This window comes from Hippopotamus amphibius, chromosome 2 (genome assembly GCF_030028045.1).
Source record: "Hippopotamus amphibius kiboko isolate mHipAmp2 chromosome 2, mHipAmp2.hap2, whole genome shotgun sequence".
Taxonomy (NCBI): domain Eukaryota; kingdom Metazoa; phylum Chordata; class Mammalia; order Artiodactyla; family Hippopotamidae; genus Hippopotamus; species Hippopotamus amphibius.
The window spans coordinates 102,869,149-102,941,237 of NC_080187.1; the positions used below are offsets into that span (position 1 = coordinate 102,869,149).

A 72,089-nucleotide genomic window follows, 5' to 3' on the forward strand; every position below is an offset into this window, starting at 1 on the left:
AAAACCAGAGAAGATTTGAAGCAGTCATCTTGGCTCCTCTGGCAAATATTTTATGATTTACAGTTATCCATGTAAGGAAGGATTTGGGTTGGGAAACTATATGATGATCAAATGATTACCTAAAAACATCAGTGAAGAATCGGATAACGTACTTCCAATTGGATAAGTCAATGTGATAGTGCTGAAGGAACATCTTGCTTCTTAGGCCTACCTAAATCTATACGTAGTAAATCCTGTATTTTAAATGTATTGTAAAGCATAAAGTACTTTCCCAAATATGATCTCATTTTGATTTCGGTCCAAACACATATAAATATATTTCTATTATATATGCACGTACTAGATTACACGTTTGTGTCAACTCAAGATAAAAAAGAATATAGTCTATATATGAACACTTTCATTTGATAAGATATAACACACAGAAGCATTTATTTTTTGTCTGTTTATATATTTTGTTTTTCCCTTGGCAATAGAGTTTAAGGTATGATCATTCAGAGATTATCTTCATAACATTTGACCCCCTAGGTTTTCCGGGTGTCCTTTATTCTTCAGCTGAAAAAAACAATTCTTTTTTTTCCCATATCTTTATTGGAGTATAATTGTTTTACAATATTGTATTAGTTTCTGCTGTACAACATAGTGAATCAGCTATATGGATACATATATCCCCATATCCCCTCCCTCTTGAGCCTCCCTCCCATCCTCCCCATCCCACTCTGTGGTCACAAAGCATCAAGTTGATCTCCCTGTGCTATGCAACAGCTTCCCCCAACCATCTATTTTACAATTGGTAGTGTATATACGTCAATGTTACTCTCTCACCACGTCCCAGCTTCCTTGTAACCCCTGTGTCCTCAAGTCTGTTCTCTATGTCTGAAAAGAACAATCCTTGGAAATATCTGGTTTTCTCTATGATATAAAACAGGCAGCCCCTCCTGTCTTGTCTAAAACGACACTGCCAGAACTAAATGCCACGCTAACACTTGGTTTTGCTGATCACCAATGGGAACAGCAAACCAAGGTGGACCCACAGTTAGCTGTACCCACATCTGGAAAATCCCTTCCAGTGCTCGCCCCACAGTGGGGAACAGGGCCATCTTCAAGTCTACTGTTAGAGTTATCAACAATTATGAGCCCGGGAGTTTTTGGAAACCTAATCTTAAAAAGTAAAGACGACATCTAAGCTAAATTCACAAAATCACATCTCTAACAGTCAACATTAAAGAAATAAGCAATTGCTGATAAAAACTAAAGCAGAAGATTTCCAGGCCGGAATAGAAGCGTGTGCAAGCTGAGATTTTAAAGCCAAACTTAATATCTACCAACTATTTTAAAGGAAACAGGAAGTGCAAACGACTCATAATTCTGAGCCTGTCCTATTGGTGAAAGAGATGGGATTTCGTGCATTACTGAAATGTTTTTAGCTTAGTTGTTAATGCAGGTCTACAAAGCAAGACTCACCAAGATTCTGTTTCTTCATAGCTTCCTGATATGTCACAGTACAAATGTCCAAGGAACGTATAATGGGAAACAGATTGATGACAGTGACAGATTTATTTTTGGAAATACAGATTTGATTAGGCCCTGTAGGCTCTGTATGCATTGATAGAGCACACAAATCTTTACAGAGGTACTCTTTTCCTTCAGGAGTATGTGCTTATGAACTACAGTATATATTCATCCTGAAATGACTGAAATGGAGAAAATATTCGGGAGTTGAAGGTTGAAGTTTGTTTCCTCTGGTCTGCTGGGTCCTTTTTGGTCGTTATTTAAGGGAGTCAAAGACCATTACAGAAAGCAAATAGCCTTTAGAACTCTCAGATGATACTGATATTACTGATGGGAGAGTTAAGTCAAATTGCATTCTCAGAATGGTTCCGGGAACACACCACTTCCAGTAATGGTCCTATCAGCCAGACCTAAAAGCAGAGAGGGCAGGGATGCACTTAAAGGCAATTATCCATCAACATTGGAAAATATGGTTACTAGATTAAGAGAGTTGAGTTCTATGCAATATATCTTGATTGCAGCAAAGCAGTTGATACAACATTATTCAATTTACCAGCTAGATTAATTTAAATTGGTTTAGGCAGAAGTATAGTCAAATGAGCTACCAGCTATCCAGAAGGCCATAAATAATAGATAACAATAAACACATTTGTTTTACATGCTCCTAATTTAGTTATTTTCTCCCAGAACTCTTCTTGAGTTCAGAATATGACAGTTATATAATATATGCCACCCTCCAGTTATCTTTTCTTAAGATCTTTTAGGAATCCCATCTGTTCCATAAAGTTGCAAGGACCAGTTATAGTACCATAACAACTCCCATTATTCAAGGCTCACTTTATTTATCTACATTCAGTTTTCAGCTTTCGCTTATATTTCTTTTTGATGTCTGGACTTTCTCTTAATGTAGAATGTCAGGAGCAGAAGTGCAGGGCAATGGAAATACTCTTCGCTTCCTTACAAAAAAAGCTACTGACTGTGGCTTCTCCGGGGTGTTTTGGTGTAGTTCAGCAGAGGCAGTGCTTTTCTCAGCTGGAAGAATTTTCTGTAACTTTCAGGCAGTGGAACTGGCACAATTTCTAAAAATACTGAGTCAATGCTTATTATATTAGAAGGAAGACAAAACCCTCGATTTTATCATTTAAACTACTAAAAGTAAAGTTTGAAAAAAAATTGGAGGGTTTTAAAATATAAAAAAACATGGTGATTCTCAACAGATATGTCTTCCATGGTGGATAAGGTGGGTGGTGGGACAAATATAAGAATCCCAAGAGAGTGGGAGGTGGGGGGAATTGTGGGGCTGGAAAGCTGAGGGTACCGCCCTCACTGGAGGGGAAGCAAGAACCTATTATCTCTACCATATTCCCCCTTTTCTTTCAATGCTGATATCACATAATCATTTGCCTTGGGAAAGTAATATGACGACATTCTTACATTTGTTTTTGAATGTTAGAACATTCATATTAGGGATTTACCAAAGGTACTGTGTCTGCTTCCCCAAATTCTTTGAAATGGCATATAATAAAAGATAGAGATACTTACCTCTTCTTTCCTTGAGAGGGGAAAAGACAAAATAATTGTGGCAGAAACCTTGAGGGAGAGGAATCACTGTGATTGAGTTTTCTTTTTCCTTTTTCTTTTTTGGCTGCATTTGGTCTTTGTTGCAGCATGAGGGCTTCCTCTAGTTGTGGCGAGCCAGGGCTACTCTTTTTTTTTTTAAGCTCTTTATTGGAATATAATTGCTTTACACTCTTGTACCAGCTTATGAGGTACTCTTTGTTGCGATGCTGAGCTTTTCAGTGCGGTGGCTTCTCTTGTTGCCGAGCAACGGAGTCTAGGCCCTTGGGCTTCAGTAGTTGCAGCATGTTGGCTCAGTAGTTGTGGAGCACGGGCTTAGTTGCTCTGAGGCATGTGAGATCTTCCCAGACCAGGGATCAAACCGGTGTCCCCTGCATTGGCAGGAGGATTCTTGCACCAGGGAATTCCTGTGATTGAGTTTTAAATGTAGCTAAGAGTGGGTACAGCACAGTTGAAAAATCTTTATTTCCTCACTACTTTTTTTTTCTTTGAAGCTTTATTCATACAAATAAATAACCAATAACTCACTAACTATGGATGTGATTTTAGACAAATTACTTAATTCTGAAGAGTTTCCTGATCTGTAATATATTCTTTTAATTGCTGTATCACTCAGTATCATCTGGTTAGCTGGGCTGTGTGTATATATGTTTATGTTCTAAATACTTGCCCCCCTTTGATTATAAAAATAAGGCATACTTATTATTTCAAAAACCTGAAAATACATAAAGGATAAAAATAAAACAAATGAAAGCAATTCTGCTTATGTTCATAGTTAGGTTACCTGTTGGTATATATTATCGCCTTGATTTATGTTGGTTTTATTTTCATTGTTGCATCCTATTTTCATCATCTTTTTCTAACATTCAAACTTCCTTCCTTGGTTTCATTTTCTAAAACAAATTATTTCATGCTTTTGTGCAGACTTCTAGTCCCCAATTCTTGTTCTTAATCTATAGTCCCACTGTTACTACTCTCTCTTAGTTTTTATTTAATGAGCTTTAATGTTTTAAACTTATCAATTAAGCTTATCAATATTCCCCCCTTTGCCTTCATGTTTTTATTTTTGTCATCATTTCCTAGCCTTAAATTCATTTTTCTTCAAGTTGGTCTTCTCTATTTGCCTCTCCAGGTCCATTCTCTGCTCTCCTCTGCCCCGTTTTGTGCCCTGAGGAGAAATTTGGTGGGTGGAGGCAAGAGGTCCCTCTTTACCTGGCCACGCTGTTTCTCTCCCTGTGCTGACACCCTCCAGGGAGGGTGGCTCTCAGGGGTTCAGGAGACAGCATGTTGAAGACACCCCCTCCGCTTTCAAGTCTAAAAGTGGTCATGGTCCCCACTTTTCATCAATCCCTCTGGTTCTCTGGACTCTCCCCATTTCTCTGTCATTGACCCTTCTTTAAAGGTCTTCCAGCTAAACGCATGGACGATACCATTTCATTGCAGCTGAAGTGGTAATGGAAACAATCTTTAGCCCATTAATCTTTTTTAAAATGTTAAAAGGTTTTGGGACTTCCCTGGTGGTGCAGTGGTTAAGAATCTGCCTGTCAAAGCAGGGGACACAGGTTCGAGTCCTGGTCTGGGAAGATCCCACATGCCACGGAGCAACTAAGCTCACAAGCCACAACTACTACACTCGCATGCCCTAGAGCCTGTGCTCTGCAACAAGAGAAGCCATGGCACTGAGAAGCCCGTGCACCACAACAAAGAGTAGCCCCACTCACCACAACTAGAGAAAGCCCGCATGCAACAATGAAGACCCAACATAGCCATAAATAAATAAATAAATAATCTTTAGAAAAATATTAAAAGGTTTTGATTTTTTGCGTTATCAAATTCTCTTACACTAAATAGTGACTCCTTTAAACAATGTTAAATCTTCTAATTTTACCATATGTTATTCTTATCTCACTTTTAATTAACTATGCATTAACACATTTTAACTTTTGCTTCTCTGATACTGTGATTTGTGTTCAGGTTTTATAATAACCTACAAATAGCATGAGTACAGAGAGTGACAGCAACAGGGAGCCCTCACACCACCGACAAGAAGCTGGAAGACCCTTCCCTTATGTTTCCCTATAGGCTTTTATCCAGTTTCCTCAATTGATTTCTAATCCCTTTTATAATTATTTCCCTAAAAAATACTAACCCTGAGATACACAGGGACCTACAGATTACATTTCTGTAGGGCAATTTATTCTTTTTATACAAGTTCTATGCTTTTCTAACACTATATATTTTCCATACCATGCAGTCTTTGTATTTGAATCCGCCTGTTTTCATATCTGTGGTCTCTGACACATAGAACCAGTGGTTTTGGCAAAGTGTATCATTGTGTTACAAACAAGCGCAGCCTGACATGAACCTTTATCCTCCAGGACTAGAGGGAGGATAAAGAACTGCCAGCAATGCGTAGAAGCTCAGGAGGCAGGCTGGAGAGGGAGTAGCACTTGACATTCCAAGATATGAAATCAGCTGCAGAACAAGCTGAGCCTGGAAGAGCTGAAAGTGGCTCATGTAGGGATTATGGTTCTTCATCTGCTGACTCTGGAAGAGAAGGTGGAAGGCAGAACAACCAGAAGTGCACTCTACCACTCACAGTGAGACGTCAGCAAGGTTTCTACACCCGTCAGCGAGTCACGCGGAGAAACCTTCTAATAGCTGACTGAGGAAAGTAGAAGGAATCAAAGAGAATTCACCCACAACTGGACGGACCTGTCCTTCTTCAAGAACACATTACTTCAAAATTTTAAAAAAGCATCTCCCTGGAGCTTTTTAATACAAAGATTAGGCGGTTGACTTAAGAAAGCAGGACAATATTTAAAGAATCTGCTTCGTATTTTCAGTAAAGTCACTGAACAATAATGACTAGAAACAAAATAAGAAGTGCAAGAAAAGGCAAAGTGCTGAGAAAGGATTCTTGTGGATCCAACCAGCCAAAAACAGAGTTAATAAAGAGACAGAGAGAGATGGTGGGGCAGTTCAGTGACACTAGGTCTGGAACGGAACTAAGCAGGAAGGGGACCCCATGAGCTCTGCCCAGGGCTCCGTGAGCTCTCTTAATTCTGCCCGCTGCCCACCCCACCCTCATCCCCACCCCCACCCCACCCCGTTCATCTGCTTCACTCTGTCCTCTCAATGCACTTGGACCGGGCCACGTGGCATGGAATGTTGCCAGAAGCACACACGGGGTTGACAGTTTAAAGGTCCACATACCTAGATAGAGCCTAACTGGTCTCTTGCCCTTAAGGGTAAAGGGACTGATTTTCCCCACCTTTTGTCTGATGCAAACCAGCCAACTCCTAATGCAACCTCTTTGAAGCAGTAAGCACTTCAGGGAAAGGAAAGGCCTGTGATACAATGGAGTCCGAGAAAGATTATCGCCATAGGTTTTCAGAAATTACATATGAAAAGATAGCTGAATGAGATGGGGAGAGAACAGAAAGGACTTTCATTACTAAAATCAACTTTAAAAACAGATCACAGCAGAATCAACCCTGAGAAAAAATACAATTATGATCCAAACTTGAGTTTACTCTGAATAAATTAGAATAGAAAGAAGACATTAAAAGTAAGAGCAAACATTCAATGCATTGAAGGCCTGAATAGAATAAATGATTTAGTAAGAAAAAAAAAAAAAAGTAAGAGCGAAAAGTTTCGACAATTGTTTTAAAATCATTGTTTTACTTTGTTTTCAGAAGTCCTTCTTTGCTGGTTTTCCTTAGATTTTACATATCAGAACTTTTTGAGCTAAGTAGTTTATTTCGATTCTTTTCTTGTTTACCATTCAAAATATTTCAGGCTGTTAAAGTTTGCTTGTATGTATAGATTTGGCCTCATCGCATACATTTTGAAAAAAAAAAATCCTCATTTGTTATTTGCCTAATATTATGTGATTTCAGATGAGGATATATTTAAAATTTCAAGATTCATCTATTTGGAAATGCTTATTAATTCTCTGATATATTAAATTCCTGACAAAGACAGTGACCTCTACTAGATTCAGCCTTTCAGATGTAATTTTCGTTGGGGTCTTAATATATCAGTTATAGTTATTAGTTCTAAGCATGTAGCAGGTTTGTAAGAGGAAAATGTGAATATACATGTATTTCACATTGTCTACTCATTCAAATTCTCTGAGCTTCGTTTCGTTTTGTTTAGTTTTGCAGGGAGTGATGGCCTTTTATTTTCTAAACCCATCAAAGGCTGAAAGAGTTCTTTAAAAGAGCTCTGTGACAATTGTGATTGTATTTTTCTTTATAGAGTCTGATGTTATTTGCTTCATAAAGATCTATGACTGTTAATTTTCATGATAAATATTATCTCTTAGAGTTATTATGAAGATTAAATAACACAATGCTTACAAAGCACTTATTCAGTAATTGGTATATGGCAAATGCTCTATAAATGTTAACTATTATTATCGTTTCCTAAATCAGTAATTTCTACTTTTATCTTTATTAATTTCCAGCTCCTGTATTTTTCCTCTTTCTTAAATTGAATGGCTATTCCATTTGTTTTAAATCTTTCTTATTTAATAGTGAAATCCTTTAAAGCTGTGGATTTTCCTTTAGCTATATCTTGTAGGTTTTGATGTAGAATATTCTTGTGCTTATTATCTCTAAATAACCAGAAATTTTACATTTTAGTTTTATTTTGTTTTAGTGCAAAGTTGTTGCCATAAAATATGCATCGCTGAAACCAATGCAGATGTGCTCTGTGACCAAATACATATCTATTTTTTAAAAATATTCCATGAGCATTAAAAACAATGACTTTTCTGAGTTTTTATGATGTAGACTTCATTTATCACCTTATATTCTTTACGTTCTTTACGTGCTTGTATAATTTTGTCTACTTAATTACTCAATTTCTGTGAGATGTTTTACATTCTCTCCCTCACCCCTGAGTTATATCTTTGTTGCCTGTAGGATCCTTGAATTCTAGAAAACCACAAATATTTTTTTACTCTCTTGCAGCTTCCTGAGTTGCAGTGGGAATATCTCTCCCTATTCTGACTCATTATTGGTAAACTCTTCTCTCTATGTGGAAGCTTGGAAGATTCGCTTTTTATGCTTAGAGTTTCACAAAAATTTCCAGGTTATATAGAATGTCTTTTGTTGTTGTTAATCTGGCCTGTTAATCAGGAGACTGGATCTAAAAACGCAACTCAGGAAAATATTTTTCTATTATTTCTTTTACTATTTTTCTTTCCCCATCTGTTTCTTTATCTGTTTCTGAATTATTGGGATATTTAATTTCCTTTATCTATTTTCCATTACCCTTATCTTTTTTCTCCGAACTATCACTCTTTGTCCTTTTTTACTCTTTCAGGATAATTTCCAGTTCATTTACCGTATTATTAACAAGGTTTTCATCAGTATCCATTCTATTTTTTACTGTCTCTAATTTCTAAATTAAACATATTATAATTTTTACTAGCAAAAAATTCTTTGTCATTCTAATATTTCTTCTCTTTTTTTGTAGAACTTCTCCCTCAGATCTCATTGAATTATTTTTAGTTCTTTCTTATTTCCTGCCTTACATTACTGTCATAAAAATTTCCCCTATTTCAATGGGATCTATCTGTTCTAACTATTTCAGTTTCATTTCCATCCTTAAAAGTGTGGATTACTCTTAAATGTTTGGTCATTTTTCATTTTCTGATTATCATTGGTACTCACCAGGCCAATAACTCTGAGGAACATCTAGTTATTTATTTCTTCTAAACTCATTTAACTTTGTCTGTAGGAGGTCTGGTAGTGGAGGGTAAGCAGATGATGAAATATAAGTTACAATTCTGTTTCTTACTCAGAGGGCAGCAGATAGGGAGGTAATGGGTTGTGACACTTCTTGGGAAAGTTGTCTTAGAGAGTGATTGTGTTCCTGGCTTTATAAGAGTGCAACGATTCAGTTCAACATGGAAGAGTTATTCAAAAGAAGGCTGTATCAGCAGCGTTAGAAAGTTTCTCCCTTGAGTCTGTATAACGAGTGAGCAAGACATCAGGAGTAGTATTTATTAAGAATTGCTCAGAATAGCTGGGCTTCCTCAGGAATCCACTGGGTTAGTTGTCTTCACACCAGACTTGACCAAAGCAGTAGACCATCATCTCTCCAAGGACCACGCTGCAAACTGTGCAGCAGGTGCGCCTGAAGTTTTTTTACCTGTTCTACATCACAGGAACCAAAAGGGTCCAGGCTCCAGTGAAGACCAGACTTCTTCCCTTCTGTGACCCTTTAGCCAGATGGATGTATTAGCTCAGTGGAGGGTTAAGAGGAGGAGAAATCAAGAACAAATACTATATCAATTCCTGTTTTCTCCCATCCTGCCATAATGTACTAGAAAATATAGGATGATATGTTTGCATCATAATAAACTAGGACTAGCCTCAAAACATAACTTGCCCTCTATTTCTATAAATTTCTCTATGAAATTTCTATGAAAATTCTCTATGAAATTTCTCTATGAAAGCAAATCTCTGGATCAACTCTTTCAAACCAGAGTCATAATTTTTCTTGGATGTGCCCCCAACATTTAACTGGCCTCTTACTAGCATTTCTAAGAAGTAATGTAGCTTCATGGCTTTGGTGATGCAAACAGGATATTGACAGAGACATGGCTTTTGGGAAGAGGAAGGATGAGGGCCTCATGGGTGATTAATAGGAATCCGTTATTTAGAGATTCATTCAGTTACCTAGAGGTATATTTCACAACTATTTTATTTTGAAAGGTTTACCATAAAGTTATACTTCAATACATGCTCAATGGATATCTTTGTGGAAAAGAAAAGTCTGTAGCCACAGTGAGTCCAAATGTTAGTTGATGCCTCATCTATGGCTTCCAACTGGAGTTTGCTGTCTCCTGGGAATTTCTTCCAGGGGGGCCAAAGCTTTCTCACAGCAGCTAGGGTTCAATGGAAAAAAATCCTCTTGAGATCTTTTCTGAAAAGTTGCAAGGCTGGCAAAATGGTAGATGGCAAAATGATGGAGCTGTACATTGGCCCAAATACTGCCCTTCTTCCTTGAGTGCTACACACTGCCACACCTCCTCACCCACTGAACCAGCCAAAGGTCTATGATTTGCCTAGTTTCTGCTCATACTGGGTGCAAGTTTTCCTCCTTTCACACTAAATTAAGTGAGTATCAGTGTAACTGCTATTTGCTGGCGGGTGGAAATTTCACCCACCCGAGATGAATCTTGGTCCTAGTTTCCACATTGGGGCAAACATGTGACTGGTGACCAGATGGGAGAGAAGCCCTCCTTTCCCATCACCCCTCCCCCCCCCCCCCGCCCCACCAATCATATAGTCAACTTGGCAATAAATGCTGTCCTTCTCTTCATTGCTTGTTAATAAGGGGGAATTGGGGAAATGGATTCTGTCTTTAAACCCAGTTCACTGTGCTCAACCTGCAGCCACCTCCCCAGTCTCCCCTCATTAACAAGCAGTGAAAAGAAGAGTACCATTTATTGCCAAGTTAACTGTAGGATTTGATCCTGTTCACTTCTGATTCCCACAGACTTGCCACCGTTCCTGGAAGCAGCCTGAGAGGGTCTCCTGCCTTTTCCAGATCATGCTGTGTCTGTCAGCATCCCCTCCTCCTTGTTCAAAAGGTCAAGAACTGAAGGATATGAACTTTGACCCAACTTACAAACTAGTAAGTTAGCCTGCCGCAGTTTCATGGATGCTAGAAAAAGATACAATTCTCCTGAGTCACAAAAAAAAGGACTTCATTGCTCAAGTAAATAGTAGGAGCTTGAAAATCAATATTTGCTCTTGTTTCCTGCGCGCCCAGTCCTCCAGGGAGACACAAAGAAAGTCAGGAGATACACACAGTGCACTGCGTTACAAGGGAGGAATCCGTGCTCAGGGTATGTGCTCCAGAGGAAGACACTCTCTCTAACCTCCAAGGCTGTTCTTAACCCAGACATCCTTAGAAAGATAATTAGCAACCAAGGTAGCAAGTACTTCTGCTCTCAAGAAATGTAGAAATGCAAGAAGTCACGGATCAGTTTCTCCCCCAAAGGAACTGATCGAGAAGGATTGTCAGAACAAACATTTTGTGATACTTTCAAAATACAAATCAGCTCACGTTACTTCCTTGCTCTAATGACTACCAGTCATGCTGAAGAATAAAATCCCAGCTCCTAACCATGACCCCTGAGGCCTGATGTTCCCTGCCCCCGGCTGCCCCCTGGGGTCTTTCTGAATCCCAGCACTCTTCCTCCTTGCAGTACCTGGACACCAAAGCACTCTTCCATCTTGACGTCCAATGTTGCTGGATTTATACATGGCTCTGTCCTTCCCTCATTGAGGTCACTGTTCAGATGTGACCTCCTAGGAGATTTGCTCGAATACCCTAAAGCTACAGCCCATTTGCTCTATTCCTTCCCCTCATTATTTTTTTCAGCACACTTACCTCCACCTGCCAAATCTAGGTCCATTAGCCTATTTCTTTATTATTATCTCCCCCTCTAGACTATAGCTTTTCCCAAGTCTAAGCTTTCTCTGCTCACCACACAACAGGCCAATAAATTGGAGACAGCGTGTTGAGGCAAGGAACACAACTTTATTCAGAAAGCTGGCAGACCGAGAAGATGGCAGACTAGTGTCTCTGAAAAACCATCTTATTGGGATCTGGATGCCAGTTTCTTTTATAGAATAGGGAGGGGGAGAAGGTGAGGAAGTAAAGTAAAAAGGCCATAAGATTTGCAAACATCCCCTGGAGTGGCCAGCCTCGGGAAGGGGATGTGTTAATTTCTTCATTCTTGTAGCCATCCACAGGTGGACAGGGTCTAGATGCTTCCCTGAACAAAGGCATTTTGGTTTAACATTCAAGCAGAGGGGTAGGGTTCCCCGAGGCAGGCCATTGTGTATAGACAGTGTCTTTTTAGTGAACAAAAGCAACGGGAACCAAAGGTTAAAGTAAAAGGAACAGATCCAATATAGAGTCAGGATTGGCTCTTCCCTGTTACATAACCTCTCTGAAGCTAGGGACTTTGGCTAGTATGTCCCCAGACTTAGATCAGAGCCTGCTGGTCACTTAACAGTCCCTTGGTTAATATTTGTTAAATGAACTATGATATTGTCAACTGTTTCTTCATTAAAAGGACTGTTCATCTGCTTACTCTTCTTAAGCCAATATATAGTGAATCAGGCCCAACCATAGCCAGAAATGTAGACATTTACAAAGATTGATTCCTTGTGAAAAATGTTACTTTCAGTTTCCCAGAGTGTGTGTTTATTCCTGCAGATAGACAGTCGGCAGTGAAGCTCCGATACCCGTCTGGACTACTGCAATCACGCACTAGCTGGTCTCTCCCAACTTTCATTCTTGCTACTCAACCACATACTCTCCCTAGAGCATTAAGAGTAATCTTACTGCCATAAAATTTGCATCACATCACACCCCTGTTTCAAAATCTTCAATGCATCCCATCACATTTCAAACAGTATCTGAAGTCTTAATGATGAGCTTCTAGGCCATATCATAGCACCTAGCTGTCAAAAAGACAGAGTTTAGGGTTGACAAAGCAGCTGGAAATTTAGGAGAGAAATCCTGGAAATGAGAAAGTTGCAGAAGGGATGACTCACAGAATCTTAACATAAACTCCCTCCAAATCCCTGGATAACTACAGCTACACATGTGTGGGGATTACCGCAGTGGGCTTGGGAAATAGCAGACAGAAATGAGAGAGGAGTCTGTCTTAGAAAGACAAAGTACATTGGGTGAATCTGTGAGTTTGCGGCTCCTTCAGACTTCAAGACAGGAGATTACTAGTCACAAAATGAGACATTTCATGATGATTAAAGCACAAATATATTCCTAATATATTGCAGTTATATAACAGAGCTTCAAAAAACATGAAGCAGAAACTCACAGAAAAAAAAGGGAGAAATAGTTAAATCTACAATTATACTTGAAGATTCTAATACTCTTCTCTTAGCTGATAGAACAATGCTATAAAAAATGAGTAAGAGGACTTCCCTGGTGGTGCAGTGGTTAAGAATCTGCCTGCTAATACAGGGGACACAGGTTTGATCCCTGGACCAGGAAGATCCCACATGCTGCAGAGCAACTCAGCCTGTGGGCCACAACTACTGAGCCCTCATGCTGCAACTACTGAAGCCCGTGCTCCTAGAGCCCGTGCTCCACAAGAGACACCACTGCAATGAGAAGCCTGCACACCACAATGAAGAGTAGCCCCACAACTAGTAGCTTGTCACAACTAGAGAAAGCCTGTGTGCAGCAATGAAGACCCAATGCAGCCAATAAATAAATAAATAAAATTTTTAAAAAATGAGTAAGGATGTAGAAGATCTAAACGACCAACCTTCACCAAATTGATAGTCATAGGACATCACACCTAAGGACTAAAGAATACATACTTTTTTCAAGTGAACTTGGAATGTTCACCAAGTTAGATCATATCCTGGGCAACAAAATAATTTCCAAATTGATTTTAAAAGATGGAAATGTGCAGAGAATTTCCTCTGACCATAGAGGAATTAACTTAGAAGGCAATAACAATACCCTACTTAGAAAGGCCCAAAAGATTTACAAATTAAGTGGCTTACTTCTAAAAAATTTCTGGGACAAAAAAGATATCATAAAGTGAAAAATAGGTATTTTGAAAAAAATAATAATGAAAATGTAGCATATTAAAATTGTGGGGTGTGGCAAAGCAGTGTTTAAAGGAACGACGTGATTTTAAATGTTGATATTAAAATGGTTCAATGATCTCCATCTCCCACAATTGCAGCATATATTCCCAAATCCAGGGTGTGAATCCTTAGGCCCTCATGACCTGGCTCTGCCTCAGACGTCTGACCATCTTCCGCCTCTCTTAATAGAAGTCTTACGACTCCTTCTCAACTCCATACCTTTGTGGCCTTCTTTGCGGCCATCCTCTGCATAGAAAGCCCTCCCGACTCTCTTACTTCTTAAACGTTTACTGCCAAATTCAGCCCAGGCAATGTCTCATCCATGACCCCTCAGGCTGAGCAAAAGATTCTCTATTCCTTTATTTTTTGCTTCAAATACAGCAGCAGAAAATCTTTTGTTTTCTTTTGCACAGTTGGGGGTGGGGTGGGGAGAGCACCTCAAATTCATTGGGGAATTAGTCTTCCTGATGTTATTTTTATATGTCCTCATCACCCTTTCCATTCATCTTTTGCTATATGCCTAGTTTTTTTTTTTAATGTTTATGCTTATATTAAAATTTTTGAGATCATATATTATGTAATGTAATCCTATCCTATTTGTACCTCCCTTTTTATTCCTTACCTTCTAGGATTGCATTCATGAGGCCTTCATAACTTCTCAAACATTTTAGAATTTCTTCCAGAAATTCATGTTCGGGGGTCCAGTTTACTTTTTCTCTGAATGTTTTTGGATTCTGCTCGTCTCACACTTTGGGTACCAAATGTAACCATCTCAATATTTTCACTTGATGACTATCAAGGACTCTAAGATGACCTTACTGTTTTGTTTTTTTTTTTTCTGGGATTTTAACATTTCTTTTTTGATAACCAAGCAGATTTTCCTCATTGGTAAGAATGGCTGCAGAAGTTTGTTTCTGTTGGTTTCTATGTTCTAATTTCCAGGGGGTACAAATGATACCAAGAGCAACTTAGCTTACCTCGCAAGTTCATTAATATCGAGAGCTACACTGAGATAAGGATTCCAAGCAGGCCCATGTTTGGTATCCTTCAAATTAACATTTGCTAAATATTTGTTCAAAATTTACTTGCTTGGGGGTGGAATCGGGTGAGTAAACTGATTTTATATGAATTAAAATGTTTTGACCTTTATATTCAAATTTATGTATTAAATGTGCCATCTATAAGCAATTTTGTTCTTTTAACTTTCAATTTGCAAATAATTTCAAACTTAAAATTGTAAGAAAAAAATTTATACATAGAATGCCTGAAAAGCCTTTACCCAGGTTCACCTATTCTTAACATTTAGCCCCATTTGCTTCATTATTTGCCATCTATCAATCTATGCATTAACTACCTACTAATCTATCCATCTATCTATTTACATAATATTTTTCTGAGCCCTTTGAGAGCAAATTTCATACACTATGGTCCTTTACCCCTAACACTTTAGGTGTATTTTTTTTTTGAAAGAATAAGGATATTCATTTATACAACCACATAATGTAATATGTTCAACTGTTGTCTGATTCCTCATCTGTATCCCAGTTTGTCAATTAACCTAATAATTTCCCATATGACATTATTTTCCCTCCAGTACAGGATCCCTCTAGGATCTAGTACAGCATTTAGTTGTCATGTTTCTTTAACCTCCCTTTGATCTGGAACATTTCCACAGCTTTTCTTTATCTTTTAACAACTTTGACATTTTTGAAGTTTAATCCCCCATTTGAAAAACAGAGCACTCTTCATTTTTTATTTGTCTGCTGTTTCTTCATTATTCGATTGAAGTTATACAGTCTCAGCTGAAATATCGCACACAGGAAGCTATATCCTTGTCAAGGCATTATGTCCATTTGCCTCTCATTGATAGTATTAACTTTGATGATCCCATCAGGGTGTTGTCTCATTTCTCCATCGTATAGCTATTACTTTTTTTCCTTGCAAGTAACAGCGATCTGTGGGAAAAAGTTTCAAGTCCATGCAAATACTCTGCTCCTCATGAAATTTCTCCCTCTTGACTTAACTCCCACTGATGATTTTTGCCTGAACTAGTCTTTACTATGTTGGCTGCAAAATGATGATTTTCCAGTTCTTTATCACACCCTCTGCATTTACCAGTTGACTCCCAATATTCTATAAGCAAGAGCCCTCCCTTCACTTTTTTTACTTTTCTTCCCTCCCTCCCTCCTTCCCTCCTTCCTTCCCTTCCTTCCCTTCCTTCCTTCCTCCCTTTGCTTTATTATCTACTTATTATTCGTAGCGACTCATGAATTTCTACTTTTTCAATTGTCTGTATTCTATTACTGTTTCTTAATTATTGTGTTACTCATGTTTCCAGGTTTCTCCAGTTGAAGCCCCTTCAGGATGGATCCTGTGTTCTTATGAAATGCCTCCTCATTTTTTGAGTGCTTTCTTACTTTCTGGAACATGGCTTTCCCTGTTGTTCATTTACCCACTCTGCCTCCGTCCTAGAATCAAACATCTCTCAGGGAAGCGCTGGCTCCTTTTAGAGCATAATGGCATTAGACCCCAGTATATCTGGGCACTAGGTCTACTGATTGCTTCCAGGTGTCTCTGCTTCTAAGAAAACTAAAAAGCATTTATATTTATACACACGTATACATACACATACATAATACAGATATACACAAACATACATGTATGTATGTATACACACATACACTCCAATACACATATATACACACGTGTGTTGGAAATGATGAGTTCCTATGCCACCCCTATTTCTGGTTGGTGTGTCCCTTCTGCCACTTGAGATCTCTGGCTTCCAACAACATAAACACGTTTGCTTATTTGCTCAATCCTGCGATATACCCAATAGAATGGCTTCCCTTATATCCATACAATAAGCAAATCTGCTAGAGGGAGTTCAGAATTTGTTTGCAGTGTTCTCTCTCACCTGTCCTGTCTCTCTGCCCAAGTCAGGACATACAGTCAGACAGCATGTTCATTAATAACTTAGATTGGTTCTCTACCCTCTTCCAGTGTGACTGTGTTATTTATTTATGTGAAATAGATCCTCGTTCATTTATTTCTATTTGCTTTAATATTAGGAACTCCCTTCTCATCCTTATTAATTTAATGTTACATTTTGATTACTAACAACATGAACATGCTTCCAGAAAACCAAAATTTACAAAAACTCCTTGTCGATCCTTTCTGTAGCACCTCTATCTCAATTCCTGCCACACTTTGTAGGTAATCAACCTCATTGTTTGCTGGTTTACCCTCCCTGTGTGTGTATGTTTTTTTTAAATGTAAAGATAAGTAATATGCATGTTTTCTTACTTTCCCTTTTTTTTTTCTTTGGCACAAAAGTAGCATACTGTATATGCTATTTTGCATTTGCATTTTTCACTTCACAATGTCTCCAGAAATCAATGCATGTGAATTCACAAAGATCTTTATTTTCTTTTTCTTTCAACTGAAGTGCAGTTAATTTACAATGTTGTGTTAGTTTCAGGTGTACAGCAAAGTGATTCAGTTATACATGCATACTTATGTATATCTTCTTTTTCAGATTCTTATCCATTATATGTTATTACAAGATACTGAATATAGTTCCCTGTGTTATACAGTAGGTCCTTGTTTATCTATTTTATATTATAGTAGTGTGTACATGTTAATAACTGCATAGTACTCCTTTGAGTGTTTGTAATGCGGTTAATTAAACCAACTCATGCTTAGACATTTAAATAATGTTCAATATTTTGTAATTATAATTGCTATAATGAATAATCTTGGGCATATATATATTTTTCTTCCTGTAGTTAGAGGTGTATTTACAGTAAATTCTTAGAATGTCAAATGAGTAAGTAGTTTTGTTAGATATTGGCAAATTCCACTCTATAAGTATTGTGCCATTTTGCATTTCCACCAGCAATATATGAGAATATTAGTTTCTCAACATCATCAGAAGAAGAGTGAATTGTCAAGCTTTGATTTTTTTTGCCAGTCTAACAGGTGAGAAATAATATTTCTGTGTAATTTGAATTTCTCTAACTTGAGTGAAGTTAGACATCTTTTCATATGTGTAAGGGTTATTTTTAATATCTATTCTTGTGACTTATCTGTTCATGTCATTTGATTTTTTTTTCTGTAAGATTTTTGTTCTTTTCTTCAACTGTACAACTTTTTTGTATATTAGGGAAATTAGCCCTCTTTGTAGTATTTTTGCAAATATTTTTTCCCCAGTTTGTCCTGTGTCTTTTGAGTTTGTTTATGGCATTTGGGTTTTATTTCTTTGCTTGGGGCAAGGGGGGGTCTTTGCTATACAATTTTTAATTTTATGTAGTCCAAATTATCATTCTGTTTTGTGGCACCCAGACTTCCGTTCATAGTGAGAAGGCCTTTCCTTCCACTCAGAGAAGAATTTACCATATTCTCTTCTAGTCCCTGTATGTCAGGTCTACTTCCAGATCTCTGATAAGTTTGTTTATTCTTGTATATGATGCAAGAAATGGATCTAATTTTATCTTTTCTCAAATAGTTATCCAGTTATCCCAACATATTTATTAAAAACAAAGCAAAACAAAAGGCTTTGTCCCAGTGATTACAGAACCACCTATACCATACACTGGATTTCTGTATAGAGCACAATTATTTCTGGATTTTCCATTCCTATTTCTTTGGTTATCTATCTATTCACATAGATATCATACTGTTTTAATTATAGACGCTTTGTAGTATGCTTTATTACCATTAGTCCTCCCTCTTTCTCTCAGTATTTCTTTGGTTAGTCTTTCATATTGTTTCATGTGAACTTAAGTACAAATTCATCTAACTCTGTTTTAAAAAAAAGCCATTGGTATTTTTATTAGGGTCACATTAAATTTATAAATTAACTAACAGAGAAGGGGTATATTAATATTGAGACAACCAATCCTAGAGCAAGAAATGTCTTTCACATCTTCAAGAATACTTTACTTTCATTGTATCTTATAGTTTTCTTTATGTAGGATGAGACTATTTCTGCACATTTTGTTGTTGTTGCTGTTGCTTTTGTAAATGGGATTTTCTTATCCATTAAAAAGATAACATTTTAAGAGTCTGGAAATTGTCTTTTATCTAAGTTTCTCCACTGCTAACTACAGAAAGCTATATTGTGCATAGATACAATTATAAAGCTAAGTTACAAATAATGTAAATGTTTGTTTTCTCTTGGCTTTTCATTTATCTGCATTTTTTATTCTTCAGTTTGCACTTTCAATGTTCTGGGATAGACAATTTCTCAGGAAGTATATTGAACAATTTAAAATTTAAATAATTATTTCAATAATAAAATAAATCACTGTTCCAGTAAAGCCTTGTATTACTCGTTTATGAAGTTTAGCTAACTGTCTCTGGCCCTCCCTGCCGACTCATGAATCACAGCCAAAATGAAATACTAAGAGATAGGCTAGTGTGGGTGAGGAATGCTTTTATTTTCACCAAGAGCAGGACCAAGTTACAGTTTATCAGTTATGTACAAAGTGTTCTGCAGAAACCCTAGTTTCCTGGCATTATAGTTCTTATTTATTGCAGCGATTTATATAGATTGCCTGATTTGCCTATTTTTTAATCTGGCTCTTCCTATAATCCTATTTGGATACATTTTAACCATAGAAGGATGTTCATACTTCTACCTCTCCATTTATTTACTAACTGACTCATGATGAATAGCTTAAACATTGTCTCGCACATCAAGTGGAAGTGGATACTGCAGACAGACTCATTCAGCAACCTTGGTTTGATCGTGAACTCCCCTGACAACCAGTTCGGTGAATTTAAAAGAATTATTTCATCTTCTTGATTCTGTTTCCAAAATAGTAAAATAAAGGGACTGACTTGAAAATTATCAGGTTCCAGTTGTGAAGTGACATGCTTCTCATTAGGTTGAAATAGTGGGCATGTTTATCATTAATAAGTTCTCCCTTTGTCTTGGTGACCAAAGAACGTAGAGATATAGCTCTTAATAAACTGGTGAAACCATTCTAATGAGAGCCGATTCATTCACTCACTCTTGTTTCATAATCTGTTGAGACTTATGGGGCAGATTCAACAAATGAATTACTTTGGTGTACAAGAGTGAATAACCACCTCCACTGCTCACCAACATTTCTCTCTCTCTCTCTCTCTCTCTCTCACAAACACACACACACACACACACACACACACACACACACACACACAGAATGAGATTACTTTGACCAACATAACATCAAATGAATCGATTCTGTTGGCATGCATGAAATATATTTTTCTCAGATGAAGTATGAATTTCAAAGCTATATAATATGTTATTCAATAAAGGAAATCTAATCCTTATCATTAAAGTCTGTCAATATTGTTTAAAAGAATGATATAGAAAACAGCTCTTTATTGATATATTAGCCTCCTCTGAAGTGTGTAAAATGCATATTTTTCTGAAAGGAGATTTTTTTAAAAATAATTAGCATCTTTCATAATTAATAACTATGGTGACCCTCGAAGGTGTGAGAGACCCTGGCTATAGAACTCAATCAAACTTCAGCATATAAGCCAGGTCATGTTTGGTGCGGGCAAAATGAAAAGAATAATCAGTCTTTTCCAAAACACAGTGCCCTGTCACAGGAAAACATCATCTCCGATCACTGTCTGATCTTATTTGAGAGCACCAGGCATTGCAGATTACCGGAGAGAGAGTTTATTTTTTTTCCCATAAGTCCCATTGCCAGAATTTAAAACCCAAATTGGATTATTAGAACATCACAGCAAAATTCTGGTGCTGTATATTTTGAAAGGAAAAACAACAGAAATAGAAAAAGCAATGAGAGGCACTGCTCTTAATTCTACTTATATACATTAAGTATCAATTTGCTTAGGTTTCCCCTTTGAAATACGAATGTCAGGGTACAGTTGTAGCCCTGAAAATTAGCTGTAAGAATTTAAGAAAGTTTTTACTTTTGCTCATTGCAGCTGTGAGAAAACACATCTGATAATGTCTAAATGGAGAGGATGTTGTATAATGAAGCAGTACTATGTCACTGGTCTTCAGAGTTTTGACCCAGGTTATGTGCTCATAACATTGTCTCATTTCAGCAAGAACGGCTACGGGCCACCGAGAATTCGGATGCATGTTGTAAAAACAGGCTATCTGCACATCTGGAGCTATGGCGTGATGTCCGCAAAATATGCCAATATATGAAGGAATGATTTAGTCTTTATTTGGATAGCTGATGGTGTTTATCATAGCCCCTTGTAGCAGAGGAAGCTCACCAAATTCTGTCTGAGATTTAAAAGTCTTCCTGAGGTGGGGGGGGGGGGGGGCGGGGGAGGAGGGTAGAGTGAATTGGGAGATTAGGATTGACATATATACACTACTATGTATAAAATAGATAACTAATGAGAACCTACTGTATAGTGCAGGGAACTCTACTCAGTGCTCTGCGGTGACCTAAATGGGAGGGAAATCCCAAAAAGAGGGGATAGATGTATATGTACAGCTGATTCACTTGGCTGTACAGCAGAAACTGACACAACATTGCAAAGCAACTATACTCCAATTAAAAAAAACAAAAAGTCTTCCTAGGTTCAACTGAGGGTGCTGTGGGATTTCCATTTTGGTCTCATTTTAATGACATTTTTGTGCGTTAAAAGTCCTAAAACAGGAAACTTTTCTGGGAAGGAAAGTATTTGACCAGGAGAATTTGTCTTTTGCTGTCACAATCTTCAGCTACCATTCAGCTAAATGTTGTTTGGAATAATATGGCCTCACTGCCCCTCTCTGCTGTTGAATTGCTCAGACGGGTGGGAGATTAGAGTGGGGCGAGGTGCCGGTATTATCTGTGTGAGCCCTCCAGGGGTCACGCTACACTAACAAGGCGGCCCCCGTCAGGGTGACAGAAGCCAGCTGCTGCCTTGCCCGGCCTCCACCGTCAGAAGGTTCCACTTACTGCAGGGCTGTGTCTCCAGAGGTTGTGTATTCTGACTCGTTTTTTTCCACCTCTAAAAAAGTGGCTAGCTCATCATTTTTGTCCTCATTTTTTTAGGAAGGACCTACATGTGAAACCACTTACCTGTTTAACCCTCTGAACTTAAAAGAAAATGTGTAATGCCACTTAAAATACCTAAACTCCAGTTCTGCCCTGTCTAGTAGGAGGGTCCTAAAGAGCCATTTATCAAGAAGGTAAATATTGGATTTTTAACCTTCATATATTCGCAGCCATGAGATTTGATGTGACTATATTTTCCACATTGCTTCATCTCTTTTTATTTATCCTGGGACAAGTTGTATTCTGTGCACACAGAGCACTGTGCATCTTTACTTTCATCTTCAAAAATCGCCTTGGTCTTTTTTTTTTTTTTTTTTTAGTTTTTCAGGAAAATACTCCCCTTTCTTCCACTGAGGGCTCTTTATTCACAGTAACCACTTTCTTTTTATTTCTAAAGATGGAAAGACTTTTTCCCAGGCTTGTTTGTCTCAGAGCTGCTTCTGGAAGGCCAGCACATGGCCAGAAGAGCGATCCTTGGTTTTCATCCTTGTTTCTGGTGGGGATTGTCAGTCTTGGGTCAACAGAACTCAGAAACCCGGTTGGTGATTCAGCCAGTAGAGGGAGCTAGGACTACCTCACAGCTTTATAGGGCAGAGCCTAAGGATGCAATAATTTTTTTTGCACAAAGTTAATAAGTTGATTCTTTTTTTTTGGCCGCACCACGCAGCATGGGGGAATCTCTGCACCCCCTGCAGTGGAAGCACAGAGTCTTAACCACTGCACTGCCAGTGAAGTCCCTGAAGTTAATTCTTAATGCTACCCTGAGAGTCAATTTTTGTACATTATTTTTCCTATACAAGTGAAGAAGTAAACAAAACCATCCCAGCCTTTTGAAGAGAAGGACAAGTCTAAAAGACATGTAGGGGCTTCCTAGGTGGTGCAGTAGTTAAGAATCTGCCTGCCAATGCAGGGGACACGGGTTCCATCCCTGCTCCAGGAAGATCCCACATGCCATGGAGCAATGAAGCCCATGCACCACAACTATTGAGCCTGCGCTTTAGAGCCCGTGAGCCACAACTATTGAGCCCATGTGCTGCAACTACTGAAGCACACGTGCCTAGAGCCTGTGCTTTGCAACAAGAGAAGCCAAGGCAATGAGGAGCCTGAGCACCACAACGAAGAGTAGCCCCCACTCACTGCAACTAAAGAAAGCCCGTGCACAGCAAAAAAGACCCAACACAGCCAATAAAATAAAAATTAATTAATTAATTAATTTAAAAAAAAGACGTACTGGTTTTGTAGCTTTGGAAGAGTGAATCATGTTTTAAAAGACAAATAATTTTTATAATTATGTTCATTAGACTACCATAATTTAAAATATTGTTAGCAAAAACTGGCACAACAGTGTAAAGCAATTATATTCCAATAAAGAGCTTAAAAATAAAATAAAATATTGTTATAACAAACACATTTATACAGGGCTAAAAGGAGGAGGGAGTGTGCATTCTGGGGCTTAGCTCAAAGGAGACCTCAGATTTGAATATTTGTTACATGTTTGGTATTTAAATGGTCTTGCCAGGTTAATGTATGACAAAGATTTCTCCTCATCAGTGAGTGCACTTGCACTGGGGGAAAAGGCAATGAAAGCATTTTTGGTGCCCTATTTTTTCATTTATCAGCATTTGTAATTATAGTTAAGTGCTTCCAAAACAGGGCCTCGATCTATGAAAGGTCCTGCATTTATATGATGCTTTTAACTTTTCAAAGTATTTTTATATGTGCTATCTCATTTTAAAGTAGATTTGACACAGCCCCAATCTATTAAGGAAGTGACCCTTTCAACCCAAGAACACTCTGGAAATTTTTTAGCTATACTTATCTTAGCTACCATTATAAAACTTAATGAAAGTCACGGTGATACTAAAACTTCCATAATCAATGTACAATCATCTAAGTAGAAGGTTTGCAAAAACCCAGTATTTTTTAACATCCAGAAGGTTTTTTCATTTTTATTTCAATGAATTTGAAGTTATCTGTTGTTTGTATTCAGAGTAATACTGTCAAGAATTTTATCATGACCACCACTGTTGAGAATTTTGAGGAAATGACAAGTTTTGTGAGTGTGTTCAAACTTGTCCAGAAAATGTGAAAAGGTTTGAGATGCAATTTTTTAAAGGTATTTTTTAGAATGTGGTGAATTCTATTCCCTGAAGATTTGTACCACGTTGTTTTTGAAATCTGTGCTCCCTCCATGATGTCTTAAGAAACGGTGGCTACTCCAGTACTGTTTTTGATTGTATAAATTGCTGTAGCTAGGTAACTGAGGATGTCTATTCTGGTTCTTATCCATCTCCTAGAGTAACAAGGGCACTTTGTGAAAGGCCAGCAGAGATATTTACTCTGTCAAAGTTGTCGATTCAATTCTGAATAACCATTTGGATGTGTGACTCCAAATGTGTGACAGAGCAATCCTGGGACGAATCAAAATTCAGAAACGAGGCTGCTGGACACAGTCCGTAAAAATCAATGGCTTCAACTGGGCTCAAATTTCCTGGGGAAATATTTTTTCCTAAAGCTCGAGCCAAGTTTGAGATAAAAAAGCATTATTAACATCTTCCGAAACTAAATTAGCAGGAATCTGGGTTGTTTCCTTGATAATTCCAAACTATGTTGTTATATTCATGACTTGCTTCTTTTCTAAGTTTGTCACTCTTACAAATGTAAAAAACTTGTTTTTATGGGGTTATGTGCAGTTAGCATGTTGGGGAAAAAATCGTGTTCTTTTTTTCCTTCTAATATAGGAAAGAAAAGTGGAGCAATGAGATGTGAATGAGTGACCTTCGCCAGACACTGAATCTTTATCAGAGTGTAAAAAAGGAAATTATTTTGAAGGCTATTGCTTTTTTATATTTTAAATCTATTTGGACATTCTTTGTTGGTTAAACTTGAGGAAATAACCAAGTGCAGAGGAAAAGGGAAGGAGCAGTCCATGTAAGTAAATACTCATCTCAGAAAAATAGATTTATTTTATATTTACAGATTTTTTGTTGCTAATTGGGTTTTGGTATCTACATTGAAGTAGTTTTAAATGATCAAATTATATTTACTTTATTATTTTAACTGTTAAAGTCAGCTATAATCATATCCTACCTGTAAGTACCAACCTCATAGGGCTTTTATAAGGATTTAATATAACATGTAAAAATATTCAAGTTACATACAGAAGTTCTCAGTTACTGTTACTATGGTTATTTTATTAAATATATTCAAGGCATCTTTGGGATTCAGTACAACTTTAGGATAGAGACTGAAGCACAAAATAGAAAAGGACTATTCTGTACAAATTACCAAGATAAACTGAAATCATCAAATTCTTTGGTACTCTTTTACTTTAATAAAGGTTGTAACCTTAAAGGTAAGTTATATGCAAATACTTTGAGATAGTGCATTGCCTTTTTCACATATTTAAGCTTCCAAATCCCTATAAACCTAAAGTAGGTATTTATGTCTTATTGAACTGAGAAAACTAAGGCAAATAGAGAGGAAATTAGTTGTTTCATTTCATGAATAGGTTATTCTCAGAATGGCCATAAACATAAAATCTCCCAATTTCAAGCCTCTGTCTTCTTCCATAGTTCATTCAATATTTAGTTCCTAGTCATAAAGCCTCACAACATCAATTCTTATTATAAGATTGATTCCTTATATCCTGCTAAGTATTTATAAGATAAGTACTTTCAATTGGAAGGCAGATGCCTGAGGCTGTATATTTTTTCTCTATGATTCACTCCAAGGAATTTATTGAGCGTTTATTATGGGTCAGGGTGCATACAAGGTACAGAGAGCAAAGCAGATGAAAACATCTACAGTCCTGAGCTTACCTTCTGGGGTTGGGAGGAAAGGGCGGGGGCAGGGGAGAATAAACAAGATGAATATGTAAAATACAGAATATGTTAGAAGATGCTGAAGATAAAAACAAGACAGGAAGAAAGACAGGGCGTGCTGGGTGATGGAAGAGTTGTGATTTTACACGGGATGGCCTGTCAAGGTGTCGCCAGGAGCTGCATTTGATGAAGCTGATTCAAGTTAAAGGTAAGGGGTAGCCTTGAGGGAGCCAGAGGAAGAAAGCACTGGGCTGAGGGACCCCATTTCCCTAGGGTGGGAGCCTGCAGGCTGTGCTGGAAGCTGGATGGTCTGCTCTGTGAGTAGGAGCTGAGCTCAGGAAACAGCAGAGCCAGGCCATGTGCTTTGATCACAGTGAGATGGGAAGTTATTGCAGGGTTAGGTTCGATGTGGCTTTTCACACCACCACAGACTGTGAATGGGTTTAGAGAAGCAAGAGCAGAAGCAGTAACACCAGTTCAATGGAGTGGTAGATGGTGGGACCGAGTGGTGCAGAGGCATTGGAATAGTGTAGATGATAGATAATTGGAGATGAATTTATTTTGGAAATATAAACTCGTGGCAGACATCACTTGCTATCCTCCCGCATCTGTTCTCTCCTTCTTTCTGGGCATATGGATACCCAGCTAGAAGCCACATCTGCAAGCTTCCTTTGCAGCCAAGAGCATCCACGTGAGGAGGCTCTTACCCATGGATGGGAAGTGGAAGTGCTCCGTGCCCTCTCCTAGCCATCCTCCTAGAGACGGTTGCCCCACATTTGCTTCTCATCTTTTCTCCATTCTTTCTGGAAACGGTGATTACTGGGAACCTTGGGACATGTTGAGGAAAGCAGATCCGCCACTGCCCCAGAGCCCCAGTCATAATCACTATTTTTCTTGAACTTTTACACGACAAAGAATTAACTTCTAAGGTCCTTACACCTCTATTTTGCAGTCTCCATATTAGGGTAGCTTAGCCTAATAGGAGCTCATAGGATGTGCCAATGGATCAGATGTGGATGTGAGAGGAGAGGAGAGATAAGGATGACTACAGAGATTGAACCTGAACTCAGGTAGAAAGGAGTTGTCTTTACTGAGATGTGGCAGATTCTATGGGAGGAACAGGTTTGGTGAGAAGGTCAAGAGTATAATTTGGGGCATGGGACACTGGAGATGTCTGTTAGACACACCTTTTAAAAATAATTTTTCATTAGTCTAATGAATGCTTTTTAAAAAAACTAAAGTCTCTAAGTGCACTAAGTATTGTAAAAAACCAAAAAGAGATTCTTTTCTCTCTAGGGGTTCACTGTTTAATGGAAATCATTTATGGTCCCTGTCAGATCAAAATTACGCCCCACATTAGGAATTTCTAGAGAGAAACTCATTCAAGTTTTAATGGTAGTGACTTTATTACTTAACCTACTTCACATGAATCACTCTGCTAGAATCCCTGTTTGATTGCAATGATCTCAAAATACAAGTATTTATCAAGCATACACAAATAGCATACCACATCTTTCTTTTTTATGCACAAACCAATTTTATATGACTGCATGACCTTACTTTTATATAACTGAGTATAAAAGGCTTTTTAAATCAAAAATTATTTTGAACCGTTTCTGTCTAATCCAAGAAAGTGATATTACTGTTTGCTGCGTTTCTTATCTTTGTCTTCTCTGTACTTGACCCCACCCAATTAATAACAAAGTCAAGGCTGTGTGTCAACAGGCAGCACAGGGTCCACTAGGGACATGTTTCTGGCCACTTTAAATTCACCTCTTTTCCACGTCTGTCACTCTTCTTCAGGTACATGCTTTGCATTCCATTACGGAGCAGAGTTCTCTCAAAGTCCAAGACCACCACCCAAGCCTGCTCCCTCATCCACTGGACCCTATTGGAGCCTGTCTCCCGGGCTCGTGGGGCCAACTCTTTTATCCATCTCTTCTTTGTGGGCACTTAGGTCACACACTTCCTCCCTTCAATACCACATTCCCTGTTTCTTCTGATATGAAAATCATACAATTTGATTTGCTGATCTTATAGCAGGAGAAGACTGGAAGGCCAGCCCTGTTCTCTTCCCCCTCTGGGCATGGACCCTAACAGTGATCACAATGTTGAATGACTAAGAGTACATATAGGCATTTCAGAGAGGAATCTGTAACAAATACTTTACAAATCAATTGCTTCTTGAGCACAAAAAAGATGGCAACATGGCGTATTAGTTAAGAGTGCATTCTGTAGATTCAGGAAAACCTAGATTTCCACACTTCCACTGACTCCAGTGTGACCTTTGCACACATTTCACTTAACTTTTTTAGGTCCCAGTCGTCTCATCTGTTAGGAAGAATAAAAGTATTTATGCACAAGATGACCTTGACTATGAAGGACATAATACCCATCAAAGCACTTAGCACAGAGCTTTGTATGTAGTAAATGAATCTCAGTGAGCCACAAATTAAACTACATGATTAAAAGGAAAACTCGTCTTTAGATGTATTATCTCATTTTTTTAATCTCTCACCACAATTTCTGTGAATGAGGGAAGCTATCTTCTCCATTTGGGGCTGAGAATATAGACACTAAGAGAATGCTAAGTGATTTGCTTCAGGACAAAAGCTGTGAGAGGGGAGGTTCAAGGTAAATGGGGTTCAGGTTCTTCTCATGTTACCCACACTAGCTCATCAAGGAGTGTTATTCTATGTTTGGCCCCAAAACACAGCAGGCAGGTAGCAGCCAACTCACCCTAGCCCTCACGCAATGTTTGTCACATGTACAGTACAGGCTCGAATGAAGTTAAAAATATCCTGGCCAAAGGCCTCCTTGGTAACTGTCGTTCTGTCCACAGTAAATAAATCTTTACCATGTACACATTTTTACTTCACCTATTAGTAGCAAAACTTAAAATATGAATAAGCTTGCCTCATTCGGAGAATATCTTGGGATTTAAATCAACTGGGTCTAATTTGATATGAAGACCTAAGACAACATTAGGCAAAATAGCAAGCACTGTGCCTGCTAAACAATAACTTCCCATTCTGTTCCCCACTGCTGCCGCCACCTGTCCCCAAAAACCACCTTTATAGTTTCTGTCTTTATGATTTTTATTATTCTAAGTACCGCATTCATATACAGTATATTTTTTCACGTTGTGTATCTTCTCGGTGGGACTGAAAACTCCTTGAAAACAGGGGCCATGTCATCTAAATTTACATTCCAGTGCTTTATAATTCTTCAGCCAGGGTTGGATGTAGCCAGTGCTCAGTAAATACTTGTCGGTTGAACCTTTGTTGAATGATTATTAAATCTGTAAATACTTTTCCTGAGCTGGTCAACATTTTCTGGGGAAATTTCTCATGATGGGCTAAAGCAAAAACAAACACAAAAACACCCCCAAAAACAAAAAAACCTTACAAAGTCAGTCAGTGCATAAAGTAAAAAATTTTTTTCTGTACGTGTAGTATTTAGGGTAAAACCTAAAATGACTGCCAAAATAAAATCAGATGAGCTTGGACTCCTATGTCCTTGTTTCAGTGTCATCACTCCAGGGGTGACCCTCAGAAACTGAGAGCTGTACTGCATATTCCAGCAGCACTCAACGCACCTTTTGAACTATTTTAATGTTCCAACTTTCCGTTGGCACCTTCCTTTGCTGGGGACCTTTTACAGAATGTGGTATCCATTGCATCTCCGGTACTTTTTTCCTGCGCCTTGATCCAGAGGTATTTTTAATTGTGTTATGGGCTGGGAATAGAATTGTTCTGGGTCAGAAATCTGCATGGTCTGGAAGCATTGTGTGAGTAAAGTTGAGTCCTTTTTGCCAGGAAGGATGTAACAGCCTCAGCACAAGGTTCTCAGCAGAGCACAAGGGCCACCGTGCTGTCCTTCCCTCCCTGGCATCTGCCTCACAGGATTGTTGCTGCTGTCATTATTGTTTCTAACCCAAGAAGGAGAGAAATTTACTGTTTCCCACAGGGAGCTCTTGGTTAAAGTTTCTCTATCTTGCTGCAGTCCAGCTGGTTGAACTCAGCGATACTGTCGGAAACATTTTATATCCTTTTATATCCATTTGTCTAATGGCCTCAAAGATATGAAATATTGCCATTTTCCATAAACTGGCATTGGGCATTGGCCATGTATATATTAATGAAAAAAATGTCTTATACTTACACTTTCCTGGAAACTTTGCTTCCTGGCTTTATTATTACTTATACAAGTTTACTCAGTTTAGCGGAAATAGTATATTCTGAGCAAATTAAAATAAAACGAACTTTGCACTTTAGCAAAGATCGTGATGGAAGAGAATAAATTTGCAAGTAAAGCGACAGATTCGAAAGCTATTGTAATAAGATGAGAAAATGAGCATTCAGAAGTTAGGTCTACAAACTGTTAAGTGGGGGAGAAAGATGTATAACCCACTGATCCCATTCTTCTAAATTCCTGGGCCCCCACTCCTTTTCCGGGCTGTCTGTTGTCCTCTTCTCTAATCACCGTGTTCCCACCTCCCACTCTCCTGGAGATCTGAAGCTGAATGTCGGGAATTGTTCTCCAAGATCGCTATCGTTTCCAAGAGTCTGGTTGCAATAGCCCAAAAGCTTAACACGTATAATACAAATTTATCGTAAACCATTTATAGCCAGGATGGCTTTGGGGCAGTGGGGGGGGAGGGGTTTGGAATTGGGGAATGATATAGATACTGAAGTGTTTATCAGCAGCTTGTACTGATAAGGTTCCAAACTTCCAAAGTTTTCTATCAATAAGCCATTCACAACCACTGTAGACAAAATACAAGGCTAGGCTGATATGGGAAGATGTGTAAATGCGAATAGATAGATGTATGACCATAGTGTACATATGTAGATTTGTATATGTGTGCATTTATACACATTCTTTCAACTACAAGAAAAGATTCCCACAATGACCTCAAATCATAGTGTCCTCAAGATAAAAATCGTGAGCAAATCACTAAGAATGCATTAAAAAATGGAAGCATGTGTCAACCAATATTTGTACAAAATTATAAATGTTGTCTGAGTAAATGAAGTGACGGGAGCTTCCTGGGGCTACTTGGGGGATGTTTTGAATTTTTCCAATGGAAGTTATTTTAGAAGAGTCTGTTCCATGTGAATGAGCCTCAAACAGAAAATGATTAGGAGGACTAAACATACAGTTACACAAAATTGCATAATCTCCTACACCAGGATAATGTTTCCAAATCTGATCCTGCTTCAAAATTATCAGGAGAGATTTTTTTTAAAATATGCATGCCTTGTTTCTACACCTTCCCCTACCCTCACCTCCAAAATTCTTATTTAGTGGGTCTAGGAACGTACTAATGTACTTGATTTTCTCATCAAGATCTTCCTTGATGTTTCTCACATATGGCCTGGCTTGTGAATCACCGAACTGAGGATATTTTCAAAATCTTGTATCTTTTTTATTGTTTTCGTAGCACTTCTTCTTCTAACACTTTTACACTGTGCCTTGTGTAGTAATTACTTTCCTATAGCTTGTCTCCCACTGCTTGTCTGTTCTCTGAGGATCGAGCTGGGTGTTTCTAGTTATGGTATCCTATACAGTACCTTGCACAGTTTTTAGCATACAGTAGGTATTGAAAAAATAAGAAGAATTGAATTCCTTTTGTCATTTATTTTGGTGCATCTTGACATTTTCTGCTCACTTATCACTTGACTTGAAACCCTGAATTCAGAACAATATTCAGTTGTTTTTCAGGGACACCAAACTAGGATAAAGTTTAGGGTAAAGTGAGTTGTTTTCCTGACCACTACTTGGAGAATTTTCTGCAGAAGAAACAACAAAGCCTCACTTGAGACTGTTTTAACATTGTGGTAATTGATTTATTTCCTTTTCTGAACAGAAATAATAAATTTGGGCAAATCTGAATATACTTAATGAAACAGAATATTTGAAAACAAGGGTCTTGGAAAGCGAAGAATGTCTGGACGTGAAACAAAGCACATACAGGTAAATTCCTCCTGTGTGGGTGAATATCACACACACACACACACACACACACACACACACACACACACACACACACACACACACACACACACACACACACACACACACACACACACACACACCACATAGAAAGTCTAAATCTAAAAGATTTTTGAAATACAGTTAATACAGTCTCCCTTAAACAACAACAATCTGTTGCTGTTTCATAACACAAACATTCTGTAGCCAAAGGCATTTTGATAAATTTTTATTATCTGTAAAACTCTCATCTAAAAGTAGTAAAGTAATATTAGAATACCAAAAGTATTGACAGAAATACTGTCATTTAGAGCCCACTGAAGTATAATTCTATCCATTTTATGAGTTATTTTTTCACCTCCTAGTTATAAAAAGAAGAAAAAATACATAGAAAAATATTTCACTTTTAACACATAAACTACATTACCCATCACATATTTTAAAAGATTTCATAGTAAATATAAACAAACCATACTCTAACAACATCCTTGGGGAAAATGTAAAATTAGTGGAATTGCAGTTCTAAATTTGTTTAATTGTACAATTTTGGTAAAATAGAAAAATTTTTAAAAATAATCATGCCAAGTCACATAGTATTTTCAAGGTTTAAATACCTGAAATTGTATTGCAATATTACCACAGTCTGCCTTAATTTTACTAAACAGAGAGGTGGACTAATCATGAGGATGATTCAAATAAACAGAGTTGTATACTTTCTTTTTCAATTTAAAGCACAATATAAAATTTCTGGGGGAGGGAAGGAAAGTGGTAATTTTAAACACGCTTACTTCAACTCATGTCTGGTTTAAAAAATGTAGTATTTCTTTGATTTTTAATTGTTTCTGCATTACTTGTGAATGTGACCACATAACTATAGTTTATGCTATTATGTTGTCAGGCTTCTGATAATGGGGAGGAATGTTTGTTTAGACTGTGTAGCTCTTCACTTTAATTCACTCTGGCTCCAGTGTGACCTGTTAAAACTGCTATCAATGGAAAATCCAAATTTCCCAGAAAGGCTTAAAGCAACAGCAACCCCTGTGAACCAAAATTATCTCCTATTGAGGCTAATTACCTTGGCATACTTAGGAAAGTACTGCTATAGGAAATCTGTTGCCTGCAGTCCCTCCTGTTCTGAAAAGTGCTTTTAGTGGATATGAAGTCGTATATTTGCTGATTACTCTACAGCATCTTTTAGTACCTTTATAAGTGTGAGGAGAGACACAAAAAACTGAAATGACATATTGAGTCACAAAAAAACATATTACATGATGTATGCAACTTTCCCATGGTTATAAAACCTATGCTTAGGGAATTGACCCCATTAGGATGGGGGTTCTAAAGAGGAAAAAAAAATTGTAAGGCTTAGGATATAAGGGAAAAAAAGTAGATTTACTAAATTTAAAAATTTACTAATTTTTTACTTACATATGGCAAATAAACATAAAATTTAACAAATAAACAGGATGTGTTTTCTTACCTTTTCCTACTATTTTGAGCATATCATTACTTAATTCTTTAAAAAAGCCAATTCACCAGACACATTATTTAATGTATAAAATGATAGCTATTCTATTTGTCACTTACAAAAACAATAATAAAATGAAAGGTAGCAACCCAGAATTATTCTCAATTTTAACAAGGTAGTTCTTGCTAATTCCGTAAAATTATATTGTTTACTTGAAGTTAGGGTGAAATTGAGTGTCATTGAAATCAACCCTGAAAGGATACGGAAACCAATTATTTCTGGATCCTAGACAGAAACATTTTTACTCTTCTTCTATCATTATACTTACTGCCAATGAATTGTGGCAAACTGGGCAAACAGGATTTGCCCAGTCTATCCACTTATAGCTCAAATATGTTACCTAATGCCACAATATAAGGTTTTTGCTTGTTTATTTGTCATGGTTTGACTTGTCCACTTTGCTGTCTACTCTGTAATTATAATGATTAAATAATTAATAATTATCCTATAGTTATCCAATCCTCACTCCAGTTTTCTATATTCAGAATACTGTTAATTTTTATCCTTCCAGCAGATTGTGACATTATTTGGCTTTCCCTGAGTGTAAATGGGATTGTAAGCTCATGCCCAAATGGGAGGACTCAGACATGGTGTGGTCATCTACATGACCCAGTGTATGCACGTGTTATTTTGTTAGATTTTCATTGTAACAGAATCACAAACAAATTATATTTCAAAGAATTCAGTGATGCTAGTTTGAGGAAAAAATGTCTAACACAGGGTCTCAATGAATGGTGGCTATTAAAAAATCTTTGGGGACTTCCCTGGCCATCCAGTGGTTAAGACTTCTCACTCCCAATGCAGGAGGCACAGGTTCAATCCTTGGTCGGGGAACTAAGCTCCCGCATGCCGCAAGGCACAGCCTAAAAAAAAAAAAAAAAAAAAAGTCTTTGGCTTACAATTCTTCACTTGAAATTTTTAGTGTGAATTTTTTATTACTTATATTCTATTCTGATGCCCTATGTCAACTTCTAATCTGCTTTTGGTATTGAATTTATGTAATCAAAGTAAAAAATAATTAATGTACCTGTTATAAAAAGAGGAAGTGAAATTGTGGCCATGTTTCTCAAGCATTTCTAAGACTAAATTGAAATCTTTTGAATGAATTCAGAAAGTAATATGCCTGTAGCAGACATGGTGAGTAGAAATATGAAATACTAATAATCAAATATACAAGCAAAAAAATTGCCCTCCATTAGTCAGCCTGTGAAGTGAAGTTCCTAAATTGCCCACCTTACCTCTTCCACGTTCTTCCCCTGACTATGAAAAAGCAGCTACTGAACTGGTGCTGCTGATGTATGAAACCTCAGCTGGGACTCTGATCTGGAGTCTTGGCTCCCTCCGTGTCAGCCACTCCTATGGCAGCCAGGTTCCTAGAGCAAGTGTTCCAAAAGGCCTGGGCAGAAGCCTTAAGTCCCTTATGACCTACAGTCTCGCAAAGTCTCTGAATATTACTTATACTATTCTACTGTTCAAGCAAGTCTCTCCACACCCAGCCCAAATGCAAAGGGAAGAGAATTAAACACCACTTCTCAGTGAGAGGTGTGGGAAAGATCTTTAGCCATCTAGTCTATCAGAGCTGCAGAAAGTAAAAGAAACATTTTATGACTAGAAAAATCATCATCTTTTGAATGGGAGGATAAATATTCTTGAACACCTCTCTAAAATCCATCTCTTTTTCACCACTTCTGCTTTCCACCTTTGTTCTAGTAGGAGCTATTTGTTTACATTATTTCAGTTTTCTTGCCTCTATTATCTTTCCCACTAAAACTTCCCAAGTATTACTGTTGGATTAATCTTTCAAAAACACTGCATTGCTCAAGTCCTTTGATGTCTCCCAAGGCTTGTGGGACAGAAACCAACAAATTAGGTCTAGATTATGGAAATTATCATGTTATGAAAGTATTTAAAGTCCTCCAGATCTGATCAAAACCTGATTTCTTTCCCCTGCTTAGTTCCCATTACTTCCCTAGACTTTTCCTTATTTAAGCAAAAGGCTTCTCACACTAACTCCCTAAACAAGTTCTTCTTTGCCTGGTCTTGGCATCTTGGCTCATTCCATTACCTAAAATGTCCTTACTCCTCCCAGATTGAATCCTTCCTTGCCCACAAAGACTTTCCTAAACACTGAAGCCTACTTTATAGTTCTTTTCGAAAGCTTCAATACACCATCCTCTCAATGGCATTCAACATTGTACTGTCATAAATACACATTATTCACAGAAGCATATCATATTTTTAACAAATTGTAAGATCCTCAATAACAGGTGCCACGTGTTATGCTTTCTTATGAGTTCTTGGTGCATGGTAGAGACTTACTGAGTACTCGTTGAATTAAATTGAATGTGTTCTTTTCCTTTGCTATTTCTTTTATACCCAGCTGCAGTACCTATACATATTTTAGTGTAGGAATGATATTTGTAGAAATATTTTATAGTGTTTCTAATTTATAAATTTAAACTCCCAGTTATAACAGTCAAAATCAGTCAATGTTTTTACTGAAAATAAATGTTATTGTATAATGATCTATGTCACCCAACAGAATAATGCAGTATAATAAAATATTTTTATAACTACATACACATGTTTACAAAGTTTATCTCCTGCTTTAAATGCACCCAAAGACAATACGAATTCGTATTTTCCACTATTTCTTTGCTATTAAACCAACAAAATTGACTTTCACAATCTACATTTACAAAGAAGCCTGGTGGCCTCATTAATCTGGTAATGTTTAGAAATATTTCCATAATTCAGTGATGAAAAAATAGTTAGAATAAGTACAAATTGCAAAAAAGAAAAGGGAGACAATTTTAAAATAACTATAGGTAAGTAAAATAAGTTGGGGGAAAACTGTTCATTTTGAAATGCCTCATAAATAATATCTAAGAATCTGTTTCTTACAATTCAATGACTGCCCTTTCTCAGTTGCTTTGTTTTTTAGTTACAAGATATAATTATCTAATTTTACAAATTGATTGCCAAATCATCCTGTACCAAAATATCTTCTACAACAAGCCTTGAAACCTTTTCAGAAATACAATTGTAAAGTTGTTTTCACATCCAAAGACTTTAGAAGAGATTTTTTTTTTCCTTCCTGGTATTAGCAATGTGGCCTGTTAGCAAAACTTCAAAGTAAGAACATGATTTTGCATTTGACACATCATAAATAACTGTGCTGGCTGCCAGGTTCCCCACTGATTGAGTTTATGCTAACTTAATAATCTGTTTTAGTTAACTAAGTCACAACTTTGAGTCATTCCCCTGAGAGACAGAAACTGTCATAGGGAAATAAATGATGTGCCATGATCTGTTTAAAAAATGATATCACCATTTTTACTGCATCAGTATCTCAGCTTTCTATATTGTGAACACACTGATTTCAATTGATACAGAATTTCATTTTCAGTGAGATAGCTATTCTGAAATTGTAGTCCAGGTGAAAACTGAAAAGCGAAAATCAGGACTAGGAAATAAGACAAACTGGCAGTTACTTCTATGAACATCATCTGAGAGACTATTTCATACATGTTTATACCAGGTTATATGTATGTGAAAAAGTAATTACAGTTTCTAAGCCTATTTGATAAGCTCCAGAAACCCCCAAATAAAATATTCACTCATCAAATACACCTGTCTGATTATGTGGTTTCAGTCACTAATATTATTGGATTCTAACTCACACACACAGTAACAAAAGCATTACACTTTACATTCTCTTCTAGTTCTTTAGGTAATTTCATGGACTTGCTTGAAACTGTTTTGTTTCTGATGTTTTTACCAAACTGTACAAAGGGGTGGCACTGCTGTCAAAACCCATCCATCCAGAATACATTTCTCTAAGGAACACAGCTTTAGGTTGTTCTGTGCATGATCTTTTCCAAAGAAAATTAAATGTTTTTCTACAAAGATGAAGAATTATTACTTAGAGATACGACTATTTCAATTGCCTTTTAAAAAAGTAAAACTACGTTTTCGCAATTTGGTTGCTTTTAAAGAAACCCTGTTTCCTGTAGGTTTACGTTAAAAGATTAACAACTCCCTTGAAGTCCTGCCTAGTTGGAAGCAGAGAAAGGCTCTGAAGTGGGAGAGGAGGAATGTGATTCAAACTCTTTCGTACAGGATGTGTGAGAATTTTTTTTGTTGAAGTATAGTTGATTTACAATGATTCAGGTGTACAGCAAAGTGATTCGGTCTTTTATATATATATATATATATATATACTTTATATATGTTCTTTATATAGATATACATTATATATATTCCTTATATAGATGTATAGTATATATATATATATACTATACATACATATACTTTTCCAGGTTCTTTTCCTTTATGGGTTTATCATGGGATGTTGAATACAGTTCTCTGTGCTATACAGTAGGGACTTGTTGGTTATCTATTTTATATATAATAAGGTGTATCTATTAATCCAATTTATCCTGCCCCCAGTATGTGTGAGAATTTAAATCCAAGATATCACATCACATTTGTGGGAAAAGAATATTATTATTCATCCAAAAGTATGAATCTGAAAATAAGAAAAGTTCTTCAGTCATAGTAGAAGAAATGAGTATAAATGCCCTCTAACCTCTGACTCACATCTTTCATGTCTTACAATACAACAAACATAATTCCAACAATGAGGAATATCGATAGGACGGCAAAGCATCCAACAGGGAACCCCACTGCATCCCACAGCTGTATTCTGCTACCAGGAGGAGCCCTTGGTGACATGAGTTCAACAGGGCTACTGGGAAAATTTCCACCTAAAAATGCAACTACTACCTGTCCGAACACACATGTGGCCTTTTCCCATCTCTTTTATTTTTCTCCCCAGTGAATTAAAAGCAGAACTAATGACAATATAGATGGAACTAAAAAAGGAAACCAGAGATAGGAAAAGTAGAACATTAGAAGGTTGCAAGGATTAGCCTCTTTACGAATTTTTATACCCCAGCACTGTCCCAGCTGTGAATGGTGGAGGTTCTGAATCATAGTTATTCAAGGTACGGTGGGTAGACTAATTATTTGACTGGCAGGTGATAGAGTGGAGGACAAGGAGCAAGGACTGTCCCCTTGAATCTGATGGGTAAAGAAACACTATGCCCGGTGGCTGGACAAGAATAATGCAGTTAATAATTGTCACGGCTGTTCTCCAACAAAAGATCACAGTGATCTGATTGCACTGAATTCCAGTGATACGGTAACTGGAAATTGTCCATGTATGAAACTAGCCAAAATCCATTAGTGAATTATGCAAAAGCAAACTTTTCAAACACATCTGTTCTTTTTACTAGTAACTCAAACCCTAAAATTCTGCCTGGCATGTAGTATGCATTAAATAAATATTGAATTTGAGAGAAAGAAGGAAATATTTTTGTAAATTATCATGAATGTTAATTTGGAAAAAAAAAAACCACATAAAATATTTAAGTCCACTTTAAAACCAGACAAGCGGGGTAGTATTTACAGCTGCCAAGAAGGTAACTGGATTAGAAATTCTATGAGCTGGTTCTGAAGGCCATCGTGATTCAGAGCTTTCATCGGGAGGTTTAAATGCAAGCTTGTGATTCAATACATGTAAAAGGGCATGTCATTTTTAAAGATTCATAGGTGTAATTTATTTTTAAAAAGATGAAAATGGGTGAGCTGCATTGGAGCTTTAAAATAAACTTTTGAAAGCAAAGGAGATTCCTCTCTTCTCCACCTAGTTACAGGGGAGTCAGAAAGAAATACCTTGAGATTTGTCCAGGGAAACGTTTAAAGCCGCAGGCTGCAAGTTGATGGGGTTTGGTGGTGCAGAGGAAAAGACATGTGTGGACGAATTATGAGGCTTTCCCAGCCCAAGTGCCACTTATTAAGAGTTTATGATCTGCCCACCGAGTGACAGATATAGTCCCTACCACCTTCCCCACACACTTGGTTATTGGCATTTTGACACCTTTTTTGCACAGCGGGTGGCATTCCTGACACTATCAATGTAATATACCTGTTTCAGATCACAAACATTACTCGTTAACCTTAGGGCAGAAATCTAACAATCAAATATCCTTTTGCTACCTAATTCAAGTAAACCGAGGGCAGAACAGATAGGAAAACACAATATGAACAATACATGGAGAAATGTTCTAGAATATTTTTTAAAGAGCTTTTCTCTTTTCGGGATCCACACTCTGTCACAGTTTCCAGCTTATTAATTATTTTGTGAACCATGCGTTTAAAAAATTTTCAAAATATGGGTGCTGTGATTTAGGGGAATTACATTCTTTAGCAGAGTGACTTTTACTAGCTTTTTTTTTACTTTATTAATATATTTTATTTAACCCAATATATCCAAAACATTTTCATTTCAATGTGTCATCAATATCAACTTTTTTCTTATTTATTTTTTCTTTCTTTTATTTATTTTAATTGAAGTATAATTGATTTACAAAGTTGTGTTAATTTCTGCTGTACAGTTAAGTGACTCAGTTATACACATACATACCTTCTTTTTTTATATTCTTTTCCATTATGGTTTTTCACAGGTTATTGAATACAGTTCCCTGTGCTATACAGTAGGACTTTGTTGTCCACCCATATTATATGTGATAGTTTGCATCTACTCATCCCAAACTCTCAATCTAAAAAAAATCGAATTTACGAATTTGTGTGTCACCCTTGTGCAGGGCCCATGCTACTCTGCTCTGTATCATTCCAATTTTAATATATGTGCTGCCGAAGTGAGCACGACATTTTTTTTTTCTTTCTTTCTCTAAGAAAATATTCACATTTCAAATAGGACAGAAAAGTTTTCAGGAATTAAACATCTTTCTTTCATCTCTTCTCTCTGACTTCCCAAAAGTTATCTCTTACAATCAAGTCAAAACAGAATGCTTTCTATATTGGTCACATCACTCTTCTCTCTGAAACCTGTCTCACCTCTCCCTCTTTTCCAGTTAACTAGATTTGGCAATACTTACCTGAAAAGTTTAGGAGAGATAATGTTCCTAGCTTGTGTCATTTACCTGACCTCTTGATCACCAGGACCACCACCTCACTCACCTTACGCTACCCCCAGCTCTGCTGATGACCAGAAGCGAATTATGACTAATTATGTCTCTACTCGGTAAAACTGTACATATTTTAAGACCTAAAGCGATCAGAATTACTAATACTACTTTAAAATTCTAAAACACGATTGTATCAGGATGTTGTCCCTAAATATGCCTCCTCACTTTCAGTCATTTACGATGAAAAAAGTGGACCTGAACAGGTTGGAGGTCAGAAGCATCATTGGACTTTGCCCTGAAAGGCCATCCCTATTCCCAGATAGAACCCAAGTGGCTGACGCATTCTCCCTGGAGGTAAATAACTTCCTCCAGCTGCTGCCCATGGAACTTCTCTTCACTCAACCCATGGTGGGTTGTTAATGTCACATTCAGCCAGTATAGACCCTCCTATCTAGTGGAGGAAGGTATAGCCCCTTCTCCACTACATTGGTGAGTCACACTATCTGCAGATCAAGCCCAAGTGTAGCCTGTGGTTGGAAATAATGGCAGTCCCGCCCCTCATGGCCAGCCCTGTAGTGAAGGTGTGTCACTGGGATAGACCACGGGTTTTCTTCTGTCCTTACAACCGGTTATTAAAGGTCCCAAAAACTTCACAGCTGAGTTCTCTCCCCTCGATAATGACTCCTGGGTGGGTGATCTTATTCTTTTAGTTTCCTAATTTCCCACATTCGAAGAACTTGTTATAAGCTTTCCCCAGGCAGAGATGGGAATATTTGTGTAGACCCTAAAAGCACTCACCCCAAAGTGTAGCGTATGTCAGAGAGTGTTCTGCCTATGTTTTCCTCCAAGAGTTTTATCGTATCTGGTCTTATATTTAGGTCCATTCTGAGTTTATTTTTGTGTATGGTGTTAGAGAATGTTCTAATTTTATTCGTTTACATGTAGCTGTCCAGTTCTCCCAGCACCACTTATTTCAGAGACTGTAATGACATATATGGGAATAGAATCTAAAAAAGAGGGGTATATGTATATGTAAAACTGATTCACTTTGCTGTGCAGCAGAAACTAACACAACATTGTGAATCAACTATACTGCAATAAAAATTAATTTAAAAAAAGAAATGACATTAAAAACCTGTTAGTTCACTGAAAAAAAAAAAATGTACTCTCAGCTTCCACTCAATCAGCAGCCCAGGAAAAAAGCATAGACATCTGATTATTTCTTATTTCTGCATGAGTTTCTTGTCTATCTGAGGTACTCCTAGAAAGCTTCTTGTATTATCTTTTTAGAGGCTTAATTCTTGTATCCTGTTGTTTGACCATTAATTCCCAAACCCTCTTTGATAATGTTCTTCGTGGGTTCATCTGATCCTCACAAAAATCAGACCTCTTTTCCCACCCCAACCCACCACCGTCTTTTAAGCACAAACTACATTCTAAACACTGCACCAGGCATTAGGCTTTCATCCTAACCTGAGGGACTTTCCAGGCCTGAGTGGGAGGCAAACACATAACACTAGAACTCTGAAAGTAATTTGTGTCCTCACAAAGTTAACATTAGAAACACAAAGTTATTCTCAATTCAGTGAATATGGGGCACTTCAGTTAAATCTGCTAATATTTTTTTTTCCCTTATAGAAATTAGAATAATCACCCCAACAGTCTCTCAGGTCCTGCTCAAAACTACGAACAATTCAGTTTCTGAGCTAAAGCTAAAGGTAGTGAGTCTCCAAGCACATCCAAAATATCTCCTTTTTAGATTCGGCCCGTGGTCAGAAACACCAAGAAGCCAATGAAGGGTGAAATATGCATGGCATCTATTACCTCCTGGACTATCAACTAATGGTAGCATCGTTGATAGAACAAAATTAATTTACTCAAGAAATCAGAGCCAAGTGGAGCTGAGGTCTGGTAGGTGAAAAATGTGTGCTTTATCAGCTAAAGTACTCAGCTCCAAACTCCCCTGCTTCTTAAGTACAAGTAATGTATGACTGGGTTTTGGCGTTACATTGCATGCCTACCCATCCTGTCATAATTAAAAATCTCTGAGAGACCTAAAAGCTGTAAATGGCTATCCTGATGCTCACTAAATGAAATATACCCACCAAAATGGATTGTTGGGGATCGCTCAATTTATAAAACACTAGGTGGGACATGGTTATCACACAGAAGTGTTTGAAAAGTGAACTATGGTGGAGGTAATCTCCCATGATGAATGCATGCAAGGCTCCTTCTATTGATTTTCTTAAAGATATTTCAGTCTGATGAATTTGAAGATATTTTAAAATAGAGAGTTGAGATATTCACATTTATATCCTTTACCCTTGAAAAAGATTAATTTTGGCAAGTGATGGCAGGATTTGAAATCAGCTACAGTGTTCAGTTGTCACAATCTGTAAATTTTAACACCCTGTGTTTGGGTGATTTCTAATTTATGGACATGGAATGCTGAAGTGGGAGCCAGGAATGGACTTATCCAGGCTACCATGCAGTAGGAGCTGGCATGTGGTCGAGGCTCTGCCCTTCAGATCTATCAATGAAAGTCTTAGATTTAAAAGAGAGTGAGGTGGGGAGAGCAGGGGATGGGGGTGGCGATGAATTGGGAGATTGGGATTGACATATACACACTAATATGTATAAAATAGACAACTATTAAGAACCTGCTGTATAGCACAGGGAACTCCACTTAGCTGTGCAGTAGAAACTAACACAACATTGTAAAACAACTACACCCCAATAAAAAACAAAAATGAAAACAAAAACAAACATGTCTCTCGGGATGCTGCTTCTCAGCAGGAGATTGCCCACTGTGTTCAAAATAAAAAATAAAAGAGTGAGATGGGAGAACAGATAGAGGGGTATCGTGTCAAAGGATAACGTGGATTAACTACAGTGAAGCATAAGATACTTGGATTAAATATCTTATGCTTCATTATAATCTTTGCTTTTATTGACCTGATGGACGACTTCAAGGAAATTAGTGATAACTTTTTGGCTTGACTTCATTTACTTAGGAAACTAGGATCATCTACTTATTTCACATTTCTGAAAGCACTAAAAAAATATTTCCTGAAGTGGGTCTTGGAAGTAAATATTTCATAAGTTTATAAATGTTGGAAAAAATACAGTTTAAAAAAATCAATAGGTGTTCGTGTGGATTAACCTCTAAAGCATGTGCAAAATGGATAAAATGGCAGCTTAAATACATTTTTTAAACGTTTACCTTATAATGTCAAGCTCTATCTCATTTCTTATCGGCTTGCTGCCTCGATTTTGCTACAAATTTCAAAATTGTTAGACTTGGCATTTACTCCCTATTGAACTGGAAGTTCCCCAAAAGAAAATGCTTCAGGTCTATATATTTAACGTCAAGCTGTACTCTTGTTATAAAACGAAGAACACTTCATGCCAGGCTCCTTGTTAATATGCACAGTGACTTCGATAAATATCAGTTACCATTTAGCTTTTAGAGGATGGTGTTCTGTACAGAACAATACAAGCTCTTCACCCGTCTCTGCTCTGCTAACTCGCTGGATTAACTGATGCCGCATGCCATCAAACAACACAGTGACTGCTGCTGGGAGCCGGCGAAACCTCCCAGCCCACCTGGGAGCTTTCGTCTGCGCTCTTGTGGATGCTAGTTGGGTCACATTTAAACCGAGAGTCGGCTGTGCTATTTCTAAACCTATTTATGGCCGTTGTATTTGTTATTGTATGTATGTACTATAGTTAGAGATCATATAAATCAACGAAAGCAAAAAGAAAGATATCTTTCTATGAAAACTAGAGGGACTCGTTTGTAAAGACTTAATAAAGCTGCCACTGAAATGCTTGCTGTTGGATGTGGCGTAGGTGAGATAACTTTGAGAGACTGGGAGGGAAATCAACATGGAGATGAATGTTTTGATCATATTGGTTTCTAACAGTCTTTAATCCATTGGAAGAAAAACAGCCTGAAATTGTAAGTAATGCCCTAAGGGTGTGACTTATACAAGGATGATTTAGAACTCCGATGAACATATCCATCAAAGAAAAGGCTTGGAATTGAAGCAAATAACAGTAAATGCATGAACACTTATGCAATGAATGTTTTCAAAATAACTAAAATATTCAAACCACGTTAATATCATTTCTTAATGATTCCTCTAACTGTTTGATTGTGCAACCAAACACCAGTACCAATTGGATTAGATAACACGGTTCTCCTGTAAAATCAAATAAATTGCAAAACCATTTTTCCAGATCAAACAATTACCACTGGAACTTTCCACAAGATCTCATAGTTTTAATGAATCACCAGATTCTATTCCCCGCCCCCCGTTTATACGTACAGTATCATCTTGAACCAGATTTTTCACCTCGAGCCTAAATTGCCCCAATTATCCTCTAAACTGCATCATCATTTTTTAGTCCCTTTTGGGCCCACAATATTTTTAAATACTTCCATCATTAAGATACACTAGTGCTCATAAATTTCTAGTATTATCTTCTGTGTTTATATCATTAAGGCCAGACTTCCTACCTATCATTCCAGTCCTGGTCAAACTGGTCCTATACCCTCCACCCTCTCACAACTCTTGGATTTGAGCACGTCTCTAGTGGGGGGACCTTCCTGCTGTCCCCTGAATGCAGTATGCTGAGCGCCACCCCCAGGCTGGTGATAGATCTTGCCGCCTCCCAATATATTCCTGCCCATCCTCAAGGGCCTGGTTTAATTCACCCCTCTTCCAGGAGGTTTTCCATAAGTGGGAACTAACCTAGTTGTCTTTACTCCTATTTGTCTGGTCCACGTTGCTTTATAGAGTGATGTGGTTATTGAAGATGTGGGTTGTATGTTTTCTCTTTCCAACTAAATTCCCATCTTTGAAGATGGGAATCAGACTTTTCATTTTTCCAGTGCCTGTCACAATGCGTAGACTGCGCATATACTCAGTCCTTAATAAATTCTGTTGATTGAAGAAAAAATACAAAAAATAAATAGTATGCTTGAAATATTAATCAAGACCTATATTAGAAAAACAGAATATTTAGTTATTTATATGTAGGATAAAATCTCATCTCTAACCCTTACAATGAGTGCAGTTTGCTGAGTTTCAACAATTCCTTGGTTTCCTTATCCTTATAACTTCATATCTCACATGCTTGTGTGGGATTAAGTAAAATAATTCAAATAAAGAGTAGTGCCTGAGACGTCATAGGTCATCCAAAAATGGATTTCCTGTCCATCATTTCTTCCCATTTAAACACTTTTAAAAAAATATTTGTATTGATTGATTGATTGATTGATTGATTGATTTGGCTGCATTGGGTCTTCATTGCTGCGCAAGGGCTTTCTCTAGTTGTGGCGTGCGGGAGCTACTCTGTTGTGGTGCATAGGCTTCTCATTGCAGTGGCTTCTCTTGTTGCAGAGCACGGGCTCTAGGCACGTGGGTTTCAGTAGTTGTGGCTCTTGGGCTCTAGAGCACAGGCTCAGTAGCGGTGGTGCACAGGCTTCGTTGCTCCACGGCATGTGGGATCTTCCCGGACCAGGGCTCGAAACTGCGTCCCCTGCACTGGCAGGCGGATTCTTAACTATTGCACCACCAGGGAAGTCCCCCCATTTCAACACTTTTTAAAGTTTTGTTTGAATATAAATGTTTAAGCTATAACCTGAAATGGTTATTTGGGTAAACATAAGTATTTATTGTATTTACCTAAAAACTTTGAGGAGCTCACTCCTGGATAAAAATTAGAAGCAGTTGACGAGTTGAAAACATGACTAAAAATTTACAGTTGGGGGAAGGCACGCATGCCATGTCTCCATGAATCAAAGTGAAGGGATGTGAACCTTTAAGGAAGGTCTTCAGCAGTGGGTTCTAGAAGAGAGAATTCAGAAACAAGTTTCCATTTAGAAATCAAAAGTGCAAAGATTTACATATTAAACTATCATATAGAGCCAGCGTTATGCACTGTATGTCAATGAGCTTTTTTTTTTTTTTTTGCCTTTTTTTTTTTTTTTAACAAATAGGAAGTTTCACTACAAGTTGATAGAACATCTCTCTTCAAGCCTGCTGGAAACCAAGGTGAGGATGGGCTGTGAGGAAGAGTGATTCAGAATTAATAACCAAGGTTGTTACTTTGGGAGTTAGTGCTTCTTTAAATCTCCAGTGTTACACCACTTAGTACACATTCCTCACTCTTCTTTTAGCACCTCCAAGGGGCTGATTATTCAGCCCAAAAGTCCACATCAAGGTCTGTTTATCTGTCTGAAGTACATCATAATTAGAGAGAATCTGAGAAGCAATAAACATTTTGAAACAGTTCGCATGAACCTAACATAACTCTAAATATAACACAAAATGATACAGCTATACTAAGGGGTTGACATGCAGGGAAATAGAGCCCCAACGAGAATGGTGACCGTGCATATTCCATCACTCAGGAAAGCAGATATTAAACCGTAAGGCCTACTTTCTTTCACATTGAGAGGCCCCAGCCAATCCAGATTTCTGAGAAGGCAGATAATTGCCTCCATTAAACTCTTAGGAGAACAGCTTGAAACGAACCTTGAGGCTCTTACAGTGTTTACCGGCTGTGGTCTCGCATTTCACCTGAAAGTCACTGGCGCACAGGCCTGACTCCCCCTGTGGGTAAACCAGAAAAGCCTGACATTTGCTACGAAAACTACACAGTCTTTCTGTGTGCGGTATTAAGATGACCGGACCCATTAAAATTTTTGTTAATTCACGTAAGATGTTCCCATCTCCCCATTGCACGTGGAAAATTGCATTAAAAGCCGTGCTGGGAAAGAATTCTCTCTTCTAACTGTGCTGAGTTTCTCCCCTTGATGTGAATAGCATATAAATATGTAGCATTTACTAGGTGCCAAGCACTGTTCTGAGTAGCTTGTTGATTTAATCTTTATGACCATCTTGTAAGGGTGTGAGATGGCTACTATTATTGTTCCTGATTTACAGATGAGGAGACAGAGGCACAGACCTTTAGTCTTTTATTCAAGGTTACACAGCTGCTTTGTAGTGAAGGCAGAATTCAAACCCAGTCTTCTGGCCCCAAATTGACACAAGTGGGAACATCTGTGTTTGTGTGTATGTATGTGTGACTATATTTGCTCACATGTGTATGCATGTGTCAATGCATGTGTGCGTGCTATACACGTGTGTCAGTAGCAAAGCCAAGATTCAAGTCCAGATTTGTCTGATGCAACGGATGCATTCTTATGCTATATTTTCTCAATTAAAAAAAGAAAATAGGAACTGATATTTCTGTCTGACTTTAAGGTCTGCAAAATTCTCTTGAGTGCATTGCCTCAACTGAATAAAGCAAAGGGACACTGCAGAGTCTTCCATCTACAGATCCAAAAGTTTGCCCGGAAAGTGGAAATGAAGAGGGTTGGGAGTCGTGATAAGTTTTATGTATGTAGCAGCTGACAGGCTGGGAGAAGGAGGGGGAGAAAAGAACACATTACAGAAATAACACCTATGTATATATATCATCCTTTCATCAAACAATCTCAAAACACATTTTGGTATTTTTCTACCCAATTTTCCCATGCGTCAGTGAAGTGTATAGCATTTCTCTTATTGTTTAAGGTAAATAAGTTGACAGTGAGAGAGGTTATGATTCTCTGGAACCAGGTGGTGGGTCAAGGGCTCAGCCAAGTGAAAATTCAGCCTTTAGGGATAAAGGGATACAGCTGCTTTGGTTTCCCGGGAGACCACGGAGCATCCTTTCAGCAAGTCAGCTATTTGATCACATTTTTACATAAACATCACTGCACATCTGCATCCTCCTGGTCACCTTCACTTCTGATGCTGGCTGAGTTTCCTGTTGGAAGCTCATCTTCACCTACTACCAAACACTGTAAATAGCTTCAAAAGATCCTCTTCAAAAGAATCAAAGGCAATTCCAGCTGAAGCTCTCCGAAGGAAACTTGCAGCAGACGCTCTCACCTTCTGGTAAGTCTGACACATTAATTTCCCTCCACCACCTCACTTCAGGAGGGAGTCTGGCACCACGGTGGCGGGAGCCCTAATCAGATAGCAAACCTGCGCAGGCCGTGTCAGAAATGATGTCAGGGCAGGCGGTCCCCCGGCCACTGCCTCATTTGGAGCAAACACTGCAACACTTGTTTTTTAGGCTACTTTATGACTTGTCTGAAAAATGACTTTGTTCGGCATGGAAGGCCGCTAATGTATGAGGTGTTACCCTGGGATTTTAGCACTTCTACACGCACAAGGTTCTCTCACACACAGAGCTGCACAAACTGTGAGAGCATCGTTGAGCTGGGCGTCTTATCAAGGTCATGGATCAGGGGAGAAGCTCCGGGACCCAAGGTGTGTTAATACCTTCCTGTGGATACAATCTACCAGGAAACAATGTGACCAAACGTATGGGGAGAAAATGTTTTCATTTTATGCCATATGGTTTGGCTTATATCGGATTTACACATTTGGAGTTTCTTACTTATTTTTAATGGTGGTCCTTCACCTCAGGTCCGTGGATGTGGTTTGCACCTCTCCTCTTGGGGGACTGGCTTGCCCAAGGCTCCAGCCAGCGGCTTCTGAGACGCAGCGGCCCTTCTGATGTCCGAAACTTCGTTTCCTCCTAACTCCTCACAATGAGCTTGTGTCCTCTGAGGGGTGGCCAGGTCATTCCAACAGCCACTCTTGTCCTGGTGCCAGGACGGGGAGACGGCCAGCTTCCTCCTGACCCCACGGCCCTCCTCACTCTCAGTCACTGAAAAGATGCTGCACAGAGGCCACTGCTTCTCCTCCTCAGAGCCGCCTTCCCTCGGTGCTGCTCCTGGGAAACCTTCTGGAAATTATTTGGTAATAAGAAACAGACCCAAGGTGGTGTTGTGAGGTGAGGCTGTGACCTTTCACCTTCAGAGACCTGGGTCCCAAGCCTGGCTTGAGGTTGGTGGTCTCTGCCTCATCGACACCAGGTATTTCAGTGCCACAGGACCCCATGGCACGCCGGGGCGACTTCACGCTGATCCTTAGAAAAATCGGCAGAAAGATGTGCAGGACTGTGGGAAAGCGCGTCAATTTCCTGCATCTCCACTCTGCTTCAGGGCCAGAAGGCTTTCTGTTTTGACTTCAGTAACTTCTAGTTGTGTAGAGAATAGCATGTAGAAATCAGGGTCCGGTGGGGAGAACAGATCAGCTTTTCTATATAGGTCGTGGTACTCCCAGCTTCCTGGTTCTGGGTGAGAATATTTCTTTATACATTGTGATTCGTCCAGAGTCTAGTCCATACTTTCTAATATGAATACCTTTTCATTTGGTGCGTACCTTTCACTATTTATTTTGGTATTCTCTCAAACTGTATCCCAGAAACTTCAATGGGTGTAGGACACAGTCACTATAATGATAGCATATAATTTTCCACTTTATTTCCTTCAAGGACAACCTTAAGTATCCATTTTATTTATCAGACACCTACATATTTGTTACTTTGTTTCCTTTAGAAAGAAATTCACTCCATTATAGTAACAGAGAATGGCTTTATACTATTATCACAGTTCCAGACCTTCCAAAGACAAAGACCCCTGTCTTTCTAACCCCTCATGGCTCCAGTTCACAGAAGTTAATTCTGCATCAAATTGAGTGGCTCAGAGACTAGTGGGAACCACATTGCCTGGGTTCGAATCACAGCCCTACCCTTAACTGTTTGTGGGATGCTGGGCAAGTTACTTAATCTCTTCTAGGTATCTCAATTTTCTTATCTATAAAATGAGGCTGATAACAGCATCCTTGTCACTGGGTGGTTGTGAGCTGATCTATGTGAAGTGCTTAAAACTGTGTCTGGCCTACAGATTAAGTGTTGTATAAGGCTTGCTTTTATTGCATAAGAGAAGGTAGCAACAAACCCTCTCTAATTTGACAAGTATTTCCAGAAGGCCACAAGAGACCCTATTTGATAATGAAAAGTGCTATACATAAAACCTAAAAATGAATGGCCCGTATGAGTCAAAGGGCAGTAAAAGTGAGAGAAAGTCAGCCCATATCCAGTGAGGCCAATTTCAGGACTTGAATTGCACCAGCCAGTACCCCAGAGCTGAAATCAAACGGAGAGAGGACCAGAGGAGGAAACCGCTTCTTCTCCCATCCACCCCGGTATTCCCTCATCTGTATCCTCTAAGGTTGGGTGAGCTCATGAGATTTTTTGGCACTTTTTTTTTTAAGAAAATTATAAAGTTTTAATAAAGAAAATGAAAAACATTTGAGTGGATGGAGAAACATACTTGAATGGGAAAACAATATTGTAACACTTTCCTAAATAATATTTTTTTAACTTTTTATTTTATATTGGAGTATAGTTGATTAACGATGTGGTGATAGTTTCAGGTGAACAGCAAAGTTATTCAGTTATACACATACATGTATCTATTCTTTTTCAATTCCTTTTCTCAATTAGGTTGTTATAGAATATTGAGCAGAGTTCCCTGTGCTATACAGTAGGTCCTTGTTGGTTATCCATTTTATTTTTTTTTCAAATAGTTGTTTTATTGTTATTTATTTATTTATTTATTATTTGCTTTTTATTTATTGGCTGCATTGGGTCTTCATTGCTGCATGCCGGCTTTCTCTAGTTGTGGTGAGTGGAGGCTACTCTTCATTGCGATGCACAGGCTTCTCATTGCAGTGGCTTCTCTTGTTGCAGAGCACAAGCTCTAGGCGCACAGGCTTCAGTAGTTGTGGCACGTGGGCTCAATAGTTGTGGCTCACAGGCTCTAGAGCACAGGTTCAGTGGTTGTGGCACACGGGCTTAGTTACTCCGTGGTCTGTGGGACCTTCCCAGACCAGGGCTCAAACTCATGTCCCCTGCATTGGCAGGCAGATTCTTAACCACTGCGCCACCAGGGAAGCATTTTAAATACAGCAGTGTGTACCTGTCAATCCCAACTCCCTAATTCTTCCTCATCCCCTACCCTTTCCCCTGGTAACCATAAGTTCATTCTCTGAGTCTGTGAGTCTGTTTCTGTTTTGTAAATAAATTCTTTGGCACTTTTATTCCAAAACACTGATTAGCACTGCACTGGCCCCAGGTGCCTAAGGGCCTAAGTAACACTAAGTCTTAGAATATACCTACTGGAGCTCAAGTAATCAAAATAAGTAAAGAAAAAAAAAAAAAAGACAGATTTATGTGGAGACTTTTGCACCTTGAAGTGAATAGAACCTAGAGATTTAAGCAGATTCTAATAATACGAAAGATTCCAGTGTTATTTGACTGAGGAATTGCACTATTTTGAAAGCTATTTAGACAAAATAGAGGTCTTTGCACGTTTAGGCTTCTAAATTATAGCTAAAAACCTACTTCAAACCTACATTTCAGAAATTAGCACTGAATGTTCCACTATAGAAATACTAGCTTAAGAAAAGCAGATTAAAAAATGATTTTTCAAATCCATAAAATTAAGAAAAGATAATTGTTTGATTAAAAACATCATCCCCTACTGAATTGTACACTTTAAATAAGCTGTATGTTATGGGAATTATATCTCAATAAAGCCATTATTTAAAAAAAAAATATCATCCCTTAAACCATATTGGGCACACATTTTGAAATTGCTGAGTGAACATTGGTGTACGTCTTTCCTGTTTCACGAAAGCAAAAAAAAAATTAAATAAAATTTATGAAGGCATAAATGAAAACACTTATACATGCTATCTGTAAGTGTACATAAAATTTTTAAATTGTTACAGAAGTAACAGATTGGCTCGCCCGCCAAACCTTGAAAGGTCCACTTTAAGGTTTTATATGTCTAGCTTTTTCAAATACTTTGGGAGTTTTGAAAAAATAAAAGATACTATGTGCAATGTTTATGCCCATGACGCAAGGGCAATATTTCTTATAAAAGTCAAATTTTGGTGGTCAGATTTCCTACTAACAAGAACCAAGGACTCTTGGAGAAATAATTGCTGTTAGGTCCAGCAAGTGTGTAAGATGAGCCCGGGAGGTCTTAGTGCAACCAGAAAAAGAAGAAGTCTATCAAAGAGGAATTGGATCATGTCAAAAGGACATAGGAGACAACTTGAAGAGCTCCTGCCAGCCTAGGATGTGATGGCTTTAGCATAAAAATAGTAACCGCAATGGATTAAAATACATCGTATACATGCATTCATAATGATACCCCAAAGCGCCCCACACTGGACAGCTTCACGGTTGCTAGTGCAATAACATGGTTATTCTGAGCATCAATAAACAGAGAAAGAATCCTTATTTCAGGGTTCCGAAATAATTGATAGAGCCCTTTTTATAACGGAATTCCAGAAATGACAAAATTAGGAAATTGTTATTTTGACAACTGCAGTGAAATAATGAATTTATGCAGCAGTCATCAGTTAAGGTTAAAAAAAAGTGAAATGATGGGGATCATTATAAAGGAGAATCAGGCTGACCCCGTCTGGCACCACTGATCAGCCACACTAAGAGCAGGGTGACCAGACAGGTGCCTCAAGGCTGGGGGCAGGGAGTAGTCAACACCACCCGGGAATATTTGACCCTGAAGGTCACCAAGCCTGTGGATCTAAATACTGGTTTACAAAGACCACAACAGAGGAATCAACTGTCCAAATCCAGAACTTGGGATATGCTATTCTCTCCATCAAATCAATCGCGCAGTGAGTGGGGTGGAGGAGGACTGTTACAAAATAAGAGAGACTTAAGAGACTAACAAAAGCGTGCTGTGTATTGATCTTATTTTTTCAGCTTTATGGAGGTATAATTGACAAAATTGTAAGACATTTAAAGTGTACATCGCGATTTGATATATGCCCACATTGTGAAAGGATTCCCTCCATTGCCTTAATTAACACATCCATCACCATATATGTATTTGGTGAGAACATTTAAGTTCTATTCTCTTAGCAAATTTCAATTACACAACACAATGTTATCAACTACAGTCACCATAGTCTATGTTAGGTCCTCAGACCTCCTTCAGCTTATAACTAAAAGTTTCTACCCTTTCACCAGCCTCTCCCTGTTTCTCCCACCCCCAGCCCCTGGCCACCACTTTTCTACTCTGTTTCTATGAGTCTGACTTTTTTACTTTTTAAGATTCCACATATAAGTGATACCATGCAGTATTTGTCTTTATTGATCTTATTTGGATACTTATTGGAACAAACCAGCCATAGAAAAACATTCTCTATTTCAAAAAAAAAAAAAAAGAAGAAGAAGAAGAAGAAGGAAAAGAAAGAAAAACATTTTCAAAACTATCAGGGTAATTTGAATACAGACTGGAAATATGAATATAGACAATATTTAGCAATTACTAATTTTGTTGGTGTGGGGGAATGATGGTTAATAAAAAAAAGTCCTTAGAAGTTAAAGTTGCATGTGGACAATATTTACAGGTGAAGTGACATGATGTCTGGGTTTTTTTTTTTTTTTTTAGTACTTCTAAAAAAAATGGGGGGGGGGAGTGGGGAGCTGGGAAGCTTTCTAAAGGAAACAAAAAAGTGTTGCAAAATTTTGGTCACTATTGAAATTTAGGAAAGGGCGCATAGAGCACACTGTAGGAGTGTTTGTACCTCTGTGTACTTGAAAATTGTTTTAAAAATTGGTAGACAGTGTCTTGATGATGACCCCGGGTGTCCCCAGTCTGGGCATCCAAATAGGTTTTCCACATCTGGGCACCCATAGTATTTGTGTGGCATGTGAAATGAACTGTTGAATTTTGTCCCCAAAAATTTCTGGCAAGATTTCCAGACTATTTTTATACTGCTACAGTGTGATAAAATATCCCGTCATCATTAAGTATTCATGAGGTTTTGCGCTTTTCTTGTATTAATTTATTAGGCAATGGTATGACATAAGCTGTACATATTTTAGGGGTTTTCTCACTAATATCCTTGGCAATAGCTGAACACATAGCTATTTCTAAACCGTTTCCTTTGAAAATAAAGTTGATGGAAAAATTGTTAAAGTCTTGATGGGGCATTCTGGGGCAGCATCTAAATGTACAAGATGTTTGAAAATCTCTCTCCCAAACCCAGGGTCAGAGGCAGTGACCTCCTCAGGCAAAACTCAGAAAGGAGGATGTGAGAACACAACCCGTAACTTCAGATTCACAAATACTGCAGGAGGCATTATTTGCTGCATTTGCTACTAAAATTTGCAGATGTTTGACCCCCTGGGGTTGTCCTAGGATGGACTGGCTCCAAGTATCAAATGCTCTTCCCTGAAAGACACAGTCTCTTAGTGAGATGGCCACAAGACTGTCAACACCAGTGACACCTGGTGTCTGCACATATAACAGTACTGCTATCATTTGTCATTTTGACCTTTGCATTAGGATATATTTTTTCCTTTTGGGGGGGCAGAAGGATGGGTGCTGTGCCACGTGGCACATGGTATCTTAGTTCCCTGACCAGGGATTGAAACCTCGCCCCCTGTATTGAAAGCTTGGAGTCTTACCCACTGGACTGCCAGGGGAGTCCCTGCATTAGGATATTACCTTTATTTGATGGTGGCTTCATGCTTTGCATCCTAAAAAAATGAATAAACAAACATTTCACAGCAGTATTCTGGGGTTTATTATTATCGACCTGAGACAAACCAAATAAATGGCAAACTACACCATTGCCACGCATAGGTGTGGCAGGAAATACAGTATAGTACATCTAACATTAGTTTCTGTAAACTTACAGATTCTCTTTAGAACTTTCATCATTTATAGTCAGGAATTATACTAGAATTATTCAGCTTTAGTTTATCCAAATGACTAAAGCAAAAATCCTGCTTAGTTGTGAAGACAAAGCAATTCAAGTATAAGTGGTAATGAATGCACGTTTCACACTATGTGTCTGCTGGCCTAGCTGACTCTCTTAAAGTTACAGCATAATTTTTATTCCCCAGTTCACTTTGTGCCCTTGACAGCCTGTAGCTTAGGCATGACTGTCAGAGGGTATGAGCTTTTAGGAGAAGAAAAAGTCTTTGTGCTACGTTGGGTCACTTTTCCCTTATTATGTTTGAGCTAAACCATCTGTTCAAAAATTGAAAGAGGAGTAACAGGGAGGGCAGCCATCATTCCTACAAAGAACAAGAGATGTTCATGGCACACCTGAGAGGTGCCTGGATGGTCTTGGGGCTCTCATGGGGCTTCTGGGTGCTGGTGACAAGAAGCGCCTGATGGCCTGCCCAAGCTAAGCTCTTACTCCATTAGCTCTCACCTACCTGGCATCTCTCCATCTCCCTTTCCAAGCCGAACACTCCAGGAGTGCAAAAAACCCTAACCTATTTCTCCTAAATCCTTGTCCTCCTGTGCGTGGCCCAACGCCTGGTCTCTGATACCCTTCCTTTGTGTGATTGGATGAAGTCAAGTGCAGCTGAGTGGAGCAAAGGGCCTCAAGGTCTAGATACATTGCAGATCAAGCTAGGGGACAGTTTAACACACTATCCCAACTTATGTGTTATAAAAACAGAATACTGGAAATTCCCTGGTGGTCCAGTATTTGGGACTCTGAGTTTTCACTGCCGAGGTCCTGGGTTCAATCTCTGGTCAGGGAATCAAGATCCCACAAGCCGTGCAGCTCGGCCAAAAATAAACAAACAAACCACAGAATACTTCCCACAGTAAAGTTTTTGGGATACAACTGCACCCAAGGAAGTTGAGGTTCCTTGTTTCAGGCCTTTGCATTCTTTTATTCTTCTCTCTACTTGGTCCTCAAGTCCCCAGCTTACCAGTCTTCCCTCACAACAATCTGCTTGGCTTGGCCATCCTGGATGCACTCCAGCCTGTAAGATCTTCCATAACCTACCCTTCACCCCTTTAAAAATGTACCAGTCTTGCCTCCACGAATGTATCATTACTAGCTGGGTGAAGTGTAGTTCATTACTAAATTTATAAATGTGAGTGTATTAGTATAGAATAATATGCTATAACCCTTCCACTCAACAAGATGACTGAGTTTGACTAAAACTACTTTAAGCAGTTATTTTTTAAAAAGATACTTAACCTCACTGCATAGTTGAGATTGAATTTAATGCATAAAACACGTCAATGTTGTTCAGAGTCAACACCAAACCTTTGCCTAATATGCTCAGAAGATATTCAGTTAATGTTGAAAGTAATGATAACATTTGATTGAGCCTACATTTGGCCACGTCCCATTCACACCAGCTATTGCTTTATCGTATGTAAGGTGCAGATGTCCTGTTTCTCAGTATAGTACGTTTAAGACATGGAAAATATTTTCAAAATAATTAAGACACTTTTTGAAAATCTTTCTTTAACAGAGTATATGCAAAACTTTTCCTATACATTGTAAACAGAGATGTAAGGATATAAATCAATTATGTATACCATTTGTACATAATAGTTACACATAACTAATGTGGGATAAATCGATGCCAATTCACTCATTTGTTACCAAGTTGACATGAATCCAGAAGACTCCCAGTTATACTAAGACAATCCCATGGCGATGTGATATCATTGAGTAAGGAAAAAGGAACTGGGTAACAGGATTATTCTACTTGTACTAATACAAATGTAAATTGATACAAAGTAACTACAAGGTGAAGGTGATCTAGTTAAATAACTACAGAAAAAATACTGCAAAAAATGCCAGAAAGAATGGAAGGAAGGAAGGGAGAAAGGGAAGGTGGGAGGGAGAGAGAAAGAAAGGAAGGAGGGGAGAAAGGAAGGAAGGAAGGACGAGAGAAAGAAAGAAAGAAAGAAAGAAAGAAAGAAAGAAAGAAAGAAAGAAAGAAAGAAAGAAAGAAAGAAAGAAAGAAGAGAAAGAAGGAAAGAAAGAAAGAAGGAAAGAAAGAAAGAAGGAAAGAAAGAAAGAAAGAAAGAAGGAAGGAAAGAAAGAAAGAAAGAAGGAAAGAAAGAAAGAAAGAAAGAAAAGAAAGAAGGAAAGAAAGAAAGAAAGAAGGAAAGAAAGAAAGAAAGAGAAAGAAAGAGGGAGACTAGAAAAGGCACAGCAAAACATAAAGAAAAAGGAAAACCAAAAATAACAAAAGCAAACCAATGACCTTATTTCCTAAATCTAATGTTCCACAAGCTACATCTAAACTCAAGAGAAAGATAAAATTGCCACGTTTCAGTAAGGTTTGGGTCTCTCTGCTCTCTAATGACAGGACTGTGTGGAAAATAATAAATGCATTTGGGACTTGCAGTGACATCTGTTTTCCATGCCCAGTGCCAGTGGGAAGATGCCAGCACAGTGATGAGAAAGCAAGAACAAATATTTTCATGTTGTGCTTGTTAGTGGTTAAAAAACTATTTGTGGTAAAAAGTGGGTAAGTAAATAAAGTGGAAATATTTTTATAGGGAATACGAACTCTTTTATGGTCAATTGTACAGCAAGAGGAAGCTTCAGAAGCCCAGGCTCAACTCTGGCATCTTTCTCTCAGTCCACCAATGTGTCGTGTAAATACACTGAGGAATTTAAGAGCTTACAATATGGTTTTTATTGAAGTCATCTAAGTGGAGAAGACCGATTTAAAATTAACCACGATTTCGAATGGGGCTGCAGACTGTGGCTTATGAGGTCACATTGCAGCTTCGTGAGACGTTTGAGCCAAAGAAAGTATTATTTATAAAGGGGAATAATTCAATTTAAAAGGAAATTTTAAATGGCACATTAAACATGGGATTGTGGCTTCCATCAGATTGTACATTGGTCTTTCAAAAGAAAAAGTAAAAACTTCTTTATCGCTTTTATTAAGGGGAAAAAAAAGACGTGTTATGGTCGATAACAGTGCTATTTAACTCTGTAATTGATTTATTTATAAGAGTAAATATATATTTACATATATGTATAAATGTATACGTGTGTATGGGTACAATAAGCATTTATTTATTCAAGTATCTATTGATTGCCTACTCTTTTCCAGGCATCATTTGAATGAATGAAGCAAAGAACATTGCTTTTGTGAAACTTGCCTTCAAATGGGGAGACACACAATAAACAATGAAGCTACAAATCACAATCTTCTATTGTATGTTAGGAGGTAACACAGGGAGACAGGGCCAGGAATGGGGGAAGGCAGGGGGAGCATTTTAGGTAGAGTGAGTGGGGTGTAGACTTCACTGAGCAGGTGACCATCTGAGCAGACAGTGAGGAAGTTCTAGGCAGAGCAAATCTGAAGGGGAACCAGGCAGAATGAACAGAGCATGAAGGGGTTAAAGTCTGCACTGTGTGTGAAGAAGCACCCCGGAGACGCCGGGACTAGATTAGGGTGAGGGAGACTGGGGAGAAGTAGAGGTGATCAGATCACTGAGGCCTCTGGATATGAGAGAATGTGGGCATTAATCAGACTCATCATATAGTCACATAGACACAGGGCATAGAGAACAGGAGAACACCCCCAACCCCCCAGGGGCTCTCTGTCTGCTAGTGGATGCAAACAATTAAAATGCAGTCTAGATTAACAGATACACACTACTTTTTATAAGATAGATAAACAACAAGGACCTACTGTATAGCACAGGCAACTCTATTCAGTATCTTGTAGTAACATATAATGGAAAAAATTCTGGAAAAGAATATATATATATATATGGAACTAGATCACTTTGCTATACACGTGAAACTAACACTACATCGTAAATCAACTATATTTCAATGAAAAATTGTTTGCTTTGAAAAAAAAATGCAGTGTAGAAAATGACATCTTTCCTAGCTCCGGAGATGGAGAGAGAAGACTTCCCCTAGGTCACCCAGAATTTGAAATACAAGTAAAATTCAGTCCGGGAGGAAAAAGGAGAAGGATTTTTCCCTGACTACGGCAGCAGCAGCACGTACATGTTACTCAGTTAACAAATAGTTATTTGACACTGACTAAGTGAGTTCTAGGAATAGTTTTAGGCATTGGGGGAAACAGTGGTGATCAAAACTATTATTTTTAAAAATTCTTGGTCTCCTAGAGAGGGGTAAAATTAAGAAGGGATAAAAGCATGGAATATTCAGGGAACTTCAGGTACTTTGCGTGACCTACATACAAAGTGTCTGTAGAAAGTGGCAGTGGTTGAGGCCAGAAGGGTAAACAGTAGGGAAATAGATCGTGGGTTTCTCTGAGTCTATGTCAGATACCAAAACGATTATACAGTTGGGAATACAGTAGATAGACTACCATTGTTTTCAGAAGATAGCTTCCAAGGGCCTTTCTCCCCACTTCTCTTCTTATGATGTTTGGAAAGAAAACACAACTGGGGGGAGAAGATATTAGAACACAGCCATATATATATGGCTATTCCCTTCTCCATGGGAAAACTTCACTGGGAAACACTCACATTCTTCTGCTGTAAAATAAAAGCTTAAAAATAATACCCATCCATCCTTGTAAAACGACACGCCAATTTAAACTTGGGGGAAAACAACTTGAAACAGGTTGGGGAAGGGTAAGGAGGGCTTTCATTTACTGGCTGTTGTTAGTCACTAGATAAGGCTGCTGGTGCTTTTATGTAGGCTAATCTCCCATTGACCCCCATAGCCATCCTGTGGCATCCATCACAAAGGAACAGGAGATTTCTGCTTTCTAATTGTATCCACTGACACTCTTTTTTTCTCCCCGAAGATAGATTGTCTTCTTCGAGTTAATTTTCATTCTCTGAAGCCACCCTAGATTTATTCAGAATCTGAATTCGTGCTATCTGTAGAAGATTTGCTTTTTAGGTGAAATCGAAGAGAGGGGTGTATGCAATTTTCACGTTAACACACTTTTTTTAGGTACCTACATTTTTTTAAAACGTCAAGCATTCCCGCAGTTGCATTATCAAGACTGGTTTTGTGCTTCCAAAAGAGTACCTCAGTTACATGTAGGAGATATAGGTAGAGTGAAATAAATCAGACAGAGAAAGACAAATATCATATGATATCGCTCATATGTAGAATCTAAAAAAAGGGTACAAATGAACTTATTTACAAAACAGAAGTAGAGTCACAGATGTAGAAAACAAACTTATGGTTACCAGGGGTTAAGGGGGAGAAGGGATTAGTTGGGAGACTGGGATCAACATACACACACTACTATATATAAAGTAGATAACTAATAAGGACCTACTGTATAGCACAGGGAACTCTACTCAATACTCTGTAATGGCCTGTATGGGAAAAGAATCTAAAAAAGAGTGGATATATGTATATGTATAACTGATTCACTTTGCTGTACAGCAGAAACTAGCACAACATTGTAAATCAACTATGCTGCAATAAAAATTGAAAAAAGAGTCAGTGCTGGGAAGGAGCCCCCCAGGCTAGTTTATTAGCCTCAAAGTTCAGGGAGGCAGAGGCGGGTGTTTTAATGCAGCACTGCTAAGCTTCCCCAAGAGGTGAAAGAAAGTTCTTTTTAAAAGTCACCAAAGACTCTGCCACTTGAGAAACCTGTGGCATCTGAGGTGATAACAGAACCAAGTCATTTCAGGCTGGCTGCCCGACTTGCCTGAAAACTTAGTGACAGATAAAACATAAATCAGAGCCCTTATCACCCCGCTTCCTTGCTTGCCAAATGGGGGGTGAGTTTATCACGGACCTGTCGGCCCACTGATGGCTTTTCCCCTCAGTGCTGGGCAGCGGGCAGAGCGGCTGGAAGCAAACTGGCTGTTCTAAAACGTGTTCATGTAAACAAGCAGGGTCAGACTTCCCCGAATTGCCAGTCAGTGAAGTGCCATCCATCTCACTAAACTGTACATTTGATAGGGCCGTATCATGGATATCTCGAAAAGAAAACAAATAAAAAGAAAAAAACCAAGTTCTCTGCTTTAGGCTGGGACCTCTCCTGCTGATAAAAGTACTAAGAACTAAATTGCCCGGCCTGAGCAATGGCCACTCGCTCAATGGAAGGTGGGGGCTGGGGGAGGGAGGGAGGGAGAATTTTTTTTTAGGGGATTTAGAAATATCATTGGTATCCTCCAAGAAAGCACGTGGTAGTCACCTTAGTTTTCACTGTTTATACTATATATACCAGCTGAAGTATGTTTTCCTAATATTTAAAGGAACAGTACCATGAACCTGTTGGAAAGATGCTAAAATTCATGATTTTTTCATCTTTTCATATGGTTTGCTTATAGGAGCAACATGGTTTTCTAGGCAGAGATGTAAACCTCACAACCCAACCCAGTGTTGTTACTCTAGCAAAGAAATGTATCGATACCTGGAAACCCTTGTCATCTTCAGTACAGGCACCAGTCCCCCTCCCCCCAACTCACCCCCACAAAAAAGTAACAACAGCTTGACTGGCTCACTCTGGATCCTCTTCACTGAGGATATAAGTCTCTCATTGGGAAGAATGGATACACATGTTTTCTGATATAGCTAGGGCAACTCCACTTTGAAGGAAAATATGCGACCTTTATGAAAGGCCAAATAGTTGTGTGCTGGCACCAAAGGGAAAGGGACGTGTCTGGCCAAAGGTGCTGTAAAAGTCTGGCAATTAACCCATGTTGGCATTGTTCAAAATGTTTGGATGTGAAGTTGATAGTTTAGGAAGAAGAAGAGACAATAGATTCTTTGGGGGAAGACCAAATTAAAACTACTTTTCCTCCCTAACAGAGTAAGACCAAACACATTCTGAGAAGTGGAGACGTCTACTGTTAATTTCCCGATGTGGCATACGGATTGTGCATTATTTTGGCCATACCCAGATATGATACCATGTGTTGTGTGAACGCTACTTCCTCATTCAAGATTGGCTCATAGTCTGCTGAAAACTCAGATGTTTCCATTTAAAAACTGATGCATGGCTATAAATATAGGGAAAATGAACCCATGATGGGCCAAAGATATCAGCCTATGAGTTTACTGAAAAACACTATAAAAATGGAGCCCAGAAATATTTGTCTAAAATAAAACACCCAAAGTCTTACAGTCAAGAAGTTCTTTTTGATGTAGATTTCAGGTAATGCATCATAGGTTATAAATCAAGCTTTAAACTTGATCAGGGACTTCTATTTCAGAAGAATGCTTTTTTTTTTTTTTTTTAGAGCTTTGTGATTTTATTTGCTTTTCTCATATTTTTTTCCACATTTTAAAACTCTTTATTGGAATATAATTGCTTTACACCGTTGTGCCAGTTTTTGCTGTATAATAAAGTGAATCATCTGTATTTATACATATATCCCCATATCCCCTCCCTCCTGTGATTCCCTCCCACCTGCTTTTCTCACATTCATGTATGTAGTGACTGTTCTTTTATCTAGTAATGGAAAGTAATGGATAACAAAAACTTATCTTGCAAATGATTTTAAACCATCAATATTTTTAGAGAAATCACTGATAACTTCCTAACACGGTAGACTGGTCTAACATTATGTCTCACTGGCAAAAAGTCCAAACTCTGTTACACTTATGTGCAGCATTGACTATCAAGGTTTTGCCATATAAACATAGTGAATCAGAATTGGGGCCTGGGGATTTCTGCCATGCTTTAGCTGCTTTCTCCACCTAAGCAGTGGAAGTGCAGACATTTGGGGTTTTTATTATTATTTAACAAATAGCTACCCATTCATCAAATAGTTATGAATGGCTACCATGTCCTACAGAATATATATATATATACTTATTTATGTAATAAACACAATATAGTTACATGCATACAAAGGCATACAATAATAGAAAGGAAATATAATACATTATTTCAGATCTCGAGGAACTTTCAATCCAGTTCCAGATATAATATTTTGATGAACTTTAAGTGCAAATTCTTTAAGAGAATAAGATGTCACAGAATAATGCATTTTAAAGTGAATTTTATTAACATCTAAGGAGAGAAATTAAAGACGGCTCCAACTCAAGGAAAGGGCCAGTAATCTTGTCCTGTCTTGTCACCAACTTTCAGAAGCACTCTAAGTATCTGAAAAAGTACTGATATTGGGGCTGCTATCTCAAATGGTTTTCTACAATCTTAGACTTATCTGGAACTTCAGAGGAGCCCTACCTTATTATCATTGCCCTTCAGAAAAAGAAGAGTCACAACCTGTCTCAAGGGTTAAACAACCCTGACTCTTAAGAAATCATTCAAGTTAACCTCCAACCTTCATGGTGCAATCTTGGCTTGTCTCATAAGGTCCCCAAAGTTGCTTATTAAAGTATGCTATGTCATTCTCCCGTGACTCCTTCCCACCCTCCCTGTCCTGGCCCTCTAAGGCATCACCCATCATCGAGTTGATCTCCCTCCAGAGGTGATTCTTTAGTTGTCAAGTATACTGTTATACACAGAAAATAATCCTTTAGTTGTCAAGTATATTGTTGATGCTATTAGATTTATTTTCCATTTGGTATTGTAACAACTCCAGATCTTTGATCTGGAGCTAAAAGCTCTGGGACACAGCCTTGTTTAGGGGATTAGGAAGGGTCAGGAAGTGTTTCACCTCTGCGTTTACAGGATCACACCTGGTCCAGGTCAATGATGATACCAATGTAGGTGACTCTTCATTGGTCGACACTGTCCTATAGAAATATGACATGAGTCATATGTGTAATTTTAAATTTCCTAGTACTTGCATTAAAAGGAGTGAAAAGAAATAGGTGAAGCTGATTTTATTTTTTTACATAAACATATATCTATTCTTTTTCAAATTCTTTTCCCATTTAGATTGTTACAGAATACTGAGCAGAGTTCAGTGCTACACAGCAAGTCCTTGTTGGTTATCCATATTAAATATAGCAGTGTGTGCATGTCAATCCCAAACTCCCTAATTATCCCTCCCCTCATTAGTCTCCGCTGGTAACCATAAGTTCATTCTCTAAGTCTATGAGTCTGTTTCTGTTTTGAAACTGATTAATATATTTCATTTAACTCAGCACAAAATGTTGTCATTTCAACATGTAATCAATATACACAATTATTCATGAGACAGCTTACATTCTTTTTTATACTAAGTCTTTGAAATCTGGTACGTATTTTACACTTGTAGCACATCTCAAGTTAGACTGGTCACATTTGATTCCACAGCCACGTGTGGCCATTGGGCCATATAGGACTCCACAGAACTAGAGGGCAATCTCAGTGACCTTGCTCCAAACATCGATATCTTCCCAGCTGACAGCTCAGTAGGTATGAAATCTAAATCCATTCGCCCTATAAGAAGTGGTCCTTGTTCTCAGTCCCTGTGCTGTTTGTTCCAAGTCTGAACAATGGTCATTATACTTAGTTTTATTACATTCCAAAATATTCAAAAGTTCTGTAGGAAGTCTGCAAGCTGAATGGGAATTGCTTAGTACTCCTCAGTAAAAAGAGACATCACGTGTGCCTTTTTTTCTGTTTGCCATTTATTGCAGCTCTGTTTTCAGAGTCAGTCAGCCAGTTAAGCAGCATTGATCAGGCCCAGGATGCTGAGGTGTCTGAGATAAGCTGTGGGGGACAGAGCACTGGTCTTAAAGGGAGCTCCATTCTGAAGTCCCACTTTTCATAAGTTTTATCTTGAGGTGCTTACAAAGACTTATCAGACTGCACGATACCCCCCTTGGGTGTTAAATATAAAACAGAAACAATATCTTTAGTCCTTTTTTTTTTGTCCTGTAACATTCAATTTGGCAAGTTTTCCAGGAAACAAAAACTCCCTCACAAACAAGTGAATCAAATTGTTCCTTTCCATAAATATTTTGTCACTGGGCATCATTTCCTCTTGTCTTTGGTACCAGATCATATCTGAGCTCTTTTTTCTTAAAAGAAACATCAAAGGGAAAAATGCAAAGAATAATTGAAATAAAAATCACAAAGTGGCATCCTTGGCGATACGAACATCCGTAGGATGAAACACCAACCTCAAGTACTCTGTGGGCAGGAGTTACCTCCCCACAGACAGACGCCCACTAAGGAACTCACAGAATGACTTCCTTCTCAACCAAGTGACCGACAACTTTTCTGATCTCAGCTGAAATCTAAGCCCCCATGGTTCCCCATAGTTGCTCTACCAGATTCTAACAAAGCAAAGCTCTCAGAACTTCCCCTGGCACCACTTGCTCTTTTCCTCTACTTATCAGCTGACTTTAATGTTCTCTCTTTTTAGCCTGCGAGTTTCTGTGACCTTATTATGACATTTGAGTTGGGTGATTTATCGCTGTTAAATGGCACTGCACTGATTAAACAAAGGCCTTGCTGGCCTCATAGTCAGTTACAATGCCGCGATTCAGCGTGATAAGCTTAAACACACACAATTAGATGGGGTAATATCCAATTTGTCAAAGCTCTTGTGGCTTAATTTTCTGTCACAAAGCTTGAAAGAAACAGTGACTGGGCAAAAAGCTCCAGATTTATTGCTTAAGTACCTTCCAGTAAATTGATCTTGCCCATCGCATAATCTCATTTTGGACATTTGGGGAGACAGGGAAGCTCAGCCAGCCTGAAACCCCCTTAAAAATGGGCCTGAGGGTTCCTGATCACAGAACTTGAAAGCTCAGCAACGAGATAGGAGTGTCTCTTCAGAGGCAGACAACAACCCATTTGCCTGGGCAGAGCTTCCTTTCAGGATAATTGCATGAAAAGAATAAATGTCAGTAAAAGGATGAAAGATTCATGTAGGGAAATAAAAATATATACCAGGTCCTGAAAACATCATCCTGAAACAGGCCACAGCTCTATTCTGTGAAGAATAAAACAGGAGCAACTGACATTTCTTTTAAATGGGTTATTGCCATCATAATTATCTTATCCCAGCAATAGTTAGTTTTTCTGGCATATGTTTTCAAGGCAGGCTACTAATTTCTAATTGGAAACAAGATAGAAGTTATCCTTCTCTTGCAATTTTTTGAAACAACATTTACTTTTCCGTTTGATAAATAGGAGAGGAGTAACTATGGACATTTTCTGCAGATTAAATGTGGAAAACATTTACTATTGTAGCCTGATAAAGACACAAAGAGTAAGGCTTATATTCAATGAATATCCTGCAAACATTTATTGGGTTATTGACGGCATTGCTCTAGATGAAAGGGAGAAGAAAAATTAGTAAGAGACAGTCTTTGTTCTGAAGTCTCTAGTGAAATATATAAACATGCATGTAGGTATTTTATTAGACAAAAAATACATGTTGTGAGAGAAGCATAAAAGTGAGATTATTCTTACCTAGAACAGTAGAGACGGTATAGGGGCAGCTCAGGAGAAGAGGTAAAATTGGCAAGAGCTACTTGTAGGCGATGTTTGAGCAAACGCTTGATGGAAAAATAGAATTTCTAGCCATGGATAAAGGACATCACAGGGAGATAAAAGCACATGAACAAAGCCTGATGCTGTCAAGGTTTCACACCCAAGAAAATATTTTAAATAATTTACATGAATTTCCATATTTCATATCCACCAGAGTTGATCTACTCATTAGGATACAGACTAAGAGATTCCCAAAATTACAGCTGCCCAAAGTTTTGTCTTCACTCCTGGAGCAAGAGCGAGTGAGTTGGCAGTGCAGGGCAGGGAAGGGTCTGGGCTCCACAAGGTCACACAGGGGCCCAGACTCCTCCCACTCTCTCACCCTGCTGGCCTCAGGATCACCATCCAAAAGGTTGTCATTTGCTCCCTGAAATCACATCTGGTCCCTCTCCCCCAGACAGAGAGAGAGAGAAGGTGGAGAGCAAGAAGCTTCTCTTCTAAGGAAGTGACCTAAGTGTGGCTCACATTAGCCATCAGCAAGGATCCAGATGGAAGCTTCTGTGCTGTGGAAAATCCAAAGAGTTCTATTACTGATATAAGGAAGGGGAGACCAGATACAGTGGGACAACTAAGCAGTTTCTGATATAGAAGGTGCCCAGTCCATGCTCCCTGCTTAATGAATGCGCGAATAATTGAATGAACAATTGGATGTGGTTATGTTCCATACAGGACACCATCTAATACAGGAATGGGTAGTCTTTAGGTCCTTTTGTGAATCAAAGGAATGGAAGGGGAATTGTGCCAGATGCTTCTACAGAGGGATGTGTGTGTGCGTGCATGCGTGAGCGCGTTTGCCCTGGGGGTGGGTTGGGGGGGAGGAGCAGGGAGAGATGAAGGAAAATTGAACCACCAGAGAATTCTGGGATGTCCTTGGTGACAGTGGTTTCTCTTGGGGGCATTCTGGCTCCTCAACTAGGGGAGCAATTTCTTATCCTGGAGAGAGATTATTTCTAAACCTACATCGAATACGGGGGCCCTGGAGTTACATGCGCTCCACTCTCCCTTCCACCAGTCGCGGCTTCTCATCATCCTCAGATGCTCCAGGCCTATCTCATGCCTCTGATCCACTGATAGGAAAGGGCTCTCCCTCTAGGAAGCAAACGATGTGTCACACGTCTCCAAGTCTCCATCCTTCTCCCTCTAGCTCTGTCATTTCCATAAAGAAATGTGTCTGTGGTTCTGGGAGCATACCTCTAGAATTACAAACCTGGGTTCCAGTTGTATTTTATATCTGGTTCCAAAAAGAAACCTTCGACCAAATAAAAAGTTTATGCACATAAATATATACATATATGTGTGTATACATACACGCACATACGTACATACTTAGGCACACACACACATACATGTATATAATTTTAAGCTTACCAAATTAAAACAACTACTGATTCATTAGACAAGGATTTGTTTTCATATCTCACATGAATCACAGTCTAGAACTCAGAGCAGGTGGAACTGAATAAATGTGGAATTGAATTTCATGGAGCATGTAATTCCAGTGTCACGGAAGTTTGGTCACAAATTAGAATTTGTGCACCTCTTCATCATGTCAGGAATCAATGAAGAATGATGAGTCTTAGAAAATTCATGAACTACACACATTTAGAAGTAACCATAGATACAGAGACACCAGGCAGACCTCAGAGATATTTCAGGTTCAGTTCCAGACCACTGCAATAAAGCAAATAGCACAATACAGAGAATCACACACAAGTTTTGGTTTCCCAGTACATGTAAAAGTTATGTGTACACTACAGTGTGGTCTAGTAAACGTGTAATAGCATTATGTCTAAAAATACCAATATACATACTTTGAAAAATATTTTATTGCTAAAAATGCTAGCCATCATACACACACACTACCATGCTAACTCTACCCATTAAAAAATACACAAGAATGTAAACTCTTTGATAATGAGAGACTAAAAAGCAAACCATATTTCGAAACAGTTCAACGTGATTGCTTCATACTATCATTAGTAATATCTCACGACACAATATATACTTAGTGAAAGTTTCAAGTTAAAGCTAGTGGATGTAAATCCATTTTAAGCAGCCTTCTTGATATTTTTTCTTCGGCTGACCACTTGACAGATAGGCTCAGACTGTCAGTGTTTTTACCATGTTTTGTGGCTGACAAAGACCTTTATTAGTAGTAGAAAATGTATTGACTGTGCTATTTTCTTTTTGATCCTTTGGGTTTACGCTGATAATATTTTAAGCATCAATTTATCAGAAGGAATATTTTTAAGCTTCTTGTTTATTATGGTGGCGGTGGGGGTGGGGGGCTGTTTTAGCGATAACCATAAAGTCGTAGAACCAGGAACACAGGAAATCTGTTTTATGTTGCAATATGCACATAGGTTTCACACAACCTCATAGGAAAGCTAGCTCTCTAACTTCTGTCTACTTTACACAGAGAGGGTGACGTTTAATCATCTGATACATGGGACCTTCGGTGGGATGAGAAGGAACCAGTGACAATTAATTTACTAAGTATGGTAAAGAAAAGTTCTTCCTTTTTTAGATAAAAAACAAGTATGAAGAGTAATTCTAATACTTTTACAGTACCCCAGTGGGCTGTTTTGTGCGCCACACTTTGGAGATTCCTGTAGTAGAGAGTCAGGATTCAAATAACTCTTCTGAGAGATTTGAGCCATTTTTGCTTCAAAGAACAAAGAAATCATGGTTGTAGAAGTTTTGTTTTGTTTTATCAAAATTTAAGATACAATTTTTACATCTTTCATAGGCATCTACGGCCCAGGAAAGCAAAAAATGACCCCCCCATGGCAAACCTTTGGTTTCAAGAGAAGCTTTCATCAGAACCCTTGGCTTAAGTCCTAAAACTCACAGGTCAGATTTCAAAACATACAGTGAAGAGAGAGTTGTATAAAAGATTAAATAATCCAGTACTGAAAACGTCACATACTGTGTGTTGTAAATGAAGAGATTAATTTGTGTTTAGTAAATGAAAGGAATAATTTTAAAAGAAAAGAATTTGAAAAAAAATAGATACATGTGTATGTATAACTGAGTCACTTTGCTGTATACCTGAAACTATCACCACATCGTTAATCAACTATACTCCAATATAAAATAAAAAGTTAAAAAAAAGAATATTAATCAGGTCTGGGCCTTAGAGAAGAGGCACACGTTGGCTGGAGAGACATTTCCTCATGGAAAAACCAAGAGGAGCAGCCTGTGGTGTGAATACAGCCAGTGAGGAGATCAAGAGATTGTTCTCGTTTAGGTAACTGAGATCTTTCGCCCAGAGATACAGAACTGAAATGTGAATTACAAGTCAGCGTGGAGAATGTCCAACATGGAGCAATTCCGAGTTATTGGGTGTAGACTCATAGAGAGACTGAGGTCAAATGTACTTTTTTACCTGGTCTTATGTCATATTAGTGACAAATATGGCCGAGGGTAGAAAATGCTATAGATTTTTTAAAAATCACTTCTCTCACTTTCTTCTTTACAAGAAAAAAAATGTTTTAAAAATATTGACTTGACAATATGTACTAGGCATTATATAATTCAATTATTACTTGACCATGCAATATGAATGTTCTGATCTTGCAAATGAGAAAATGAAAGCCCAGGGCCACAGAGCTGGTGACACCAGCCCTGCCTGCCTTCCAAGCCCTTGCCTATGGAATCCCTGCTTTCAGAAGCAGTACTATGTTATATGCAATACTTTACCTCCCTTAAAAACAAGAATGAACAAATAAAAAAGGAAAACAAAAGAAAAAGAATTTTTAAACCCATGTAGTTGGGACTTTTATAGGTTTTTTAATAAGTCTAAGTATCCTTATCACAGGTAAAGATGTTATGAAAACCCCTTGGGAAGACAAAGACGTTGCCAAGACACATTGGGGGACATTAAGAACCACAATGACAAGAGCTTAGCTACCAGAATTGTTCAAGAAAGGCATCAGAAAACTCTAGGGAGCTGTCAGAGGGAAAAAAAGAAAAGCAGAAGAATTGGAAAGGCTCTGGAGGGACTGAAATTTGTCTGCATCGTACCTTTCTTTTGACAATACACATCCATCTTAAGCAGATTCTTTGTTTATTCTCATTATGCCAGGTTTCCTTTTCTGGTCTGCTGGTTCTCTAGGGTTTTGTAGGCCAGTAGTTTGAGTTTTCCAATTTCAAAAGCATTTGGGATTTCATAAAGACAAAATGTAAAGGCTCTCCAGCAGCCCAGTTTACTTAGGAGGTTTTCATCATAATAGTCTGCATAGTGTATGAGAATTCCTGCCTCAACTGTCTGTCTCCTTTCCCTTTAGTGTCTGGGGAAAAGCCAAGAGCCCCTCCCTCCAATTTAAATGCCCTATAACATTTTGATGGAAGTATTTTGTCCTAATCTATCTTCCTGATTCCTTTTCTGCTGTAATGAACCCAATTAACTTATAAAAGCCGCCATTGACAGTGTTATAAACTGGGTCATGGGGAGAAAGTCAAGTGCTGCCTCATACCTTAGCTGTCATTACCTTATGCGATTTGGCAAGTTCCCTAAATGCCTAAATAGGATCTGGGTTTGCATTCTAGCTTTTGAGATCTCAAAGGCTGGCTGCAACCGTGGCTGGGAATGAACTGGAAATGCTGACCCCGGGGAAGAGGTGCCAAAGAGAAAAGATCACAACTTAATCTGAGCCAAAAGGCGTTTCTTTGCAAAAGGCATAAAGGGAGCTCAAACTCCCATAACCCACACATAACACAGAAATCATCGCTAAAGGGATTCAACATCATCATGCCAGACACGCCGTGAGTTATTTCTCTCCTTCCCTGTCTCACCACGGTTTCCTCCCACTTGGTCACACATGGTAAGCATTCATCTAACCTCAACTAAGTCCCCTGGTCTTATCAGGAGATCTGCACTCCCCACCACTGGAGCAGGACGGAGTGCATATTTCCAATGGAAGAAGACTGACATCATTATTATTTTAATTAGCTAGTTGCCAGTTTGCATTCTTTTTCTCCCTTTTCCCTCTCTTAATAACACTCCCATTCCCCATTCTACCCCGAGCCCCACCCCACCCCACCCCCTGCCCCCAAATTTAGTTTGCTACATTCAGTGAAAAACTGTTATAAGTTTAGGATCTCAGACTCCATGATAATATGGATTTTTTTGTGTGTCATCTGCAAGCTGTCACAACGTACTTGGCATCTCTAAAACTTTGAACAGAGAAATGATAGTATTGTCATTTTGAGGTCTCTTAACTATTTTGGGACTTTGCTAGCGTTTAAACAATGGACAACAGGGTATTTTCTTGGACACTTTGGCCAAATGAAAAACGAGTTATTGATTTATTCTATCTTAGTCAATAGATCCAAAATAAAAACTGCTAGCATGTTTCATCAATAACGAACAGGCACGCAACTTTGCTGTGTTCAAAACAGTATTGTAGCTAGCTAGCTCTCAGCGGGTATTTTACATACACACTATTTTTCAAGGACTGTGCATTTCTGTGTATGAATTGCCTAAAATATTTTCAGAGACTTAATGAAGAGAGACAATATGGAAGTTGCAGTTTCCTCAAAGGGCCTTTTACATTTGTCAATGCATTTTTTAAAAGAAGGTTTCGACCACACACACATACATTCTCTAACTTGGAAGACTAGTTTCCTGTTATAATTAACACAGATGACTTTGGGACTTTAAAAAAGTCAGACAAATCCTCTAAATTGTTGAACTCTCTGGGTACATGTATCTTCTGCCTTGTTAAGTTTATTTACTTTATCCAGTATCCCTTCTTTTCTTGCTTTAGAGCCTGTTCAATATCACTGACTAAATCATAGAAGGAACTCCAAGATGATCTGACTAAACCACCATCACTGAAGCAAGGGAATGC

The 72,089-nt window shown here is 38.3% G+C and overlaps 1 non-coding gene across 1 annotated transcript; it reads right to left on the reverse strand.

Annotated features, from left to right (window-relative positions):
* Nucleotides 1–39,762: 39,762 nt before the first annotated feature.
* On the reverse strand, nucleotides 39,763–39,866 carry LOC130847292 (U6 spliceosomal RNA). Its single transcript, XR_009052068.1, has one exon. It is a non-coding gene; the product is annotated as a U6 spliceosomal RNA (small nuclear RNA).
* Nucleotides 39,867–72,089: the final 32,223 nt, after the last annotated feature.